At 47.7% G+C, this 69,986-nt stretch overlaps 2 protein-coding genes, 1 long non-coding RNA gene and 1 other non-coding gene across 15 annotated transcripts in view; 2 read left to right on the top strand and 2 right to left on the bottom strand.

The window, feature by feature from the left end:
* The first annotated feature begins 12,461 nt into the window (after nt 1-12,461).
* Nucleotides 12,462-54,205, top strand: LOC114675108 (uncharacterized). Its single transcript, XR_003726206.2, has 2 exons — nt 12,462-13,048; nt 51,157-54,205. It is a non-coding gene; the product is annotated as an uncharacterized LOC114675108 (long non-coding RNA).
* LOC114675167 (U6 spliceosomal RNA) lies at nt 26,089-26,195 on the top strand. Its single transcript, XR_003726263.1, has one exon. It is a non-coding gene; the product is annotated as a U6 spliceosomal RNA (small nuclear RNA).
* Nucleotides 42,822-56,570, bottom strand: SUV39H1 (SUV39H1 histone lysine methyltransferase). 6 transcript variants are annotated; one of them, XR_013412587.1, is made up of 6 exons: nt 55,949-56,570; nt 52,802-52,947; nt 51,109-51,771; nt 45,425-45,571; nt 44,796-45,338; nt 42,822-44,401 (listed from the first exon to the last, which is right to left on the bottom strand). XR_013412587.1 is itself a non-coding variant. In XM_015127316.3 (6 exons), the coding sequence occupies exons 1-6, from the start codon at nt 55,998-56,000 to the stop codon at nt 44,268-44,270; spliced, it is 1,272 nt and encodes a 423-aa protein (XP_014982802.1). In that variant the 5' UTR covers nt 56,001-56,570; the 3' UTR covers nt 42,822-44,267.
* A 4,190-nt stretch (nt 56,571-60,760) lies between these two features.
* The window catches only part of WAS (WASP actin nucleation promoting factor), a 15,206-nt gene continuing 5,980 nt past the window's right edge, over nt 60,761-69,986 (bottom strand). The window contains exons 2-13 of one of the 7 annotated variants that reach the window (XM_015127370.3): nt 68,219-68,384; nt 67,781-67,921; nt 66,568-66,654; nt 66,364-66,466; nt 66,209-66,250; nt 66,062-66,115; nt 65,230-65,404; nt 64,094-64,136; nt 63,737-63,890; nt 63,121-63,530; nt 62,754-62,868; nt 60,761-61,081 (exon numbers count right to left, since the gene is read on the bottom strand). In XM_015127370.3, the coding sequence (XP_014982856.1) occupies nt 61,026-61,081; nt 62,754-62,868; nt 63,121-63,530; nt 63,737-63,890; nt 64,094-64,136; nt 65,230-65,404; nt 66,062-66,115; nt 66,209-66,250; nt 66,364-66,466; nt 66,568-66,654; nt 67,781-67,921; nt 68,219-68,350 (1,512 nt within the window). In that variant the 5' untranslated portion in view covers nt 68,351-68,384 and the 3' untranslated portion in view covers nt 60,761-61,025. Of the gene's footprint in view, nt 62,035-62,753; nt 62,869-63,110; nt 63,531-63,736; nt 63,891-64,093; nt 64,137-65,229; nt 65,405-66,061; nt 66,116-66,208; nt 66,251-66,363; nt 66,467-66,567; nt 66,655-67,780; nt 67,922-68,218; nt 68,407-69,986 lie in introns of those variants that run through there. The other 6 variants (XM_015127369.3, XM_077988713.1, XM_077988714.1 and 3 more) reach the window with 6 other exon arrangements.

The raw sequence follows: 69,986 nt of genomic DNA, 5'->3' as shown, positions 1-69,986 counted from the left end.
CTACAGGTGCATGCCACCATACCTAGCTAATTTTTACATTTGTTGTAGAGATGAGGTTTTGCTATGTTGGCCAGGCTAGTTTCGAACTCCTGAGCTCAAGCAGCCCTCCCACCTTGGCCTCCCAAAGTGCTGGGATTACAGGCGTGAGCCACTGCACTCAGCCTATTTTTAACTTTTTAAGAAACTGTCATTTTGTTTTCCACTGTGGCAGTTCCATTTTATGTTCCCAATAAGAGTACACAAGGGTTTCAGTTTCTCCACATCCTCGCCAACACTTGTTATTTCCTTTTTTTTTTTTTTTATAGTAGCCATCCTAATGGATGTGAGGTGGTATCTCATTCTAGTTTTGATTCGCATTTCCCTAATAATTAGTGATCTGAACATCTTTTCATGTTCTTATTAGCTATTTGTATGTCTTCTTTGGAGAAATGTCTATTCAAGTCCTTTACCCATTTTTGAATTGGGTTGTTTGTCTTTTCATTGTTGAGTTTTGGGGGTTCTCTATACATTCTGAATCTTAATCGCTTGTCAGGTATATGCTTTACAAATATTTTCTCCTGTTCTGTGAGTTGCCTTTTTATTAGAAAGTGTATTTCTACTTCAAAGAAAATGTCTGCCTTTCTCTCAAATCTGGAGTTTGTGAGGACTTGAGGACAAACACTGAAATCACATAGGCTCGGTAGCTCAGTTTCCCTGTCCATAAAATGGGCATGCTAGAACCTAGCCTGGCCATCCTAAAGGGTAGTTAAGAGATTATGTGTAAAGAGACTTTGGCAGTTAGGCATTCTTCCCCTTTAACTAATAGAAAGCCCTACTAAAGGCCAGGCGCGGTGGTTCATGCCTATAATCCCAACACCTTGGGAGACTGAGGCAGGTGGATCACCTGAGGTCAAGAGTTCAGGACCAGCCTGGCCAACATGGTGAAACCCCATCTCTACTAATAATACAAAAAAAAAAAAAAATAGCCAGGAGTGGTGGTGTGCGCCTGTAATCCCAGCTACTCAGGAGGCTGAAGCAGGAGAATCATTTGAACCCAGGAGGCGTAGACTGCAGTGAGCCAAGATTGCGACACTGCACTCCAGCCTGGGTGACAGAGAGTGATACTCCGTCTCAAAAAAAAAAGAAAAAAAAAAAAAGTTGGAGGGGGGGATAGATCTCTGCCCTCCAATCTGAAGAGAGTAGGGATGGGGTAGTGCAAAAGAAGGGGATAGAGATGAAGATTGTAGGGAAAGCAGTGGAAAGCATATTTCATAGAACCACAGACTTGGAGGCAAGGTGAACTGAGTTCTAGGCCTAGTTCTGCATTGGCGCTGCTGTGTGGCTTGGATTCTGTCCCTTGCCTTCTCTGCACCTTGTTTTCCTTTTCTGTATCAGGAAGAGGCGAGCTTAGTGATCTCAAAGGGCACTCCGTGCATTGGTGACCCTGTGGCTTTGACTTGGCCCTGGGGACTGGGCTGTGGAGTCTACCTCAGAGAAGGCCCACTGAGTCTTTAAGATACAGGGTCTCACTCTGTCACCCAGGCTGGAGTGGCGTGCCACGGTCAGCTCACTCCTTGGGCTCAAGCAATCCTCTCACCTGGGCCTCCCAAAGTTCTGGGATTACAGGCATCAGCCACTGTGCCTGGCTGCCCACTGAGTATTTATTTATTTATTTATTTTTTGAGACGGAATTTTGCTCTTGTTGTCCAGGCTGGAGTGCAATGGCGTGAGGTTGGCTTACTGCAACCTCCACCTCTCAGGTTCAAGTGATTCTCCTGCCTCACCCTCCCGAGTAGCTGGGATTACAGGCATGCGCCACCACACCTGGCTAATTTTTGCATTTTTAGTAGAGACAGGGTTTCACCATGTTGGCCAGGCTGGTCTCAAACTCCTGACCTCAGGTTGTCTGCCAGCTTCCACCTCCCAAAGTGCTGGGATTACAGGTATGAGCCACCGCACCCGGCCCCTACTGAGTCTTGAATAGAGAAGGTGTAGAGACTGCCACCTAGTAGGGGTGAGGATTTCTCTTCCCCTGGGATTAAGGTCATTTTTGGTTGTCCTTGAAGAGGTCACTCTGAGGGTATATAAAGGACTCCTGGGACAGAGCCAGGGGCCCATTTCCCTGTTTATTCAGTGAGGGGGTTAGACAAGATGGTTTCTGCTGGACTTTATAACCCTAAACTGCTGAGGCTGATTGGGTTTAAGGGAGATGGAAGAGAAAGGTGAAGTCTGCATTCCTGGGAATGTGCGAGGCCCTTGGAGGCAGGAAGTGGGGCAGGGGCAGGGGGAGTGGCATGGAGTCAGGGGCTGTCAGAGAAAGACGGAGAGCTCCCCCGTCACAGGGGAGCTGGAGCTGCTTTCAGAGCTAACAACCTGATTTCAGCTGAGGCCTTGACACTGCCTTCACTCAGAGCCCCTAACCCAGCATCGGAGTCCCTGGGGAAGAGTGGATATTCTGGTGGCCTTTTAGCTTCCTTCTGTCGGCTGTTTCACTGCCACCTGCAAAGGCAGCTCAGAGTCAACCCTGCTCCCCCAGTCTTGGGGGCCGTGGTGTTTCCACGCCTTTCCTCCAAGAAAAACCCAAACTTTTGTGGATGACCACCTCCCTGTACGCTCCCTGCCTTCCTCCTGTGTAGGTAGAACAATACCTGCACCCTGGAACCTGGGGATATTCTATGTTACATGGTAAAAAGGAACTAAGGCCAGGCATGGTGGCTCACACCTGTAATCCTAGCACTTTGGGAGGCCAAGGTGGGTGGATCACTTGAGGTCAGGAGTTTGAGACCAGCCTGGCCAACATAGTGAAATCCCGTCTCTATAAAAAATACAAAAATTAGCCAGGCGTGGTAGCACACGCCTGTGGTCCCAGCTACTTGGGAGGCTGAGGCAGGAGAATCATTTGAACTTGGGAGGTGGAGGTTGCAGTGAGCTGAGATCGCACCATTGCACTCCAGCCTGGGCAACAGAGAGACCCTGTCTCAAAAAAAAAAAAAAAAAAAAAAAAAAAAAAAAAAATGGAGATAAGGTTGCAGGTGGAATTAAGGTTTCTAACCATTTGATTTTAAGATAGAGAAATTATCCTGGATTATCCGGTAGACCCAAGGTCATCACAAAAGTCCTTAAAAGTAGAAGGAGGCAGAAGTGATGTGACTTGAGAAGACACAACCACAGTTGCTGGCTTTGAAGATGCAAGAAGAAGGTCATGAGTAAAGGAATGTGGGTGACCTCTCGAAGCTGGAAAAAGCAGAAAAACAGTTTCTCCCCTAGAGCCTCTAAAAGGCAACAGAGCCCTGCTGACACCTTGCTTTTAGTCCATTGAGACCCATAGTAGACTTCGGACCTCCAGAACTGTATGATAGGGCATGGTGGCTCACACCTGTAATCCCGGTACTTTGGGAGACCAAGGCAGGAGCATCGCTTGAGCCCAGGAGTTTGAGAAGAGCCCGGGCAACATGACGAAATCCCATCTCTACAAAAAATTTAAAAATTAGCTGGGCATGGTGGTGGCACAACTGTGGCCCCAGCTATTCAGGTGGCTGAGGCGGGAGGATAGCTTCAGCCTGGGAGGCAGAGGCTCCAGTGAGCCGAGATCACACCACTGCACTCCAGTCTGGGTGACAGAGTGAGACCCTGTCTCTAGAAAGAAAAAAGAAAAAAAAAAAAAAAGGAACTGTATGAGAGGAAATTCGTGTTGATTTGACCCACTAAGTGTGTGGTAACTTGTTACGGCAGCATTAAGAATTAAGAAACTAGCACAGTGTCCATTTGGTTTTCTTCTGTTGATTCAATTGCAGAAAAGTATAACACCTTTTACTTAAACTAACACTCACAGTACACATCCATTTGTAAAAATTGCTTTTGTTTCTTTCTGCTCTCCACCCAGTGTTCTTGCCTTCTTTTATTTTTGGCTCCAGTTTTTTTTTTCCCCCCCCAGTGTTCTTGCCTTCTATCTGTGTATGTGGAGAGAGCATGGTGTGAACCTTGATTATTTGTTGGTAGTGGGATTTGGAGTGTTTTTTTGAGTTTATATCTTTGTGGCTGGGCACAGTGGCTCATGCCTGTAATCTCAGCCCTTTGGGAGGTCAAGGTGGAGTAGATAACCTGAGGTCAGGAGTTTGAGACCAGCCTGGCCAACATTGTGAAACCCCATCTCTACGAAAAGTACAAAAATTAGGCTGGGCGTGGTCGCTCATGCCTGTAATCCAAGCACTCTGGGAGGCTGATGAGGGGGGATCACCTGGGGTCAGGAGTTCGAGACCAGCCTGACCAATACAGTAAAACCTGGTCTCTACTAAAAAAATACAAAAAAAACTAGCCAGGCATGGTGGCGTGTACCTCTAATCCCAGCTACTCAGGAGGCTGAGGCAGGAGAATTGCTTGAACCCGGGAGACAGAGGTTGCAATGAGCCAAGATTGCACCACTGCACTCCAGCCTGGGTGACAGAGCGAGATTCTGTCTGAAAAAAAAAAAAAAAAAAAATTAGCCAAGCGTGGTGGCAGGCACCTGTAATCCCAGCTACTAGGGAGGCTGAAGCAGGAGAATTGCTTGTGGGAGGCGGAGGTTGCAGTGAGTAGAGATCACGCCACTTCACTCCAGCAGCCTAAGTGACAGAGTGAGACTCCATCTCAACAACAACAACAACAACAAATTGTTTTTGTTTTTTGTGTTTTTTTTTGCCAAAACAGTGAGGTCATGATTATGTATTTTCATTGACAAAGCCTGTGTTGCTACCCACGGCCACCACTGAGTGAGCAACCTGCCCATACCTGATGAGCTCTTCCCAAAGCAAACCACCCCAGCCCAAATGCAGCCAGCTGCCTTCTACTCTTTCCCCATTTCACGCAAATAGATAACATTCATCTCTGGCTATTATAGACTGAATTTTGTCCCCCTCCAATTCATATGTTAAAGCCCCTAGTAGCTCAGAATGTGAGTGTATTTGGAGATAGGGCCTTTAAAGATGTGATTACATTAAAATGAGGTTGGCAGGGTGGGCTGCAATTCAATCTGTCTTGTGGCCCTTATAAGGAGAGGAGATCAGAACACAAACATGGGTGCACAAGAAGGAAGGACCATGTGGAGACGTGGGGAAGAGGTGGCCGTCTACAAACCAAGGAGACGGGCTTCAGAAGAAACCAACCCTGCTGACACCTTGATCTTTGATTTCTAGCCTCCAGACTGTGAGAAAATAAACTTCTGTTGTTGAAACCACCCAGTCTGGTATTCTGTTATGGAAATCTTAGCAAGCGAATATGCTGGCATTATCACCTCTTTTGCTCCAAAGAAACAACTTTTGGCCACGTGCAGTGGCTTACGCTAGTAATCCCAGCGCTTTGGGAGGCAGATGTGGGAGGATCTCTTGAGGCCAGGAGTTCGAGACCAGCCTGGCCAACATGGTGAAACCCCGTCTTTACCAAAAATACAAAAAAATTAGCCGGGCATGGTGGCACACACTTGTAAAAAATAAATAAATAAAAGCATTAAAATGTGTACTATTCTGAGAGCTAATTTAATTAGTCAAAGATACTTCATTTTCACTGTCTTGTAAACTCCCGACAAACCTGTAACCCTGTGACAAGTCAGAATGGCACTTATGATTCCCCACTGGGCAGAAGGAAAACTGAGTCCCACGGGGGACACATGACTTGGTCAAAGCTACATAGCCAGAATTCAGATTTTCAGACTCCAACCCTGAAGCCTTGAGATCAGGATGATGTGGAAAGAGAGCCAGGAATTTGGTCTTCTCATCTCTGACAGTCCATCAAATCACAGTCTTCTGGAAGAATCACATGGGTGTTTGGTCCAGATCTCTAAGATGGCCCCATCCTATCCTTCAGAGAGCCTTTTATAAGTAATGAAAAGCATACAAAACATTTGTTTAAAAGTTGCTAATGGCCAGGTGTAGTGGCTCACGCCTGTAATCCCAGCACTTTGGGAGGCCAAGGCAGGCGGATCTTGAGGTTAGGAGTTCGTGACCAGTGTGGCCAACATGTTCTCTATTAAAAAATACAAAAAAAAATTAGCCGGACATGGTGGTACACGCTTGTAATCCCAGCTACTCAGGAGGCTGAGGCAGGGGAATTGCTTGAACCAGGGTGGTGGAGGTTGCAGTGAGCTGATATCGTGCCACTGCCCTCCAGCCTAGGCGACAGAGCGAGACTGTCTTAAAAAAAGAAAAAAAAAAAGTTGCTAATATTAATTTTATATATTTTTGCCCTCCTCCCCTTTTTTTGAGAGACAAGGTCTTGCTCTGTCACCCAGGCTGGAGTGCAGCAGTGAAATCATAGCTCACTATAGACTTGAACCCCTGGGTTCAAGTAACAAAAACCATAGAAGACATTTGTTTAACAGTTCCTAATTTTAATTTTACAGATACAAAACCAAACCAGACCCTTCCTGGCTCTTTCCATTAACTCAAGGTTAACACATGTGTTATTTAGACATCCCTATTAATGGGAATATGGATCAATTTTAATTTTTTAATTTTTAAACATTTTTGTGGAGACAGGGTCTTGCTATGTTGCCCAGGCTGGTCTCAAACTCCTCGGTTCAAGAGAGCCTCCTGCTTCAGGCTCCCAAAGTGCTGGGATTACAGGTGTCAGCCACTGTGCCTGGCCTCAGTTCTTATTTTTATTTTTTATTTTTATTTTTTTGATACAGAGTCTCACTCTGTCACCCAGGCTGGAGTGCAGTGGCGCGATCACGGCTCACTGTAACCTCTGCCTCCCAGGTTCAAGCAATTCTCCTGCCTCAGCCTCCTGAATAGCTGGGACTACAGGCACATGCCACCACACCCGGCTAATTTTTGTGCTTTTAGTAGAGATGGGATTTCACCATGTTGACCAGGCTGGTCTTGAACTCCTGGCCTCAGGAGATCCACCCCTCAGCTTACCAAAGTGCTGGGATTACAGGTGTGAGACCAGCCTGGCCAACATGGTGAAACCCCACCTCTACAAAAGATACAAAAATTAGCCTGGTGGCACACGCCTGTAGTACCAGTTACTTAAGAGGTTGAGGCAGGAGAATCGCTTGAACCTAGGAGGCAGAGGTTGCAGTTAGCTGAGATCATACCACTGCACTCCAGCCTGGGCAAGTGAGACTGTCAAAAAAAAAAAAAAAAAAAAAAAAAAAAAGAAAGAAAATATTCACCAATCACATCTGGGCTGTACAGGCAGGTGAGAGGTCAGGGGCCGCACAGGGCCCTGGGGCGTCAGGGGAGGTATAAGTGGTTGGAATGGGGGCAGGCCATGTGGAGAAAGGATCAGGACTTGACTGTGAGCCACTGCTCATGTAGGGCATGAAGAATGTGGGAGCTTACTCGGGAGTCTAAGGTGGGAGGATTGCTTGAGCCCGGGAAGTCAAGGATGCAGTGAGCTGGTACCGCACCACTGCACTCTAGCCTGAGCGACTAGCCTGAGCGACAAGCCTGAGCGACAGCAAGACTGTCTCTGAAAAAAAAAGTGGGAACTAGAGTCAACTCCTGAGCTGGCATGTGAGTAACACTCACCCCCATCTCTCCCTGACCTTTCTAGGTTTGCAGAGAGCACAGTTGGCAGGGGAAGGTAAAGAAAGAGGTGGAGATGGAATTGGGGGGGTGTGCTGCTACAGCATATGGTGTTGTGATCTCTGCTCACTGCGAACTCCGCCTCCCAGGTTCCAGTGATTCTCCTGCCTCTCAGCCTGCCAAATAGCTGGGATTACAGGCGTGCGCTACCACGCCCGGCTAATTTTTGTTTTTTAGTAGAGACGGGGTTTCACCGTGTTGGCTAGGCTGGTCTGGGACACCTGACCTCAAGCAATCCTTCCACCTCAGCCTACCAAACTGCTGGGATTACAGGTATGAGCCACCGCACTCGGCCCCATTTGAAATTATTTAGGACAATTTAAAGATATGCATCCCTGATGACCCAGAAATTCCATCCCTCCAAGTACACTAAGAGAAGGGAGCAAGCAAATCAGGAAATATACTCAATCATCACTAGGTGATACACACTCAGTCCTGAAACTCAGCCAATTAGCAACGGCCCCCGTGAAAGTCAGCCAAAGTCAGCCAATCAGTGACAGCCCCACCCTTCTAGACAACAGCCAGTCAGCGAGCAATCCTTCCTGTCGCCGCCATTTTAAAGTCGCGCCTTGGTAGCAGCCTTATTGCAGTGAGTAGAGGAACATGCTAGAAAGCCCCGTGGCCTGCCTCTCAATGCTCCCGCTTCCCGAAGTGTGCCCATCACTGAAGACCTGGCTTCCCAAAACTTTCCCAAAGGTCTGGCTTTGTTCTGGAATATATCGTCTGACAAGTACAGCTTTCCCTCACAAGTAAGCACAAAATTGGCTTTATTTGCATTGAATATCCAGTACAATCTGTGGTAAATTCACGAGTTCTTAGGATTTGTTTATGCATAACGACGTGTAACAGAGCACTGTGAGATGCTTAAATTCAATCTTTTAAGTTCTTGGGGTTGCTAAGAATCTCTTTTTTGTGTTTATTTAACTCTCAAGCTGCTAAAATGTAGGTATAAATTTCGTGATAAATTTTCTGAACAGTAGACATTTATGAACGAGAAAAAAGTCCTTTTGAAGCTCTTTGAGTACTATCCAATGGTTCATTCAATATCAAAAATAGTAGAAAGTCAGATACAAACCAGTATAGTCTAGCTAAGTATACAGGACATAAGATTTCCTCAACTCACGCCAAAGAAACTGATAAATAAATTTTTGGCCAGGCGCGGTGGCTCACACCTGTAGTCCCAGCACTCTGGGAGGCCGAGGTGGGATCAGGAGCTCAGGAATTCCAGACCAGCCTGGTTACCATAGTGAAACCCTGTCTCTCCAAAAATACAAAAAATTAGCCAGGTGTGGTGGTGTGCACCTGTATTCCCAGCTACTTGGGAGGCTGAGGTGGGAGAATTACTTGAGTCCAGGAGGTCGATGCTGCAGTGAGCCATGATCACCCCGTTGCACTCCAGCCTGGGCGACAGAGCAAGATCCTGTCTCTAAATAAATAAATAAATAAGAATTTTTTTTTTGAAAAGAAAAAGACCTGTTAATTAGGCTGTTTTGAGTAAAATCCCTTTCAGTTGAGATTTCAGAAAGAATAGAAATTTTTTGCAGAGACTTTTATTGAATTTGGATCTTAGGAGAAAAATGTGCTGCTTTTGGTGCTAGAGACTTTGAATTTTATTGTTTTTTTCCAAGAACTGGCATTTGGTTCCATTAATTTTCCCTTCCCCTTTCCCCTTTCGAGTCTCACTCTGTTGCCCAGGCTGGAGTGCAGTGGCACTGTGTTGGCTCACTGCAACCTCCGTCTCCTACGTTCAAGCAGTTCTCCTGCCTCAGCCTCCTGAGTAGCTGGGACTACAGGCGCCCACCACCACACCTAGCTAATTTTTATATTTTTAGTACAGATAGGGTTTCACCATGTTGGCCAGGCTGGTCTCGAACTCCTGACCTCAGGTGATCTGCCCACCTCGGTGTCCCAAAGTGCTGGGATTACAGGCGTGAGCCACCGTGCCCGGCCTCCATTGATTTTCTCTATTGTTTTTGCTTTCAATTTCATTGATTTCTGCTCTTACATTTTTATTTTTTATTGATTTTGAGACAGGGTCTGACTCTGCCACCCAGGCTGGTGTGCAGTGACATGATCTTGGTTCACTGCAACCTCTGCCTCCCAGGTTCAAGTGATTCCCCCCTGCTCAGCCTCCCAGGTAGCTAGGCTACAGGCACATGCCACCACACCTGGTTGATTTTTTTTTTTTAATTTCTTTTTTTTTTTTTTTTGAGACGAAGTCTCACTCTGCCTCCCAGGCTGGAGTGCAGTGGCCCAATCTTAGCTCACTGCAACCTCTGCCTCCCAGGCTCAAGCAATTCTCGCGCCTCAGCCTCTCGAGTAGCTGGGACTACAGGCATGTGCCACCAAACCTGGCTTTTTTCTCTGAGGCGGAGTCTCATTGTTGTCGCCCGGGCTGGAGTGCAATGGCGTGATCTCAGCTCACTGCGACCTTTGCCTCCCTGGTTCCAGCAATTCTCCTGCCTCAGCCTCCTAAGTAGCTGAGATTATAGGTGTCAATTTTTTGTGTTTTTAGTAGAGATGGGGTTTCACCATGTTGGCCAGGCTGGTCTCCAACGTCTGATTCGCCCACACTGGCCTCCCAAAGTGCTGGGATTACAGGTGTGCGCCACGGCGCCCGGCCTGGCCGCCCTTATCTTTATTATTTCATTCCTTCAGGTGTAATTTTTAGACTTTCCTAAATTGGAAATTCAGATAATTGATTTGAGACCTTTCTTTTCTCATGTAAGCATTTTAATGCCATCAGTTTTCTTCTGATCACTGCTCTAGCTGTATCTCATAAATTTTGATTTGTTGTATTTTCATTTTTTTCAATTCACAATAGTTCTTTAATTTCCCTTGTGATTTTCTCTTTGGCTCATGGGTTAAAGTGTTTTGTGGCTGGGCGGGGTGGCTCATGCCTGTAATCCTAGCACTTTGGGAGGCCGAGGTGGGTGGATCACCTGAAGTCAAGAATTCGAGACCAGCCTGGCCAATATGGTGAAACCTCACCTCTACTAAAAATACAAAAACTAGGCAGACGTGGTGGCAGGCGCCTGTAATTCCAGCTACTGGGGAGGCTGAGGCAGGAGAATTGCTTGAACCCAGGAGGCGGAGGTTGCAGTGAGCCAAGATCATGCCACTGCACTCCAGCCTGGGCAACAGAGCAAAAACTCTGTCTCAAAAAAAGAAAAAAAAAAAGTGTTTTGTTTAATTTACAAGTATTTCGGGATTTTTCAGATATATTTCTGTTATTGATTTCTAGTTTAATTCCATTATGGTAAAATAATATATTTTCTGTGATTTCTGAGCTGTTTGGGTGTAAGATCTCAGAACACTTTTCAGGGCTGGTTCTCAGGTTATGAGGCCGTTCTTTGAGCATTTTTTTCCCACTTGCTTTGCCTGCATTAACAGCATGTTCTTTAGGTGGTCTCTCCAGGCAGTACAAGTGTGTCACCTTCATTTTGTTTGTGTTCAGGCCTCTGAATTGTTTTGTTGTCTACATGGAGTTATGTGGTCTCATGGTGGGCACGGTGGCTCACGCCTGTAATCCCAGCACATTGGAAGGCCCAGGCCAGGGGATCACCTGAGCCTAGGATTCGAGGCTCCCATCTGGTGAAACCCCATCTCTAGAAAAAAATAGAAAAATTAGTTGGGTGTAGTGGCCTGCTCCAGTAGTCCCAGCTACTGGGGAGGCTGAGGTGGGAGGATTGCTTGAGCTGGGAAGGCAGAGGTTGCAGCGAGCTGTGATCACATCACTGCACCCCAGCCTGGGTGACAGAGTGAGACCCTGCAAAAAGAAGATGTGGTCTCTGTACAGATTTAATCTGTATCCCAGGTGGTGAGGTCTCCGAGCTGTTTTGGAGTCTGTGTCCAGGGTATGAGGTATGTAAGGTGTTTGGGATTTGTTTTCCCAGCGTGCAACATCCCTGAGGTGTTTTGGCCTTTGTGTCCCAGGGTATGAGGTCTCTGAAATGTTTGTAGGATTTTGTGATGAGGATGAGATCTATGAAGTGACTGGGAATCTATTAAGATATGTTCCATTATTGAGTTCTCTAAATTTTGTTTTGTGGTCTGTGTTCAGTGTGAGTTCCCTGAACTGTTTTGGACTCTGTGTCCCATGGTGTGAGATCTCTGAGCTCTTTTGTGCTCTGTGTGCAATGATGTGAAGTCCCTGAGCTATCTGGGCGTTTCCAGTAATGAGGTCTCATTCTGTTTCACAGCCAGCTGGTACTGTATGGTATAATTGCCTTTATGCGTTTGCCGTTTTCCCCCTTAGTTGTTTGCTCCTCTCATTCTTGTCCACACAGGGCTGTGCACGTATGTATGATTATTTCCTTAGAACACATCCTTAAAAGTGAAACTGCCAGGCCAAAGGAGTCATTTATTCAACAGATCCCCTTTTGAGCATCTACTGTGTGCAGGGCAGTTTCAGGCGGAGACTCTGGGGGTCTAGAAATATACATATCCCTCCCTACCTTCATGATGGTGACATTCCAGTAAGGAGGGGTGTCTGCTTTTTATTTTGATAAATGCTGCCACACAAAGGCACACTTCCATCAGTGGCCTCAGGGGAATGAATGCCCATTAATGGGCAGTGGCTCTGCAGCAAGGGTTTGGACGCCTGGGCCTTTGCTCTCAACCGGATCATCAGAGTATGGGGCAAGGACAGTGCTCTGGGGGACATGGGTTTGGGGAGACAGGGCTGGAACATGGGCAGGAGGAAGGCATGAAAGAGAGAGTCCATTTAGTAGTTTTGCGGTGAACTAAAGATTGATTCACTTGACATTGACATGAAAGAGTCCTTGTCGCACACACAAGGAGAGCGTGAGCGGTGGAAATGAAGGGTTAATGGCTAGACTGTGCAGCTCCAGGACCATACCACTACGGTGATGGGAGGTACCACAGGGGAGGGGTCGTGTATTCCGGAAGACACCATTGTACTAGTGGAGACACGAACGGTCTCCTCATCCCGCGAGTGGATCGGCCTCCACCCTAGACCGAGGAGAGAATGGCTCTGCCTGGACCGACCCCCGCGCCGGGCGGACCGGATCTTCGGCCTAAAGCGTCCACCTGTCTGGAAGCCGCCACCACCAAGCTTTTATTAATATATCCGTTCCCGCCGGGTTGGCTATACAGATGCGAATCAACTCCGGGGGTGGGGTGAGGAGCAAGGCCGCGGAGCGGTGATTGCTTCCTGGACGAGTTGCGTAGGGCGGGACAAAGTCCTGCCCTGAGCTCTGATTGGTCACCGCGAGACTGCCTACCTAAGCTCTTCCAGGGTACCGAGGTTTTCCGGGATCACTAAGAGGCTACAAACCGGGTCCTTCGGCTCCGCGCTCCCATTGGCTGCTGTTTCGGCGCAAGCGCTTTGGCTCCTGGGTTGGCGTTCAGGGTTGCCGAGGCAGGGCTTTGGCTACTGGAGACCGTAGGTTCGAATCCCGTCTGGGAACTTCAACTTGTGCATCTGTAAAAGAAGCTGGCATTATTGGCTTGTACTCAAGGGCTGGCACAGAGTGTGTCGGGTAATCTTTTCCATTTTCTTTTACCTATTCTTTCTTTTTTTAAACAATACCTATTGCATCCCATTATATTGATTTCAGGACCCACTCACCGTTCACAACAGTACTGAGAAAAACTCTTCTCCAGGTCCCTGGCATTTGTTTTTCAGGCTACCTGTAGGTCTGAGTCCCCCAGATAAGATTCAAGGTGATCTCATGATCTTCCTCCAGGCCAGCTCCCATCTCCCAGAAGAGGGTGACTTGGAGGCTTCTCTCAGGACCAGGCCTGACTAGGAGTGTGATGGGGTGGGCCATAAGTGACTAAAGAGAGATGCATGGTTTCATGCTCTGGGATGCTGAAGAGCTTGTGGCAATTACAAGGAGAATTTTGGAGCGAGGGCAAGACTTAAAAGAGTACACTTTTAAATGATGGGATGTTAAACATTGGACAGGGGAGGTGTTTGGCTGGTGAGAGGGGTAGGTAGTAGGAATAAAGTGGTTCTCAAGTCAAGTCAGCTCATCATAAGGTAGTTATTACACTCTGCAGTTTGGAGGACTGTGTGCAGGATGTGAAGTCTGATTTGTTTTGGAATCTCAGTTCAGAGTATGACTTATAAAAAGACTGTAAAGGCTCTTTGCTGTTTGAAAATCTGTGTCTCAGAGGTTTAGGTGTTTGAGATGTTTGTGGGTCTCTGTCCCAGGGTTGGTTTCTTTTTGTTTGTTTGTTTGTTTTTCTTTTCTGTTTTTCTGTTTACGTTGGTCCAGAATGTCCGAAGGTTTCTAACCTGTTTATGGATCTTTGTCCCCGGATGTGCAGGATTTTTTTTTCTTTTTTTTTTTGTGTGTGTCTTTACTTTTATTTATTTATTTTTGAGACAGGATCTTGCTCTGTCACCCAGGCTGGAGTGCAGTTGTGTGATCTCAGCTCACTGCAGCCTTCACTTGCCAAGCTCAGGTGATTCTCCCACCTCAGCCTCCTGAGTAGCTGGGACTACAGACACATGCCACCACACCCGGCTAATTTTTTTTATTTTTTGTGGAGATGGGATTTTACTATGTTGCCCAGGCCTTTTTGTATGTTTTTAGAGGCCGGGTCTCTCTCTGTTGCCCAGGCTGGAGTGCAGTGGTGCAATCATGGCTCACTTCAGCCTTGACCTCTGGCTCAAACAATCCTCCCACCTTAGCCTCCTGAGTAGATGGGACCACAGGCACATACCACCATGCCTGGCCCGGCTAATTTTTTTTTTTTTTTCTTGTACGCTGGGCACGGTGGCTCACACCTGTAATCCCAGCACTTTGGGAGGCCAAAGTGGGTGGATCACTTGAGCCCAGGAGTTTGAGACCAGCCTGGCCAAGTTGGTGAAACCCTATCTCTACCAACAAACAAACAAACAAACACACACAAATGTAGCCGGGTATGGTGGTACGTGCCTGTCGTCCCAGCTACTCAGGAGGTCAAGGCTGCAGTGAACGGTGATTGCACCACAGCACTCCAGCCTGAGCAACAGAGCAAGACCCTGTCTCAAAATAATTTTTTTTTGTGGCAACAGGGTCTCCCTCTGTTTCCTAGGCTGGTCTCAAACTCCTGGGCTCAAATGATACTCCTGACTCAGCCTCTCAAAGTGTTGGGATTACAGATGTGAGCCACCGCACTCGGCCTTTTTTTTTTTCTTAAAATTGATTTTCATTTTTCTTTTATTGGCATTTCTGTGACTGCTAGAGGAGCTTAACATTGTTTTCTGTGCTTGTTGGCAAGATGTATTTAAGTTTTGTTTTGTTTTGTTTTGAGACAGGGTCTCACTGTGTTGCCCAGGCTGAGTACAGTGGCATGCACATGGCTCACTGCAGCCTTGACCTCCTGGGCTTAAGCAGTCCTCCCACCTCAGCCTCCTGATCCTAAGTAACTGAGACCACAGCCATGTGCCACCACACCCCACCAATTTTTTTAATTTTTTTGTGAAGACCACGTCTCACCATGTTGCCCAGGCCGGTCACGAACTCCTGGGCTCAAGGGATCCTCCTGCCTTACCCTCCCAAAGTGCTGGGATTACAGGCATGAGCCACTGCACCTGGCCTTATTTAAGTTTTCTAAATTCCCTTTTATGTCCTGTGATCATTTTTGTTAAAATTTTTATTTTATTTTATTTTTTGGACACAGGGTCTTGCTTTGTCACCCAGGCTGGAGTGCACTGGTGTGATCATGGCTCACTGAAGCATCGACCGCCTGGGCTCAAGCAATCCTCCCACCTCAGCCTCCCAAGTAGCTGGGAATACAGGTGTGTACCACCACCTTTGGCTAATTTTTGTATTTTTTTAGGGAAGGAGTTTCACCATATCGCCCAGGCTGATCTCCAACTTCTGAGCTCAAGTGATCTACCCACCTCAGCCTCTGAAAGTGCTGGGATTACAGATGTGAGCCACTGTGTCCAGCCTTTAACGTTTTTTAAATTTTCAAAGCACTTTAGACTTAAAAAAATTATAAAAATAGTACAGAGAGTTCTTGTATACTCTTTTTCCCTTAATGTTAACTTATATAATCTTAGTACAATTTTTTAAACCAGGAAATGAATGACACTGTTATTTATGAGCTGTTGTTCACCTGTTTGTGTCCAGGGTGTGAAATATCTGAGCTCTTTGGACCCAGAGCTCTCTTGGGTCTCACTGTTTTGTGTCTCGTGATGTGTTGTCTCTGAACATTTGGTGTATGTTTTTAGATGCTAGCGCTTTCATCTTCTTGGTAGTCTTTGTCGCAGAGTATGATGTCTTTGACCTGTTAGTGGTCTCTTTAGGCTTGTCTTCTCTGGGCTGTATGGGCTTCCATGTTCAAGGTGTGAGGTTTCTGAGCACTTTGAAGGACAATATTCAAAGATGTGTGTACTATCAGCTGGTTTTTATTGTCTTCTATCAGAGATTATGAGGTCAGTAAATACTTTTAGGTTCTGTATCCAGGGCAGGGTTCCTCAGCCTTGGAACTATTGACATTTTGGACCAGAAATTTCTTTGTTATGGAGGGCTATTCTTTGCATTGTAGGATCTATTGTATTCGTTTACTAGGGCTGCTGTCATGACAAAGTACCACAATCTGGGTAGCTTAAATAGCAGAAATGTATTGTCCCACAATTCTGGAGGCTGGAAGTATGAGATCAGGGTGTTGGCAGGGTTGGTTCCTTTGGGGGCTGTGAGGGGAATGTGTGCCCTGCATCTTTCCTAGCTTCGCATGCCTGCTGGTAATCTTTGCTGTTCCCTGGCTTCTGTTGCATCACCCCATCTCTGCTTTCATCTTTACCTGGCATTCTCCCTGTGTGTCTCTGTCCAAATTTCCCCTTTTTATAAAGACAACAGTGGCGCGGGATTAGGATTAGGCACTCTACTCCAGCATGATCTCTAACTTAACTAATTACATCTGCAACAACCCTATTTCCAAATAAGGTCACATTCTGAGGTACTGGGGTTTAGGACTTCAACGTAGGAATTTTGAGGGGATATAATTTCACCCGTAAGAGATGTTTAGCATGAGAGAGAAAGGGAGGAAAGAAGGGAGCAGCCCCTGATACCCAGAAGCAGGCCTGACCCCCATAGCTAGGCCATGTTATTCTCCTAACAGACATGAACAATCTCACAGAATACTAGCCCCAGGTAAGGTTAGTCTGAGACCATGATAAAATCGACAGAGCTTGGCTGGATGAGGTGGCTCACGTCTGTAATCCTAGCACTTTGGGAGGTCGAGGTGGGCAGATCGCTTGAGCTCAGGAGTTCGAGACCAGCCTGGACAACATGGTGAAACCCCGTCTCTACAAAAAATACAAAAATTAGTTGGGCATGGTGGCGGGTGCCTGTAATCCCAGCTACTTGAGGGACTGAGGCTGGAAGATTGCTTGAACCCAGAAATTTGAGGTTACAGTGAGCTGAGATCATGCCACACTGCACTACAGCCTGGGGATAAAGTGAGATCTTGTCTCAAAAAAATAATAAAATAGGCCGGGCGTGGTGGCTTATGCCTGTAATCCCAGCACTTTGGGAGGCTGAGGCGGGCGGATCATGAGGTCAGGAGATTAAGACCATCCTGGCTAACACGGTGAAACCTCACCTGTACTAAAAATACAAAAAATTAGCCGGGCGTGGTAGTGGGCACCTGTAGTCCCAGCTACTCTGGAGGCTGAGGCAGGAGAATGGCATGAACCCGGGAGGTGGAGCTTGCAGTGAGCCAAGATCGCGCCACTGCACTCCAGCCTGGGAGACAGAGCGAGACTCCATCTCAAAAAAAAAAAAAAAAAATAGAGCACAGCCACTTTATAATGCTGTCTAAGCACAAACAAAAATAAGGATTCACTGTGTTGCCCATAAAATACCAAACATTCTCCTCTCTTGGTTAAAATGAGTGACTGCCACTTCCTTACCAATGACAGCGTTAGCCTCACTCTGTTCTGCCCTCCCTATAGATAAGATTTATTGAAATACCCAATTGTAAAATTGCCCTTGTTTTTTGACAGCATCTAATCTAGAGTGAGCCCCCACTTCCTTAGACCTTCCCCCAAATCACTCAAACCCCACCACCCCACACTTCCCCATGGAGTTTGTTCTCCCTCGCTGCAATGAGTAATCATCCCAACTTGTTCAACTACAAGTATGTTCCTGGGTGGGGTGGGGGTCTTTGGCTAAAGGACACTGGCAAGCAGTATCCCTGGCTTCAACTCACAGATGACAGTAGCACCCCCACAACACACACACACATTTGTGACAGCCAAAATGTCCTTAGATATTGCCAAATGTTCTTTGGGGTGCAGAATCGCCTCTGGTTGAGAACCACTGGTCTGGGGTATGAAGCATTTGAACAATTTGGGGGTCTTTGTCTGAGGTTTATAGTGTGAGGTCTGTGGTCTGTCTTACGGTTTCTGTTCCAAGGTTTGAAAGCTCTGAGCTCTTTTGGGGTGCTATATCAGGAATTAGTGACCTTATCACATACCGAATCCAGACATGTGGTATGTGTGACATCCCCCTTTCCCTCTGCCTGAACTATATGCCAGTTCAGAAAGGCAGTGAGGGTTGGGTATGGTGGCTCATGCCTATAATCCCAGCATTTGAGAGGCCAAGGTCGGTGGATCACTTGAGGTCAGGAGTTTGAGACCAGCCTGGCCAACATGGCAAAACCCTGTCTCTACTAAAAATACAAAAATTAGCCAGGTATGGTGGTGCATGCCTGTAATCCGAACTACTTGGGAGGCTGAGGTTGCAGTGACCCGAGATCGCACCACTGCACTCCTGGGCAACAGAGCAAGACTCTGTCTCCAAAATAAAGAAAAAGAAAAAGAAAGGTGGTGAGAAGTAGGAACCCCACAGTTGGTTGTGAACTCCTCCACTCCACATTAGGATCGGGATTCACAGCAATCCCAGCCTCTTTGTCTAGACCAGCAGGCTTCCCTGGGCCACATTGGAAGAATAATTGTCTTGGGCCACACATAAAATACACTAACACTAACAATAGCTGATGAGCTAAAAAAAAATTGCCAAAATATCTCATAATGTTTTAAGAAAATTTACGAATTTGTGTTGGGCTGCATTCAAAGCCGTCTTGGGCTGCATGTGACTCGTTGGCCTTGGGTTGGACAAGCTTGGCCTAGACCATAAAGTATAAATGACCAACTTCCTTCAGAACCTATCTCGCCCTCTGTTCTGGAGGGCACAGTCTCTGTTGACACTGTTTGTGGAGATTGTTGTTGTAGGGAGATGTTTGTTCTGTGTCTCCTGACATCAGCGACTGAGTGGGGACCCCCATCTCTCAGGATGGACGTTGCTCAGATGGATGTTGGAGTCCATCTTCCCTTAGGCTTTGATCACACTGGTGATAACCCAGAACACATGGACTTTGGAGTCTGATAGACCCTCTTTTAAAACCTGGAACCCCCAAGTCCTGGTTGGATGGTAGGAGAGTCTAGCGTTTTGGATCATCTCTCTAAACCTTGATCTGCTGAGGTTTTTACAAGACTGGTAAGAAGCGGTAGGACAATGCACAGTTACACGCTCTCCTGATTTCAGTCCCTTCTCCCTAATCCCACACCCCTTCTGAAAGCAGAATTCAGGGCTGGGGGAAGGGAAGCAGGCAATCCATATAAATGCCAGGGGCCAGTGTGGGCCTGGGACTATCTCAGTTGGAACTTAGGAATCATGTGCACATGTTGTTTAATGTAAATGTATGTTGAGTTTAAGAAAGAGTAAACAGAATTATGTCTTCATCTCTAGTAAATCCACAATTTTACTTCGGTGGTTCTCTTGAGAACATGCATAATATATTGTGCACCATGAGGCAAGGATGCACAGTGAGAAAAAAACTTTGTTCCTCTTCCAAAAACTGTGGTTATGAGACAGGTTTATACATTTATGTGAGAGGCAGGGTATGAACTCCAGAGAAAGACTTTAGGGGAGGATGCAGGGCCCCAGTGGCTCCAAGTAGTCTCAAGAGAAATAAAAAATAGTTTGGACTAAATGAAAATCCAAATAAAACTTACCAAATTTGTGGGATGCAGCAAAGCAGTACTTACCTAGAGGGAAATTTAAAAGGCACTATGGCTTCTGCTGTGCTTTTTCTTGGATCACTGACTCTAGTAGAAGCCAGCCATCATTCGAGGATGCTCAAGCAGCCAAAAGCTGGTTGTTTTTTATGTGGCAATAGATAACTCATAAGAGGTGTTTCTGAGCTCTTTGATGGTCTGTCTGGAGTTCGAGACTTTGGAGCTTTTTCGGGGTCTGTATCCATGCCATGATGTCTGGGTCTTTTGGGCATTCTGTGTTTCGCATTTTTAAGTGACCTTTTGGGGTTTTCTCTCTAGGTTTTTATATCTCTGAATTATTTGGGGAGCTATGTTCCAAAGCATGGGGATTCTGGGCTTTTTTTTTTTTTTTCTGTTCATATCCAGAATGTGATCAAGTCCAGAATTTGAATTATCTGAGCTCTCTGGCAGTCTGTTCTGGGTATGAGGTCACTGAGGTGTTTGGCAGTCAGTGTCCCGGGTTTCACATCCATGAACTCTTTGGAGGACTGTGTATTGTTTCTGTGTATTCTTTGAGGTATATGGATTTCTAAGTCCCAGGAAGAGACATCACCAAGGTGACTGCAGTCTGCATCCAGAACACTAGGTGTCAGCTGTTTGGGCCACTGAGTCCCTGGAATGAAGTCTCTAATGTGTTTGAGAGCCTGTGTCCCGACTTTGATATTTCTGAGTTTGAGGGGAGAGGGAATCAGTGCTCTGCACTCTTTGTATGTCTCAGGATGTAAGGCTCATAAACAACTCAGAGCTGTTTATGTGTATCCCTGACATGTATGTCACAGTATATGAGATCTCTGTTCATGGGTGTATATACCAGGGTGCAAGGTATCTGAGCTCTTTGATCGTGTGTGTCCAAAGTTATGGGGTCTCTAATCTGTTTGAATCTATATTTCCTAGAATAAGATATTTCTGATTTTTTGGGGGGCATATATTCCAAGATGTGAGTTCTGTGATCCATTTGGAAGTATATTTGAGGTTTCCGTTCTGTTTGTGGGTATATGTCCAATGGTGTAAGGTTTCTGACCTGCTTGTGAGTATTCATCCCAGGGTATGAGGCCTCTGATCTGCTTGTCATTGTACATCCCAGCTGTGAGGTCTCTGTTCATGAGTGCATGTCAAGGGTGTGAGGTCTCTGATCTGTTTTTGGTTTTATGTCTCTGAATATTAGATCTCTGATCTCTTTGTGGGTGTATGTGCCAAGGTGTGAGTCTCAGCTCCTTGTGGCTATATTTCCCTAGATGTTATATTTCTGAGCTTTTCTGGTTGTATTTTTTTAGGGATGTCAGTACTCTAATCTGTTTATTTGGTGTGTGTTGGAGAATATGAGGACTAGTCTGTCTGAGGGTGTATGGTCCTAGGACATGAGGTCTCTGCTGTGGCTGTGGGTGTACATCTCTGGGTGTGAGGTCTCTAACATGTTTGTGGGTATATTTCCCAGGATGTGAGTTCCCTGAGCTCTTAGTGGGTGCGTGTAAGATCTCAGATTTGTTTATCCCTGTATATGTGAAGTGACAAGGGTATGAGGTCTCTGATATTTTTGTGGCTATACGTTCCAGGATATGAAGTTTCTAATCTGTTTGGGGGTGGATTGCTCAGAGTGAGTTCTCAAGTATGTTTGTGATTATATGAGCTAGGATTTAAGTATCTGATCTTTTTGGGTGTGTAGGTCCCATGGTGTGAAGTCTCTGAGCTCTTTGATGGTATATGTGCAGAGGTGTGAGGTGTCTGATTTGTTTGGTGGTGTATTTCCCAGGATGTGAGGTCTCTGATCCATTTGTTGCCATATATTAGTATGTGATTTTCATTGGTGTATGTCAAAGTCAGTTTGTTGGTATATTTCTCAGGATATGAGGTCTCTGGTCTGTTTCTGGATGTATGTTCCCAAGTAAGAAGTTTCTGATCCATGTGCCCACATATGTCTCTGTGTGTAAGGTCTCTTATCTGTTCATGGATATACTCAGTTTGAGATCTTTCATCTGGTTGCAGGACAGGCAAGCCCCAAAGTTGAGGCTTAGTCCTGGAGGGTTCTTGGCTTTGCCTAGGAAGGAATTCAAGGGTGAGCTGGTGGTGTTAAACAGCAGCTTTTATTGAAGAGGTAGTGTATAGCAGCAGCAGAGGTGCTGCTCCTTGCAGAGCAGGGCTACCCATAGGCAGTGTGCCCAGAGTAGCAGCTCAGAGGCAGTCCTGCAGTCATATTTATGCCCACTTTTAGTTACATGCAAATTAAGGGATGATTTATGCAGAAATTTTAGGTATCTGGGCTATTTCTGCAAGTATGTCCCAGGATGTGAGGTTGAGGTCTCTGATGTTTGTAGATGTATTTACTAGAATAGAAGATCTCTGACATGTTTGTGGATGTATGTCCCAGTGTGTGAGGTCACTGCTCTGATCTGTGTTTGTGCGTGTATGTCCCAGGATTTTAGGTCTGCGATGTGTTTGTCATTGTAATTACCAGTATGTGAGGCATCTTTCATGGGTATATGCTAAGAATAGAAGTTCTCTGATATGGTTGTGATTGTATCAGCCTAAGTGTGAGATCTCTTATCTGTTTGTGAGTGTGTCCCACAGTGAGAGGTTCCTGAGCTGGTTGGGGGTTTATTTACTAGGATATAAGGCTTATGACCTTTTTCTTGTTGTGTGTCTCAGGATGTGAGGTCCGTGGCTATCATTGTATCATTGTGTATCCTGGTATGTGAGATCTTTTTCATGGATGCATGTAAAAAATGTAAGGTCTCTGATCTATTTGTGATTATATGTCCCTGCATATTAGGTCTCTGATCAGTTTGTGGATTTAATTCCTAGAGTTTGGCATCATCAATCTGTTTGCAGGTGTATGTCCCATGATGTAATGTCTCTGATCTTTTCGAGGATGTGTGAGGTATTTCATCTATTCCTCAGTGTATTTCCAAACATGAGGTTTCTCAACTATGTGACGGTGTATGTTCTATGATTTGAGGCTCGTATTTTTTTTCTTTTTTTTGCAGGTTTATTCCCAAGGATATGAACTCTCTTGTCTCTTTTGGATAGTATGTCACAATTTGAGAGGACTGATTCATTTCTGAGTTGATTTCCCAGTATGTGAAGTCTCTGATCTGTTTGTATTATATACTGCAGGATTTAATATTTATTTATTTATTTATTTATTTATTTATTTATTTATTTTTGTGAGACAGAGTCTCGCTCTGTTGCCCAGGCTGGAGTGCAGTGGCCGGATCTCAGCTCACTGCAAGCTCCACCTCCCGGGTTTACGCCATTCTCCTGCCTCAGCCTCCCGAGTAGCTGGGACTACAGGCGCCCACCACCTCGCCCGGCTAGTTTTTTGTATCTTTTTAGTAGAGACGGGGTTTCACCGTGTTAGCCAGGATGGTCTCGATCTCCTGACCTCGTGATCCGCCCGTCTCGGCCTCCCAAAGTGCTGGGATTACAGGCTTGAGCCACCGCGCCCGGCCTATTTATTTATTTTTTTTAAGATGGAGTCTCGCTCTGTCGCCCAGGCTGGAGTGCAGTGGTGCGATCTCGACTCACTGCAGTCTCTGCCTCCCGGGTTCAAGCGATTCTCCTGCCTCAGCCTCCTGAGTAGCTGGGATTACAAGCATGCACCACCATGCCTGGCCAATTTTTGTATTGTTAGTAAGACGGGCATGTTTGTGCATGTTGACCAGGCTGGTCTTGAGCTCCTGATCTCAAGTAATCTTCCTGCGTCAGCCTCCCTTTTAAAATGCTGGGATTACAGGTGTGAGCCACCGCACCCAACCTTAGTTCTTTATGCATATACATACCAAACTTTGAGGACTCTCACATGTTTCTATATATGTTCTGGATGTACCTAATATAATCTGTTTAGTTGTGAATGTCCAGGGTGTGGGGTTTCAAAGAGCCCATAGTGAGTGTATATCTTTTGGTCTGAATCCTCTGATCTCTTTGTGGGTACATGTGGGTACCTGTTCCTGGATATGAGCCGTATGATCTCTTTGTGGGTGTATGTCACAGGATATGAGATCTATGATCTATTTCTGACTTTTTTTTTCATAGCATGTCTGGTTTCTGACGTGCTTGTAAGTGTATGTTGCAGAATTTAGGATCCCTGATCATATATAGTCTCTGATGTGTTTTGGAGTATATCCCATAATGAGCTCCCTTATCTGTTTGTTGGTGTATATCTCAGAGTGTGAGGTCTCTGATATCTTTTTTTTTTGGAGACAGAGTCTCGATCTGTCGCCCAGGCTGGAGTGCAGTGGTGCTATCTCAGCTCACTGCAACCTCCACCTCCCGGGTTCTAGTGATTCTCCTGCCTCAGCCTCCCAAGTAGCTGGGACTACAGGTGCCCGCCACCATGCCTGGCTAATTTTTGCGGTTTTTTTTTTGAGACAGAGTCTCGCTCTGACACCAGGGCTGGAGTGCAGTGGCGCTATCTCGGCTCACTGCAAGCTGCGCCTCCCGGGTTCACACCATTCTCCTGCCTCAGCCTCCCGAGAAGCTGGGAGTACAGGTGCCCACCACCACATCCAGCTAATTTTTTTGTATTTTTAGTAGAGACGGGGTTTCACCGTGTTAGCTAGGATGGTCTCGATCTCCTGACCTTGTGATTCACCCGCCTCGGCCTTAATTTTTGCATTTTTAGTAGAGGTGAGGTTTCACCATGTTGGCCAGGCTGATCTTCAACTCCTGACCTCAAATGATCCACCCACCTTGGCCTCCCAAAGTGCTGGGATTACAGGCATGAGCCATACCATGCCCGGCCATCTCTGGTATCTTTATGGGTATATGTTGCCGGGTTTGAGGCCTGTGGTCTCTGTGTGGTTACATGTCTAAGTTATGAGGTCTCTAATCTGTTTGCTGATGTATATCCCAGCATGAGAACTCCCTGATCTTTTTTTTTTTGTAGGTATATGCCTAATGGTGTGAAGATTCTGATCTGTTTTCTGGTAAATGAACTGGGTTGAGATAAGTCAGACATCCTTGAGGGAGTTTTTTCAGGATGCGAGTTCCGTAATGTTTCCGAATACATATCCTAGGATGTGATGTCTCAGGGCTATTTGTGGATATATATCCCAGATGTGAGTTTTCTCAGCCATTCATGGATGTACATCCCAGGTTGGTAGATATCTTAGGCTTTTGGCATTATTTCCAAGCCTATGAGATTTATGATTTGTATGCTCATATACATAACAGGCTGCAAGTTGTATTATTTTTTAAAGTGTATACATCCAGGGTATGAGGTTTCTGAGCTCTTTGTTGGTATGTCTCAGGGTCGAGGCCTTTGATCTGTTTGCAGGTGTATGTCCCAGGATTGTAGCTCTCTCATCTCTGTGGGTGTGTACCCCGAGATGTCAAGTATCTTTAATTATTCTGGGTGTATTTGCCAGGATGTGAGATAGCTAACATGTTGTGGGTTCTTGTTGCAGGATTTTAGACCTGATCCATTTTGGTTATATTTCTCAGATGAAGTCTCTGATCTATTTTTGTGTGTATATTACAGTATGAGAGTTTTTAAAAAATATCTTGGCTGGGCATGGTGGCTCACACCTATAATCTGAGCACTTTGGGAGGCTAAGGTGGAAGGATCACTTGAGCCCAGGAGTTTGAGACCAGCCTGGGCAACATAGTGAGACCCTGTCTGTACAAAAAATAAACAATTAGCCAGACTTGGTGGCGTACCTGTAGTCCCAGCTACTGAGGAGGCTAAGGTAAGAGGATCTGCCTGAGCCTGGGAGTTCGAGGCTGCAGTGAGTCTTTATCGCACCACTGCACTCCAGCCTGGGTAACAGAGTGAGATCCTGTCTCAAACAAACAAACAAACAAACAAACAAAAAAAACCTCTTTTACTTGCTTATCAAGGGTATGAGGTCTGTTCTGTTTGTGGGTGTATGTCCCAATTTGTGAGATCCCAGACCTGTTTGTGGGTGTATGTCCCAGAACACGTGTGTGTCTGCTCTCTTTAGATGTATGTCTCAAGGTAGGAGGTCTGTGGTCACTTTTTAGATGTATAACTCAGGATGAGGTATGTGAGCTGTTTGTGGTGTATGTACCAGCATTTCAGGTCTCTGAGCTTTCTGGAAGAGTGTGAAGTCTCCCATTGTTTGTGCATGTATGTTTTTGTTGTGTTGACTTAAGGCCTCCGAAGATGCCTATGTCCTAATCTTTGGAAACTGTGATGTGACCTTACATGCTAAAAGGTACCTTGCAAACAACATGGATGGAGCTGGAGGCCATTATCCTAAGTAAAATGACTCAAACAGAAAGTCAAAAACTGCATGTTCTCACTTATAAGTGGGAACTAAACAATGGGTACACATGGACATACAGAGTAGAATAATAGACACGGGGGACTCCAAAAGATGTGAGAGTGGGAGAGAGGTGAGGGATGAAATACTACCTATTGTATACAGAGTACATTATTCAGGTGGTAGGTACACTAAAAGCCCAGTCTTCACCACTACACAAGATATCCATGTAACGTAACTGTACTTGTACACCTAAATCTATAAAAATGTATATCTAAATTAATACATAAAAATTTAAGTGCTTGCTTCAGCAGCACATATACTACAACTAGAATGATACACAGAAGATTAGTATGGCCCCTGTGCAAGGATGACATGCAAATTCGTGAAGCGTTCCAGAAAATTTTTTAAAAATTAAATTATTTTAAAAATGTTTATTAAAAACATTTTTTAAAGGCCAGGTGCAGTGGCTCATGCCTGTAATCCCAGCACTTTGGGAGGCTGAGGTGGGCGGATCACTTGAGGTCAGGAGTTTGAGACCAGCCTGGCCAACATGGTGAAACCCTGTCTCTACCAAAAATAGAAAAATTAGATGGGTGTGGTGGTGCACGCCTGTAATCCCAGGCACTCGGGAGACTGAAGCAGGAGAGAGAATCGCTTGAGCCTGGGAAGTGGAGGTTGCAGTGGGCAGAGATGGTGCCACTGCACTCCAACCTGGGTGACAGAGTAAGACTCCATCTCAAAAAAAAAAAAATTTTTTTTAAAGGGTACCTTGCAGATGTGATTAAATTAAGCATCTTGAGATGGGGATATTTTCTTGGATTTTCACTGAATGTAATGACACAGACTGAGTCAGAGACAGCGATATGATGACACAAGTGTTTGTGGATGTGGGTCCCAGCTCACGAAGTCCTTGCACTGTCCGTGGGAGTATATCCCAGGAGGTGAAATCTCTAATTGTTTGTGCACACCTGTCTGTGGTTGGCTGAATAAAGCATCCCTCAAAGATGTCCAGTGAAAGAGATATGACCAGGGAGCCCTAAATGATGGAAGGGAATGTGATGGTGGAAGCACAGTCACAGAAGGAGATGCCATGACAGAGGCAGACATCAGAGAGCAATTTGAAGATGAACTGCTGTCAGCTGTGAAGATGGAGAAAGGGGGAAGGGGATGAGGGACTATAGGCAGCTCTAGAACCCAGAAAACGCAAAGAAACGTGCTCTTCCTTAAGAGTCTCCAGAAAGAAGACAGCTCTGTTGACACCTGACTTTAGTACCCTAAGGCCCATTCTTGGGTTTCTACCCTACACAGATGTAATATAATAAATAAATTTGTGGCCAGGCGCGGTGGCTCAAGCCTGTAATCCCAGCACTTTGGGAGGCCGAGACGGGCGGATCACGAGGTCAGGAGATCGAGACCATCCTGGCTAACACAGTGAAACCCCGTCTCTACTAAAAATACAAAAACTTAGCCGGGCGAGGTGGCGGGCGCCTGTAGTCCCAGCTACTCGGGAGGCTGAGGCAGGAGAATGGCGTGAACCCGGGAGGCGGAGCTTGCAGTGAGCTGAGATCCGGCCACTGCACTCCAGCCTGGGCGACAGAGCGAGACTCCGTCTCAAAAAAAAATAAATAAATAAAATAAAAATAAATAAATAAATAAATAAATTTGTGTTTTTCACAGCACTAAGATTGTGGTGATTTGTTACAACAGTAAGAAATGAGCACCTTGTCCAAGGTGCATGATGTCTCTGTCCGGTTGTTAGTGAACATCCCAAGATGTGAACCCCCAATCTGTTTGTGAGTGTGTTTGTTTATTTATTTATTTATTTATTTTTGAGATGGAGTCTTGCTCTGTCGTCCAGGCTGGAGTGCAGTGGCACGTTCTTGGCTCACTGCAACCTCCGCCTCCTGGGTTCAAGTGATTCTTCTGCCTCGGCTTCCCCAATAGCTAGGATTACAGGCATGTGCCACCACACCTGGCTAATATTTGTATTTTTAGTAGAGACAGCATTTCACCATGTTGGTCAGGCTGGTCTCGAACTCCTGACCTCAGGTGATCCACCCGCCTCAGCATCCCAAAGTGCTAGGATTACAGGTGTGAGGCACCATGCCCAGCCGAGTGCGTGTCTTATGTGGTGGGTCTTTCATCTGTGTGTGGGTGTATGAACCAGGGAGGAGGTCTCTGACCTGTTTGAGAGTGTCTATCCCTCAATTTGTGTTCTCTGAGGTTTCTGTGAGTATACGTCTCAGGATATGAGGTCTCTTACCTGTTTGTGGGTGAATGTCCTAGGATGTGAGGTCTCTTGGCTGATTTGGGGTGTATGTTCCAGTATGTGAGGTATCTGAGGTATTTGTGGGTGGGTTGTGTTTGGGTTTTGGGTCTCTGATTTTTGTAGGTATTTCTGAAATATGAGATCTCGGATTCATTTGAAAATCTTTATGCAGGTTGAGCCTCACAAATCTGAAAATCTAAACTCTGAAATGCTTCAAAATCCAAAACTTGGCCGGGCATGGTGGCTCATGCCTGTCATTCCAACACTTTGGGAGGCCGAGGTGGGAAGATGGCGTGAGCCCAGGATTTCAAGACTAGCCTGGCCAACATGTTGAAACCCCGTCTCTACTAAAAATACAAAAATTAGCTGGGTGTGGTGGTGCGCACCTGTAATTCCAGCTACTCAGGAGGCTGAGGCAGGAGAATCACTTGAACCTGGGAGGTGGAGGTTGCAGTGAGCCGTGATCCCACCACTGCACTCCAGCCTGGGCAACAGAGACTCTCTCTCAAAAAAAAAAAAAAAAAAATTCCGAAAATTTTTGAGCACTGACATGATGCTCAAAGGAAACGCTCATTGGAGCATTTTAGATTTCAGGTGTGGGATGCTCAACTGGAATGCACATATTCCAAAAATTGAAAAAAATCCAAACTACAAAACACTTCTGGTCCCAAGTATTTTGGATAAGGGATATCCAACCTGTACCAGGATGAGATGCCTCTGATCTGTTTAGATGTGTATCTCCAAGTGTGAGGTGTGAAATATCAGAGACCTCAAGCCTTACATAATATATTCACAATAATTATTATTTTTCATTTTTGTGAATTATATATTAATCTAATATAATCATAATTTTGTTATATTAATCTAATTTATTATAATTATATATTTTATATTTATCTAATATAATTATAATATATTATATTAACATATAATGTAATATATTATAACATAATTATAATTCACAATTATAAATATTGTGAACACATATACACTATATAATATGTAATATAGTTATATATTATATAACGTAATATATATGTTCTCAATATTTATAATTGTGAATTATAATTATTGTATGATTATATTATATCCTAATATATCAATATATTAACATATAAGCATATGTTAAGTATATATTATATATACATAATAGTATATATAATATGTTAACATATTAACATGAACAGATGACGGTATAGTATATATTATATTTATATATATATACCATAATATATATTGTATTATATAGTAATATAATATATATTATATTATGGTATATAATATAGTCACAATGCTTATTGTGACTATATTATGCATGGCTTGAGGTCTCTGATATTTTTGTGGGTTTATATTCCAGGGATATGAATTCTGAATTCTCTGTGGGTGTATTCTGAAGATGTTAGGTGTATACTCAGTCTCTGGCTGTTTGTTCTAGAATGTGAGATCTCTTCTTTGATTGTGGGTGTATGTTACAGGTTGAGATCTCTGTTCTGTTTGTGGATGTCTTGGGGTGTGAGGTCTCTGATCTGTTTGTGAGTAATGTATTGCAGGAATTGTGGTCTCTCATCTCTTTGTGGGTGTATTTCTCAGATGAGGCCTCCATTCTACTTTTGCCTTTATATTGCAGTATTTAAGTTTCTAATCTCCTCATGTGTGTTTCTCAAGGGTGTGAAGTATCTTCTGTTTGTGATTATGTCCCAGTGTGTGAAGTCCCCACCCTCTTTGTGGGTATATGACACAGAACATGTGCTTCACTTCTTTTTTGGATGCATGTCCAAGGGTGGGAGGTCCCTGATCCCTTTGGAATTATACAACATAGGATGTGGAGTCTTTGAGTTGCTTATGTGTGGTGGATACCTCAGCAAATGATGTTTTTCATTGCTTGTAGATGTATATCTTGGTCAGTGGAGTGAAGGTTCCCGAAATATGTCCACATCCTTATATCATTAGAACGTGTGAATGTGACTTTACATGTTAAAAGGTCCTTGCAAATGTGATTAAGTAATCATCTTGAGATGTGGGGGTGGTTCTGGATTTCCCAGGTGAGCCCAGTGTAATCACAAGGGTCCTTAGAAGTGAGAGGCTGGAAAGTCCAAGTCAGAGAAGCAGATGTGATGCCAGAAGCAGATATCAGAGAGATAGAGATTTGAAGATGAAATGCTCCTGGCTTCGAAGGTGGAGGAAGGGGCCACAAGCCAAGGAATGCAAGCAGCTCTAGAAACTGGAAAAGGCAAGGATACAGATTCTCCCCTAGAACCTCCAGGAGTAGTGCAGCTCTGCTGACACTGTGATTTTAGCCCTTTGAAACCCATTTTTTTCTTCTGACCTGCAGAAAAGTAAGATAATAAATATGTGTTGTTTTATGACGTTATGATTATGATTTGTTACAGCATTGATCTCTGTTTATTGGTACACATCCCAGGATGTGAACTCCATGATCTGTTTGTGAGTGTATGTCTGATGGTGGAAGTCTCTGATCTGTGTGCAGGTGTATGAACCACATTGAGAGGTCTCTGAATGTTGAGGGTGTGTGTCCCAGAATCTGTGGTCTCTGAGCTGTTTGTGTGTGCATGTCCTAGGATGTGACATCTCTGAGCTGATTTTTGGGAGTATATTCCAGTAGGTGAAGTCTTTGAGATATTTAAGGATTCTGTTCCAGGTTGTTAGGTCTGTCATCTGTTTGGGGGTGTTTCCTGTGACATGAGGTTTCTGATTTGTTTGGTTACATATGTACCAGGATGTTAGGTTGTTAGGTGTCTGGTCTGTTTAGGTTTATATGTCTAGGGTGTGAGGTTTCTGAGCTCTTTGTGGGTGTATGTCTCAGGATTGAGGCCTCTGATCTGCTTGCTGGTAAAGAAATGTCCCAGCACATGAGCTCTCTGATCTGCTCATGGTTCTGTGTTACGAGATGTCAGGTCTATTTCTGGTGTTTTCCTAACCTGTGAGGTCTCTGACTTCATTGGAGTTGTACATTGCAAGATTTGAGATCTCTGTTTGTGGGTGTGTGTCTCAGGAGTGTATGGTCTCTGCATTGCTTGTGGAGTATATCCCAGGACGTGAACTTTCTGATCAGTTCGTTATATATGACTCAGGGCCTGAGGTTTCTGATCTGTTTGTGGATTGTGTTGCGGAGTTTGATGTCTGTGGTCTCTTTATGGGTTCATGTGCAGGTTGTAAGGCCTCTACTCTGTTTGTGGGTGCATATCCCAGGATTTCAGTTCCCTGACCTGTTTGATGCTGTATGGCACATAATCTGAGGGCTCTGCACTATTTTTGGTATTTGAGGTCTCTGATCTGTTTGTGGTTACACGTCCATGTTGTGAGGTCTGTTATCTATTTGTCAGTATATGTGCCAGGATGTGAACTCCCTGATACACATGTAGGGGTGTATCTGATGTGAATTCTGTGATCTATTTGCAGGAGAATGAACCAGGGTGGAAGGTCTTTAACCTCTTTGAGGATATGTGTCCCAGAATACGAATTCTCTGGTCTGTTTCTGGATTCATGTCCTAGGATGAGTGATCTATGATCTAGTTGGGTATGTGTGTCCAGGAAAGAAAGTTTGTGAACCCTTTGTGGTTTCAGGTCCCGTAGCCGCTGATGTTTTTGGATACATGTCCAGTTTGTGATGTCTCTGATCTGTTGGTGTATGTCTCAGGATGTGAATTCCCTGATCTGTTTGTGGGTGGTGTCTGATGGTGTGAAATGTCTAATGTGTTCACTGGTGAATGAACCACTGTGTGAAGTCTTTGACCTTTGTTGAGGGTTTTATCATAGGATCTGAGTTTTCTGATCCGTTTGTAAAAGCATGCCCTAGGAGATGTTTGATCTTTGAGCTCTTTATGGATGTACATCCCAGGATGTGAGTTCTCTGAGCTGTTGGGGCATACATGTTCTAATGTTCTAGGTTATCAGATCTCTGAAGGTTTTTTTAGGTTTATTTTCAAGCATATGTGATTTATATGCTGGCATATATATTCATATATATATGTAACAATATAGCTGTCCCTCAATATCTGTGGGTTGGGGGAATTGGTTCCAGGAGCCCTGTGTATACCAAAATCCATGAACGATCAAGTACCTTATATAAAATGATATGGTATTTCCATGTAACCTATGTAAATTCTTCTGTATAGATAATCTCAAGATTTCTTATAATACCTGACACAATGCTACGTAAGTAGTTGTTATACTACATTGTTTTTATTTGTATTATTTTTACTATGTTTTTAAATTATCTTTTCCCTCAATGTTTTTGATCCAGAGTTGGTTGAATCCGAGGGCCGATAGTAGATATAATATATATATTGTATGTGTGTGTGTGTGTATAATATATATATTTGTTGAGGTGTGTATGTGTCCAAGCTGTGAAGTTATTGAGCTATTTGTGGGTTATTTCCCTTGGTTTGAAAACCTCTGACCTGTTTGGAAGTATGTCTCAGAATATAAGCTCTCTGATCTCTTTATGGGTGTATGTTGCAAAATTTCAGGTCTGTGACCTATTTGTGGTTCTTTTTTCTGGCATGTGAGGTCTCTGGCTTGATTATGGGTGCTTATTGCAGGATTGAGACCTCTGATTTGTTTATGGGTATCTATCTCAGGTTGCAAGGTCTCTGATCTGTTTGTGGCTATATCTCAAGATGTCAGGTCTGTATACCTATTCTGCATATATACCCTGCAGGTAAGGTCTCTAGGCTGTTTGTAGTTTCATGTTGCAGGATTCAAGGTCTCTGATCTCTTTTTGGTTGTGTTTCTTACATGAGGTCTGTGATCTGTTTGCTAGTGAATATCACAGTATGTGAGTGTCTCTTTTGTGTGTATTTGTCAAGGATGTGAGGTCTAATTCAACATGTCCCGGATTGTAAGGTACCTAACCTGTTAGTGGGTTTATGCCTGAGAATGTTTCTTTCTGCAGTGTGCGTGTGTATGTCCCAGGTTTGGAGATTTGATCTGTTGGGGGTGTATTTTGCAGTGTGTGGCGCCCCTGATATCTTCGTGGGTATACATCCTATTATGTCAGGTCCATGTTCTCTTTGAGTGTGTATGTCCCAGATGGTGAGTTCTCTTATGTGTTTGTGAGTTTAATTCCAAGTGATTGAAGACTCTGAGTATTTTTTGGTATATGTCCCAGAATGTGTCTCTGCTCTTTTTGGATGTCTGTTAGAGAGTGGGAGGCGTCTGATCTATTTGGAAGTGTATGACTCAGGATGTAAAGTCTGTGAATTGTTTGTGTGTGTATGTAGGTCTCTGGTAGCTAATGGTACCCCAAAGATGTCCACTTCCTAATCTCTGAAACCTACAATTATGCTAATTTACATGGAAAGGAGGACTTTGCAGAGGTGATTGTGAGGGACTTTGCAGAGGTGACTTTGTAGAAGTTAAGCATCCTGAGATGGGGATGCTTATCCTAGATTAACGGGGCAGGCCCAGTGTAATCACAGGTGTCATCATATGAGGGAGGTGTGAAGGCAAGAGTCAGAGAGGGCTATATAGTGATGGAAGTAGAGAAAAGATGATGGACAACATATACAGAGATCAAAGAGAGCTAGAGATAGACGGATACAAGGAGAGACAGAGATGAGGAGAAGGAAGAAAGGGGGGTGGGGAGAGAGAGAGAGAGAGAGAAAGAAAGATTGAAGGTGAAACAGACCTCTGGCTTTGAAGATGGAGGAAGGGGCCATGAGCTCAGGAATGTAGGCAGCCTACAGAAATTGGAATTCTCTGGCCAGGCATGATGGCCCAAGCCTGTAATCCCAGTACTTTAGGAGGCCGAGGTGGGCAGATCACAAGGTCAGGAGATGGAGACCATCCTGGCCAACCTGTTGAAAACCCATCTCTACTAAAAATACAAAAATTAGCTGGGCATGGTGGCGTGCCTGTAATCCCAGCTACTCAGGAGGCTGAGGCAGGAGAATCGCTTGAACCAGGGAGTCAGAGGTTACAGTGAGCCGAGATCGCGCCACTGCACTCCAGCCTGGCAACAGAGCGAGACTCTGTCTCAAAAAAAAAAAAGAAAAGAAAAAAAAAGAAAAAGAAAAAAGAAATTGGATTCTCCTCAAGGAACTCCAGAAAGAAGTCAGCTTTGCCAACACCTTGACTTTTACCCTGTAAGACTCTTTGTCGGAAATGTAAGATCATAAGTTTTTTTTGTTTTGTTTTGTTTTTGGTGACAAGAGTCTCACTCTGTCGCCCAGGTTGGAGTGCAGTGGTGCCATGTCGGCTCACTGCAACCTCTGCCTCCCAGGCCCAAGTGATTCTCGTACCTCAGCCTCCCGAGTAGCTGGAACTACAGGCGCCCGCCACCACTCCCGGCTTATTTTTGTATTTTTAGTAGAGACAAGAGAGGTTTTGCCATGTTGGCCAGGCTGGTCTCGAACTCCTGGGCTCAAGGGATCTGCCTACCTCAGCCTCCCAAAAGGCCGGGATTACAGGTATGAGCCACACCCAGCTGAGATAATAAATTTGCATTGTTTTATGACAAAAAGCTTTTTTAGTGGTTTGCTTCAGCAGCAATAGAAAATGAATACAGTGTCTCAGGTTGTGCTGTCTCTATCTGGTTGTCAGGATGTGAACTCCATGATCTATTTGTGAGGGTGTGTGTCTGATAGTGGAGGTCGCTGATTTCTGTGCAGGTCTCTGATCTGATGATCTATTTGGTGGTGTGTGTCCCAGAATTTGTGCTCTCAGCTTTTGTGGAGGAGCATATGTTCTAGGATGAGACATTTCCAATCTGATTTTGTGTACATGTGCCAGCGTGTGAGTTTTCTGATCTGTTGAGGTGCGTACGTCTAGGGTGTAAGGATTCCAAGCTCTTTGTGAGTATATTTCCTTTTGCTTGAAATTCTTGCCCTGTTTCTGGGTTTATATCCCAAGATGTGAGACTCCCTGATTTGTCTGTCTCTGTGTCATGGAGTGAAGCCTCTGGTATGTCTGCTGGTGAATGAAGCAGAGAGTGAAGTCTCTCACCTCTTTTTTTGTTTGTTTTTTTGAGATGGGGTCTCACTCTGTCGCCCAGGCTGGAGTGCAATGGTGCGATCTTGGCTTACTGCAACTGCCGCCTCGCAGGTTCAAGCAATTCTCCTGCCTCAGCCTCCCAAGTAGCTGGGACCACAGGCGCATGTCACCATGCCTGGCTAATTTTTGTATTTTTAGTAGAGACGGGGTTTCGCCATGTTGACCAGGCTGGTCTCGAACTCCTGACCTCAGGTGATCCGCCCACCTTGGCCTCCCAAAGTGCTGGGATTATAGGCATGAGCTACGGCGCCTGGCCTCTCACCTCTTTGAAAGGGTTCTCTCAGGAAGTGAGTTCTCTGATCTGATTCTGAATGCTTGGCCCAGGATATGAGGTCTTTGATCTGTTTGTGGGTATATATCCCTGGCATGAATTTTCTGAGCTGTTTTGCCAATATTTGGGGGTACTTATGATAAGCATATAAAATTTCTGGTTTGTGTGCTGGTATTTATAGCAGAAGTCAGGTTTTGTTGTGGTACATGTATCCATAATGTGAGGTTTTGGAGCACTCTGTGGGAGACCTCTGATCTCTTGGGTCTATACCCAAAGACAGCAGGTCTCTGTACTTCTTCAGGAGTATTTTCTGCATGTGAGGCCTGTGACCTGGTGGTTCGTGTCGTGGTATTAGAGGTCTCTGGTGTGGTTTCTGGTTGTTTCTCAGATAGGTCTCTGATCCATTTGTGTGTGTGTGTCATAGTATGTGAGTGTGTCATCTCCTCAGGGTGTTTGTAGAGGGTGTGAGTCCCATTCTCTTTGTGGTTTTATGTCTAATTTGTGAGGTTCCTGGCCTGTCTGTGGGTGTCTGTCAGTGAATATGTTTTTTTGTGTTCTTTGTGTCTGTGTGTCAAAGTCAGAAGTCTAGTCTGTTCGAGGGTGTTTGTCCCAGGATGTGGGGTCCCTGATCTCTTCGCTAGTGTCTATCCCGCATGTCAGGTTCTGGTTCTCTTTGAGAATGTACTTGGCAGAGTGTGGTTCTCTTATGTCTTTGTGGGTTTAATCCCCAGGGTGTGAGGACTATGAGCATCATTTGGCGTATGCCCCAGAGTGTGTGGCTCTCTGATCTTTTTGGATTGATGTCCAGGAGTGGGAGTTCTCCGATCCCTTTGGAGGTCTATGACTCCGGCTGTGAGATATGTGAGCAGTTCATGGGTGAAAGTCCCAGGATGTGAGGGTTCTCTTTGTGCATGTATGTTCTGTTTCGTCAGATGATAGATCCCCAAATATGTCCTCACCTCATTCCTGGAGCTTGTTAATATGTTGTCTTATCTGGAAAGGGGACTTTGCAAATACATATTAGGTAAGCATCCTGAGATGGGGGCAGTTATCCTGGACAATCCAGGTGGGCCCACTGTCATCACAAGAGTCTTTATATGAGGAAGGTAGGACCTTCAGGGTCTGAGAAGACTGTGTGTGTCACATCAGAGAGGACCATGTGATGACGGAAGTAGAGTCACAGAAGGTGATGCAATGACAGAAGCAGAGGTCAGAGAGAAATTTGAAGCCAAAACTCTTGAATCATCTGATCTCTTGGGAGTTATGCTGTAAGATGTCATGTCTACCATCTGTTTATGGGTGTGTTTTTCAGCACATGAAGTGTGAATGGATTATGGTTGTATACTGCAGGATTTGAAGTCTCTGATCTGTTTGTTTTTGTATGCTCCAGGATGTGAGATCTCTGAGCCATTTGTCCATGTACGTTGCTGGAGTGGAGGTCTCTGATCTGTGTGGGTGCATGTCCACATTGTAAGGTCTCTAATCTTTTTGTCAGTGTATATCCCATGATGTGAGCCCTCTGATCTGTTTGCAACTATATTCCGAAGATGTCAGTTATCTATATGTATCTGGGTATGCGTGTGTCTCGGGGTCTGTTATCTGTATTGTCTTTATGGGTGTGACCTCCCCTAGATGTGAGGTCTTTGATTTGTTTGTCGTTGTATGTTCCAAGATGCAAGATTTGTGAATGGTTTGTGGGTGTGTTTTGCAGGATTTTATGTCTGTGATCTGTTTGAGGTTGTGTGTCATAGGATGTGAGGTTTCTGATCTTTTTCTGGGCAAATTTCCTAGCATGCGAGGTCTGTGAACATTTTGTCAGTGTCCCAGGCTATGTTATCTCTGATCTCTTCACATGTATTGCCAAGCGTTTAATGTCTCTGATTTGTTTTTTGCTGTTTGTTCCAGGACGTGAAACCCCAAACTGTCTGTGGATATGTGTCCCAGGGTACATGATCTCTGATCTGTTTGTGGGTTTGTATACCCCAGTGTTTGTTTACTATCTGTGGATTCATTTCCCAGGATTTTTTTAGTGTATTTCCTAGGTTGTGCATTTATCTGGTCTTTCTCAATATATATCCCAGGGTGGACAGTATCTGTTCCTTTGTGGGTGTATATTCCTTAGTTTATGATCTCTGATCCTTTGTGGGTTTATATTTTAGGATGTGAAGTCTCTGTTGTGACTGTGAGTGTGTGTCCTAAGACGTAAATTCTCTGGCCTCTTTTTGGGTTTATGTTCCAGGATGACAGGTCGTCCATCTAGTTCTATGTGTATTTCTAGCTTGCAAGGTCTGTTACCTATTTGTGGGTGTAAGTCCAAGGGTATGAATTCTCTGATCTCTTTGAGGATCAGTGTCCCAGAATGTCAAGTCTCTGGTTTGGTTATGGGTGTATGTCAAGATGTGTGCTCTTTGATCTCCTTGTGGTTGTATGTCTCAGGATGTGAAGGTTCTGATCTGTTCTTGTATGTTTGTCAGCAGTGTATAATCTCTTATCTGCTTGTGGCTCTGGGTCCCAGGTTGTGAGGTTCTGACTTGTCTTGATTTCTTTGTCCCAGCATGTGAGATCTCTGAGGTATTTGGGTTTATGTCCCAGGAATTGAGTCTCTGGTCTCTTTGTGAATGTGTGCCCCAATTAATATGTGAGGTCCCTGATACAGTCTTTGGTTTATTTCCCAAGGTGTGAGTGCTCTGATCTACTCATGGGTATATGTCCTGGCATGTGAAGTGTCTGGTATTTTTATGTGTATGTGTCTCAGGGACTGAGTTCGGTGATCTGTTTGTGGGTATAAGGCCCCAGATGTTAGTTCTCTGAAATATTTGTGGGTGTATGTCTCAGCTTGTGTGGTTTTTGATCTTTCTGTGAGTATGTCACAGGATGTGAGGTCCCCATTCTTTTTGGGTGTGTGTTTCCTAGAATTTGAATTTTGTGAGCTCTGTGTGTGTGTGTGTGTGTGCGTGCGTGTCACAGGGTTGAGGTCCCTGGTCTGTTTGTTGGTGTATGTCCAGGATGTGAGGTCTCTGATCTCTTTGGGTGTGTACGTCCCACAATTTGAGGCCTCTGAATTAGTTGATATTCTGCATCCAGCATATTAATTCTCTGAATTGTATTTTGGGATCTATACTCTTAAGTCTCAGAAGGATTCTGAATCCTGAATTCGAGGGTTCTGCGCTTTTTCTGGTCTACATTCCAGGGGGGTGAGTTCACTGGGCTGTTTTGCGGGTTGTGTTTACATTGTGAGGTCTCTGAGCTGTTTGTCCACTGGTGTCCTAGGATACATGGTCCCTGAGCTCTTTTGGGTTCAAAGTCCCTTGACCTGTTTGGAATATATTTTCAGGTATGAAGTCTCTGTTCCTTTTCAGAGGGCTCAGTCCCAGGGTTTGATATATCTGACACATTAGGGGTTTGTTCCAGGGTTAAGGTCTCTGAGCTTTTAATGGGTGTGTGTTCGCCAGTGAGTGAGTTTTCAAAGGTGTTTGAAGGTCTATAGGTGTGAAATTTCTTAACTCTCTGGTTGTCCCTGTGCAGAGTATGATGTCTCTGAACTATTTAGCAGTCTCTCTTTTCAGGTGTGAGGTTTTGTACCCTTGTATGAGAACTCTGATGTATTTGAGTATCACCCCTGAACTGTTTTGAGCCAATGTCCCAAACGAATGAGTTCTCTTTGATGCCGTGGGTTTTGTCCTAGGGTTGATTTTTCTGAGCAGTTTCAGGATTTGTTTCTAGAGTCTTATGTCTTTGTACTAATGTCTTTTTACTGTTTCAAGCCTCTGGAGTGCTTCACCCTCTGTGTCCCAAGGTGTCAGATCTCTGATCTCTGTATTCCTTGGTATTGAGGTCCCTCAACTGTTATGTTTCCAAGAGTGAGACAGTTCCTGTTGGGGGAGTCTCAGTCCCAGGGTATGAGGTCTGTGACTTATTAGGGGTCTGGTTCTAGGGTTTGGGGTCTCTGAGCAGTTTGGGGTTCTGTTATCAGTTTCTGACATCTCCCTAGTGTTTGGAGGTCTGTGCCCAAGTTGTATGTCACTGGGTCACTGGGCTATTTAGGGGTCTGTATCCTAGGGTGTAAAGTTTGTCAACTCTGAGCATTTTTGCATTGTCTGTCTGCTGTGTGAGGTCTCTGGCATGTTTGTGGGTTTACTTTTCAGGTTGTGAGGTTAACTCTTTGAGGGTTTGTGTCCCATAATGTGAGGTGCTTGAGCTGTGTGGGCATACTTAGCCAGGATGTGATGTCTCTGAACTGTTTTCATGTCTGTCTCCCAGGTTAGAAGTTCTGTGAGTCATTTGGGAGCCTGTGTCCACAATGTGAGGTCCTAAGCCGTTTTGGGTCTGTGTTCCAATTACGAAGTCTCTCCACTGTTTGTGGCCAACTTTGCACAAAGGTTTCAAAGCTGTTTGGTGATCCATGTCCATGACTGTCAGCCATCTGAAATCTTTCTGGATGAGGACAAAGGGCAAGTTCCATGAATGGTTTTGAGGACTGAGTCCAGGGTGTGATATTCCTGAAGCATTTAGAGGTCTGCGTTTAGAGTGGGAAGACTCCAAACTGTTTGGGGGTCTGAGCCTAGGATATGAGGTTTCTAAGCTATTTGGGGTCCGTGTCCAGGGGGTGTGATCTCAGTTCCTCAGGGATTTTGTCATAGGGTGTGAGGTCTTTAAGCTCTATAGAGGGTTTGTGTCCACATTTTCAGGTCTGTGAGGCCTCTGAGCTGTTTGGGGATCTGTCTCAGTGTATAAAGGCTGTGAGCTATTTCCGGGAGCTCTATGTCCAGTATATGACATCTCCGAACAGGAATCTGTGTCCAAGGTGTGAGCCTCTCAGTAGTTTTCAGGCCTGTGTTCCAGCGTATGTGATTTTAGGGCTCTCTAGTATTGTGTCTGTGGTGTGAGGTCTCTGGGCTGTCTGGTGGTCTGAGAAGAGGGTGTGAGGTCTCTGAACTGTTGGTCCATTTCTGTCCCAGTTTGTGAGTTCTCTGAGAAATTGGTGGATCTTTATCCCTGATTGTGAAGTCTCTGAGCTTCCCGGAGGTCTGTAATCAGATTTCTAGGTCTCTGAGCTCTTTGGGTGTGTGGGTTACAAAGCGTGAGGTCTCTGAAGTGTTTGGTATTGTCTGTTACCAACAGAATAGAAATATATTGATTCCTAGGCTGCCTTGGCTCTGAACTGTTGAGGGGTCTGTGTCAGAAGGCGTGAGGTCATGTTTGAGCTGTGAACAGATTTGTTTCCCAGGTATGAGTCCTGTGAGCATGGTCTGTTTCCAGGCTGTGAGATCTCTAAGCTTTTGGGGTCTGCATCAAAGACTTGAGTCTCTGAGTTGTTTGTGGCACTATATTCACGTGTAAGGTCTCTGGGATGTTTACTTGTCTGTTTTCAAGGGTGTCTCTGAGCAATTTGTGGGTCTCTATCCAAGGTATGAGGTTTCAGAACCATTTAAGGATCTGTTTTCAGAGGGCGAGGTATCTCGGGTGTTTGGGCAGTCTGTGTCCAGGGTATGCCAGCTCAGTTGTTTAGGGGTCTGTCCCAGGATATTAAGTATCTGAGCGGTTTGGAAGTCAATGATCAGGGTGTGGAGCCTCCAAATAGTTTGGGTAGTGACATCTCAAGTTGTAAGGTCTTTGAGATGGTTGTGCATCTCTGTCGTCAAAGGAAAGTTATCTGATGTGTTTGAGGTCTGAATCCCGGTATATGAGGCAGTATGTCAGGTCTAAGAGCTGTTTAGGAGTCTGTAGCCCATAGTTTCAGTGAAACCTGTGTTACTTGCAGTGTGTCCAGTTATGAGAGCTCTGAGATATATGTAGGTGCGTATCCCAGGGTATGAGGTTTCTGAGAAGTTTGGGGTCAATATTCAGGGTATATGGTCTATGAGGCCTTATACCCTAGGTGCCCTGTATATGTCCTAGGTACCCTGTGTATGAGGTCTCTGGGCTCTTTGGGATCCTGTCACCTCTGTATGAGGTCTTTGAAATATTTGGGTATCTGTGTCATGGCATTTGAGGTCTCTGAGCAAAAACAAAGAGCACTGGCTCCCATTCGGGTTGAGAGATGATGAAAATGAGTAAGTATATCTGAAATGTGCTCTTCGTTCTCCACTTTATACCCTGGCACCATATAGATGCTCAATAAATATTTGCAGAAAAAGCTTCCCCAGCACACACAAACTTTTCATTTTGAATGCAGGAGGCAGATTTTGGGTTCAAAGCCTTTAAGAGCAGGGAAGGTCCAGCTAGAAGGTCTAGCTAGAATATTATCACATTTTAATATTTCCATTGATGTATTTCTCTGGTTATTTTTGTTTGCTTATGGCAAGTGATTATGGTTTTTCCATTTAGACAGCAGTGGATTTGGTTTTCTCTCTCTCCACTTTGCTCCACTCCTTTTATCCTCCCCCTACCCCCCCAGTGCTGTATATAGCACCTGAGGCCTGGGCACTTGGTCAGGCAGGAGGTGGCAGGGTCTAGCCAGACACTACCAGTCATGGCTGGTCACCACCAGTCATGGCCAGTCAAGACTGATCAAAGCTGGTTATGGCTAGTCTAAGCTGGTCAAAGCTGATCACGGCCAGTCAAGGCCAGAAACCACTGGTCATGGCTGGTCAGGATGGGTCAAAGCCAGTCATGGCCAGTCCAAACTAGTCAATTATAGTCACAGCCAGTCACAGCTGGTCCAGGTTAGTCACAGCAGGCCAAGACCAGTCAAGGCTGGTCAAAGCTGGTCAAAACCAGTCCATTTCAGTCCCTGCTGGTCCAGGCCAATCCAAGCCAGTTCAGGCTGATCACAGCCAGTTTAAGCAGTCAAAACTGGTCAATCTCAGTCCAAGCCAGTCCTGATTGGTCAAGACGAGTTGAGGCCAGTCACAGCTAGCTACCACCAGTCACAGTCAATCATGACGAGTCAAAGTCAGCCAACACAGGTCAAGATCAGTCAAGTCCAGTCAAAACTAGTTATGGCCAGTCTAAACCAGTCAATTTAATTGCATTGTTTTGAGACAGGGTCTGGCTCTTTTTTGGAGACAGGCTGGAGTACAGTGGTGAGATCTCAGCTCACTGCAACCTCCGCCTCCCAGGCTCAAGCAGTCTTCCCACTTCAGCCTCCTGAGTAGCTGGGACCACAGGCACATGCCACCACACCTGGCCAATTTTTGTATTTTTTGTAGAGACATGGTTTCACCACATTGCCCATGCTGGTCTCGAACTCCTGAGCTCAAACAGTCTGCCTGCCTTGGCCTCCCAAAGTGCTGGGATTAAAGATGTGAGCCACCACACCCAGCCTTAAGTGCATTTTAAAGTTTAAGTATAAAACAAACTTATTTTAGGTCAAGATGTTATATAGACGATGGTGTAACTAATATGCTGTGGGGGCTGAAATTCTGAGGATTAGAGTCAAATGGCTGAGGTTTGAGGAACGTGTTACTGGGCAAACCCAGCTCCCAGACTCTATCCCCTCAACCCCCACCCACACAAGCACCTCACATCTTGGTTTGTTCAGTCGACAGTTCATTTTATTGATGCCCACTCCAGGCTGCGTAGAGTTGAGGGGTGTATAAGAGGAGAACCAGATTCAGTCCATGCCTGGAGGTTAGTCTGGGGGGCCGGCGGGATGGACACACAGACAGACACATAGATCTGGCGTCTGATAGCAGGGCATACAGTCTCACGTAGGGGCACTCTGGGCACAGGTAGTCAGAAAGGACTTCCTAGAGAAGACCTCACAGGGGGTGGGGGAGCAAGGAGCAAGGCAGCCATCAGAACCTTCACCTTTTGTACATTTGTAGGCAGGTGACTTTTGAGACCAGTGGACCCAGGATGAACGCAAAGGGCTGGGGTCTGGGAATGGCAGGCAGCAAGGGCTTCCCTCTCACCTCGTCATCCCATAGTGGGGAAGCCATCTACCCCACCCCCAATTCTTGGCCTGTACTTTGCCCTCTGCCACATGGGCCCTTTCCTGGGATCCACCTCCGTGGTTTTCAAGGCTTCCCTGAGACAATCCACGTGGACCAGGTGCTCTACCCAGTGCCTGGCACCTCATCACCACCCCATCAATGCACATTCTTGTCCTAAGTGCTATCTACGGACTATTGAGATCTTGGTTCCAGCTATGAGTGGTGTCAGCGGTCTTGACACCCCAGGTCAGGGCCCCCAGCAACCGTAGAGCTCCCAAGAGCCCTAGGTACCTTTTCTGCACTGTGAAGGCAGAGCTTGGTCCCAACCCACCTCCAGGGCTGGCCAGCTCTGTACTGCCTTCCTCTCACTGCTCAGTGAGCCATGGACACCCACTTCCCTTCCAGTGGCATGTGGGCATCCACTTCTCAGATATGCAGCCCTAAAGAAGAGACCCTACAGCTCTTTGGGCCAACACTAGCCAGCACTGTAAGCACGAGCAGAAACCAGCCTCAGCCCGTAGCCCAGGGACCCCCTTTCTTTCACTAGTACAAAGTTTCTGTGGTCGGGGAACCAGCTTCGTATCGGGCTGGGCACTCTGGCCTCTGATGTCTGCCTGCCCTGGGGTTGCTTCCCCATACCTTTAGGGTAGTAGGGAGGAGGCCTGCAGCAGACCCCTCAAGCTCCAGGCAGAAGCAGGTGCAAAAACAAATATATTCTGGGGCTGGGCTGGGACTCACCCCTTGGACCTCCTTAATAGGCCATGAATCCCAACGACAGAAAGTCTTGATGTTGAAAAACTATTTCTGAAGGTGGGTGGGGGTTTGTAAGTGCAACCCACAGATGGGGCTGGGACAGGGAAAGGGGACTCCTGGAGTCAGTCCTCACCACGGCCACAGCCCTGAACGTAGAGCAGGTAGGTGCAGGTGGGGGCAGGTGGAGGCAGGTGAGGCCCTGGCAGTCATTCTCGACAGGAGGGCAGCGGTTGGGGAGGTGCGTGTAGCTTCAGGCCCCCTCGGTCAGTCTGGCCTCAGACTTCTAAGGGCTAGAAGAGGTATTTGCGGCAGGACTCAGTCCCACACTTGCACTCAATACGGACCCGCTTCTTAGGGGAGCCAGGGAGCCCAGCCAGGCCAAAGTTGGAGTCCATGCGGGTGCTCTCCATGTCCACGGGGTCCACTGTGGAGTCACAGCCAGGGAGGAGAGGAGGGAAGGAGGCAGGGAGGGAGGGGGAGGAGGGAGGGAGGAAGGCAGGAAAGGAGGCAGGGGACTTGTTAGAAGGCCTGGATGAAGGGTCCCACTACCCTTTATACCATGAGACCAAGGATCTTGGGGGCTGGGAGCAACTCTGGAATTTGAGTTGGGAGGAGATCTTAGGGTTGGTGGTTTGGGGCTGGGGCCAGGGCTCAGCACTGGAGGTTGTTCAGGCCAGGGGTTGAGGAATGCTGGGGGAGGCAGGGAGCTGTCAGGGAACCAGGAGGGTCATTTTAGGTGGGGGGGGGGGGCAGGGGCAGGAATAGAGGGCCACCTGGGCATCCAGAGGTACATCTGAACTCTCCTGCCAAAGACCTACCTTTGAGGGTCTCAGAGGTGGCTAGCTTATCAAGGAGGGGACTGGCTGGAGGCCACAAGGGTGTCCAGAGGCTTGGGATGAAGAAGGCCAAAGGGAGCTAGGAGTGGGGAGGGGCTGGGGGATGAGGGAAATTCAGTCAAGACTGGAGTCAGGAGTGTCTTAACTCTCTGGGAATCTTGGGAGAAGTTGGTATGAATGCCTCAGGGTTAGGGTTCAGGGGCTGGGAATGAGGAGACTCAAGGGGTAGGCAGGGGTCTAGTAGTCCGAATGGGTACTGGGAGTCAGGAAGAGCATCTTAAAGCCCCCGCTACAGAATTTTCCTTGGTTCTCTGAGTGACTGGTGTGCCTTCGGGAGGGGTCCTTGTGTCCTAAGTCACAGTGCGCCCCTGCCCCCAGTCCCGTGCCACCCCCACCTTGCATGTTGTAATCAAAGGTGAGCTCCTCGCCTGCCCGGATGGTTCTTGTGGCAAAGAAAGCGATGCGGGGCAGCCGCTCGTCAAGGTTGTCTATGAAGACGTTGTACACCTGCAGGTTGGGGTCACACTGGGCGAGAAAGAACAGTTGGGAGAGTGAGGAGGGGCCCCAGTCTGCCCCTCTTGACCCCCTGCCCGCCTGCCGGGGGTACCCACACTGTGGTTGACAAAGTGGGAGATGTTGCCATAGTAGGCGGCATCCACGGTGTACACGTCCTCCACGTAGTCCAGGTCAAAGAGGTAGGTGGCACCCTGGCGGTCGTAGATCTGGCCCCGCCGCTCCGCCTCCTCTGAGGTAATGATCTAGGGAAAGGGCCATGGGTGAGGGGAGATTGACTGCGAAGGCTCAGGAAAGCCGGCACTGCTCCTGACCTCCGAAGGACAGGGAGCAGGAGGCACCCCTGCCCATGGACACACGCAGGCAGTGACGCAGAGGGTCTGTTGGCCCTTTGTGGGGAGCTGGGCCTCAATTGGCAACCACCCGGCCCGCCTCAGGCCTCTGGCTAACAGGAGGAGTCCCTGGCGGTGAACGCAGGCTGGCCTGGCTGCAGGGCTCAACTGGGGCCATGTGAGCGCCTCCTGCCGCCACCCAGCAAGAGCTGCCCAAGAACCCCTGGAGCCTCCAGCACCCTGGGACGGAGCAGGAAGGTGATCAGGAGAGACCAAAGCAAGGGCAAGAAAGAAAGTGACCTGGGGTGCCACGGGGAGAGACACTGACTGATCCAGGCAAGGGAGCCTGAGCCCGTGTAGGACCCAGCAGGGAGGGCGTGGGGAGAGGGGAAGAAGAGATCCAGGCCATGGGGAAAAGGGGCAAGGGCCTCAGGCAAGAGAGGTGGAGGCAGAGGCAGAGGGAGGCCGAGGTCCATAGAGCCAGAAAGAGGCTGAGGCCACACACTTCAGAGACAGCAGCAGAGAGGGAGGAAAGATGAAGGGAGAACACGGTGAGAGGAGCTCTCCCTCGGCTCAGGGCTGCGTGGTGTCAACTGGTGCTTCAGACAGCAGTGGGTGCCTCCTCCCCAGCTGGGTCCCTGCCTGTCCTAGGAAACAGGAAGCTTTGCTGCCATCCTAGCCCCAGCCTGTCCTTGCCTCCCAATCCACCCCAACAAATCTCTCCTCTGCGGCCCCATGGCCCCTCTTCCCCGAGGCCAGCAATGGCAGCCTCCTGGCAATCCCCAAGCATAGCTGACCAGGCCCTTCCCTGGGTGGGGGTCCCACTGTACCTCAGCCAAGAACAGTGCACAGCACACAGGAGACACATGGGGACTGCTGTTTTTGATTCTGCTTGCTGGCTTAGCAGCCTGTCCTCTGTCCAAGTGGCAGCCCTCCAGGTAGCTCCAGCACTCCCCTGCCACACTTTTTCCTTCCCCTCCCTTCTCCAGAGACCCCTCTCAGGCCTCCTTCCTTGCTCACCCTCATGTGGGCTGGTGACCATGCCCTTCTGACTTGGGAATCCATCTCCTTAGCTAGGATGGCCACACTGGTGTTCTCCTGGCTGTCCCCTCAAGGCTGTGTTCCATGCCAACGGCTGACTAACAATGCCTTGAGGAAACCAAAATTTACCCCCACCCTCGGGCCACACTACCCACTGCCCCGTGCTCCAGTTCTGTTCCTTGAGGAACCTGGCTCCCCTGCACCCTGTTTTTGTTTGTTTACTCATCCATTCGGTGAGTTTTTATTGAGGCCTTCCTTGTGCCCAGTCCCAGCACCCAGGGCTCACGGTCTGATCAGGGAGACACAGGGACCAGGCCCAGTCACCATTCTCAGGGGTCACAGGTGGGTAGGGGATACACAGGAACCAGGATTGGTCCCTGCCCTCAAGGGGTCAAAGGCTGGTCACAGAGAGACAGATTCAGACACCCACAATGTAAGATTGTGATCAGGAAACAATGCTTAGGGCTTGAGGGGGAATGGAGAAGAGAAGGATTCTCTAAAACAAGTTGCAGATCATAAAAGGGCTTTACCACCTGGTGGAAGAGGGGGGTCTCTCTCCTAAGGGGCACAGCATGAGGGTGGAATATGCCAAGATCAGTCTCCCTTCACCTCTGGAGAACACACAGTCTTCCTTGTGGCATCAGCTCAAACAGATGGGACCTCTCTGGGCAGCCTTCCAAGCTTCCCGTTCCTCCCCTACCTCAAAAGCTGGCCACTTGTCTGATAAAGCCCTGGGATCAAAGGGCAGCCTCTCCCAGGCTCACGGGCCTAGTGGGTGGGGTATGAGCCATCTTTTTCACTGTAGGCCCTCCTCGAGCCAGGGGGAGTGCCCACATCCTCTCTGGTCTCCATCTTCATGCCTATTCTGCCACTACCTGCTCTCCCAATCTCACCAGGAGTGAGTCATACTGCAGGCCCTCCAGGGCACAAACGCTTCCTGGTTCCTTCTCCTCTTCTTTTCAGTCCCATTCTCTAATGACTGGTCAACCCTGAAAGCTTGGGAACAGATCGGCCTGTCTCCGCTCCTTAACAGCTCTCCAGAATGAATGGAAAAGACAGGCTATAAGCTGGCAGTTCTGAGAGGGTGCTGACGTGATTGGGAACTAGAAGACTTGGAGTCAGCTGCTGCTCTGCCCCCCTCCTGGACATGGGATCCTGAATGTTCTCTCTGCCTGTTTCCTCAGCTATAAAAAAAAAAAAAAAGCTACAGCCTGGCAGGGCACCAGTTTTAGACATTATTTGGGCCTTTATTTTTTTTTATCCATTATACTACTTTTGTGATTTTAATGAAGTTATTCCACCTCTGGGCCTCAGTTTTCTCATCTGCAGAATGGGAATGACAGTGACAAAATCCCAACCTGACAGGGACTGTTGTAAAGATCCATACAAGATCATGGATGTGAAAGGTGTTCCTGTTTCTGATAGGAGAGTGAGCAGTGTTAGGAGTGGTTATAAGGACCACTTATAAATGTAAGGCACACCCTTATTTTATGTGCCCTTTACCAAGAAAGGAAAAACTGCTGTTAATTATAAATGATACACCATGATTTAATTAAGACATTTTCATTTCAGAGATGTTAAAATAGGAAGAAAATGCATGTTTTAGAATGGGTAAAATAGGCTGGCATTGTCTCTTGGGTGAGGATGGGAATGTTCTGCAGGAACGTGAAAGTTCTGACCCAACGTGGGAGGCTGCAAAGGAGGGAAGGGCAGACTCTTGGTACAGACTGTCAGTACATGTCCCAGCTGAAGGAGGACAGTAGATAGCATGGTGTGCAGATAGGCCCTTGATTCTGTAACACCCTGGCAGCGTCTGGGATGGCACTACAGAATCAAGTAAATTAGAACTGCTGCAACGAAATTTATGACTATTACCCCAAGTAGGATAAATAAAGACTACAAATAGGACCCTATCCAGTCAGGCTGGGTCCTGTAGCCAGATGAGTTACAAAAAAACTTGGTCTTCTGGACATTTTGGATTTGCTGAAGTTTGGACTGTGCTGATAATGTTTGTATCAAACTTACTGTGTACTGAACACTGTTCAAGTGCTTTTTCCAAGTGCTTGATACATAGTAACTCATTTAATAATTTTTGTAACAAGTGTGTGAGTTGAGTGCTATTATCGTTCCCATTTTGCAGATTAGTAAATGCAGGCACAGAGGTTAGTGACTGCTGATGAGTAGTGGAGCTGGGTTTCGGCCTCAGGTAGTCAGGATCCAGAGTCCACTCTCCTAACCATTTGCTATACTGTCTCTTCAGAGGGGGATGCGGGAAGATGAGTTTGGCTCTTTCCGGAGGCCTGTGGCAACATCAGGAGGACCCACAGATCTGAGAGTGCTGGAGGGCGACCAGGAAATAGTGCAGCAAGAATGTGTGGAGAGCAGGAAGGGTGAGGACAGGGCTGAGAGGATCCCTGGAAACCTTGATGTTTCCAGGGTAGAGGATTAAAGACACTAAGGAAGAGCAGCCAGAAAACTCTCAGGCCCAGGAGGGTCCGAGGCGGCCCTTGGGGTATAGAGTCTTCCTCCTCGACTGTCAGGACCCTGTGTGGTGGACAGTGTTTCCTCCAGATGCCAGTACAGTGAGGCTGAGATACTTCTTGCTCTGTGCAGCTCCTAGGACGGTGGACTGTCGGGGTCCTGTGGGGTCTGGACATGTCCTCCTCCAGAGAGTTTGGGTTCCTTCAACCTCTGGACACTTCCTCCAGAGTGTCAGGACACTGAGGGCATGGACACTTACCCCGATACTGTCAGGGTGCCCTTGGGTATAGACTAGATCTCCAGGCTGTCTGGATCCCTCTGGGGTGAGGACACTTCTTTTTCCTGTCATGACAGCATGGGTGTGGACACTTCCTAAATCAGACCAGGTCCTCTAGAGTGTGGAGAGCACAAGCTCTTCCTCCAGGTCACTGGGGTCACTGTGAGACATGGACTTCCTACAGATTATCAGGACTCCCTCCTGCTCCCACTGTCAGGAGCCCTCAGGGTGTGGACACCTCCCCACTCCTCCTTCTAGATGGCCAGGTCCTGTGGCATGTGGACATCTCCTCCAGCAGGCCAGCAGGGTTATCTGGACAGGGTGTGGCTGTCTCCTTGCCCAGACTGTCAGGGTCCTCTGTGGTATAGATTGTTCTGCCCAAGATTGTCTCTGTCCCTGTGGGGTGTGACCCTCTCTACTTTACAGTTTCTCAGAGCAGGAGCCTCTCCTTGTCATCAGTATCAGTGCTACAGTGTGGACACCCTCATGTGAGTGTTCCTCAGGCCAGTTTCTGTCACTTTCCAACCATATCACACCCCTAAGGGACCTATGGAAATATATACAGGTATCTGGGGTTGTCACTATGACAGGGCACACTCATGGATTTAAATGGTAAAGGTCCAGGAATGCTAAATGTCCCCCAATGCATGAGACAGTTCTACATAACAAAAATTCATCTCATCCCAAATGCTAACTGCATCCCATCTTAGAATGTGACATTTTTCTGTTGTAGATACTTGTTATCTACTTGCTAGTTATGGCTGTGCTTTAGCCTTGTGCAGCTGGGCACATGGCTAAAGCACATCCCGTTGCCTCCCTTGCACGGAGGTAAGGCCAGTGACTCAGTTCCAGCCAGTGGAGCATGAGCAGAAGTGATGGGTGCTGCATCTAGGCCTGGCCCACTAGGATGGGCCCCTTCTATCCCCGACTTGGCCCGCCTGCTAGGCAATGCTGATGATCTAGTGGTGACTCCAAGGCTTCAAGACACAGCAAAGGCACAGGAGGGAAAGAGCCTCGGTATCCCAGTCGCTGTGTGAAAGGATACCCACCCAAACCCCCACAGTGGACTGTTCCATAAGCAAGCAAACTTGTAATGTGCAAAGTCACTAAGATGAGGGAGTTGTTTTTACAATGGCTGGCTTGCCTAGTACACTCAGCTTTCCCCAGTGTCCTGAAAGTCTAAAGGAGTTAGCCAACCTTTGTCCAAAGCATGTCTCATCCTACTCCAGACTGCGTTCCTTCTGTGCAGACTGGTAAAACAATGCTTCTCAGGCAGATACTGCTTGGTGATAAGATGGGCCCTTGTGAAATGAGAAGAGGAAGTGCCTTTCCAGCTGATGCAGCCCTATGCCAGACCACATGGCCTGATACAAGGAATGCTAAGGCTGCCTGGATCTCAGCTCCCACTTTTCTTCTTTGCTAAGTACCCTGATAAAGTCAACCCAGTGCAGAAGTATTTCGGTGTTTCTGTAACCACCAGCATGGAATACTTGTCCCTGCCCGATGTCCCTATGACACTCTTAGATCAGTGTACCAGGCCTTTCCCACAGGGAAAGCAGGGAGTTGCAGACACACAGTGAGGAGAGCTGGGTGCACACTGTGAACACAGGGTGGGAAGAGCTGCACACACACACTGGTCCCATCTCCCTACCTCTCCCACGTACTCCATGACGAAGCTGTTCTTGCGAATCTTCTCCAGGGTGCGGACGCCCCAGCCACGCCCATCATCCGTGCGGAAGATGCAGAGGTCATATCGGATGCCTTTCTGTACCACGCGATTCGGGCAGTCATAGCCACAGCGGCAGCGGGAGTTGCACTCGTAGATGGGCAGCCCGGCTCGAAGCCGCACCTGGCCCTGGTCATTGTAGGCAAACTTGTGCAGTGATGCCCCCGGGCAGCAGCCTCCAGTGGGTGCCCACAGACAGTCCTGGCACTCGCAGCCCACAGCCACCTGGTTGAGGGTGATGCCCTCACCAACACGGTACTCATTGATGTACACGAAGGCCCGCGGGGGGCCGTCCAGGTCCACCTCATTCTCTACAGTGATGCGTCCCAGATGGCTGCGCTTGGCATTGAGCTCCTGCTCCCAGCGACGGAGCGCCCGCCTCTGCTTGGCCTTCTGCACCAGGTAGTTGGCCAAGCTTGGGTCCAGGTGCCGGGGGGTCTTTGACCGGTGGTGCCGCCGGAGCAGCTCCCTCTCTAAGTCCTTGTGGAACTGCTTGAGAATACGCACACACTTGAGATTCTGCCGTGGCTCCCAGGTGCTCTCTGAGTCTGGATATCCGCGCCATTTCACCAGGTAATATTCCTGTTCCTGTTGGGGGTGGGTAGGGGAACGGTGGTACCATAAGTGGTGAGATCTTTGGGCCAGCCTTCATGGGGCTTCCATGCCAAAGCTGATGGATAACACCTAACCCACCCCACCCCTTTTCTGGAATGACTTCATGCGGTGGTTAAAAAGCATGGGCTCTAGCGTGAGGATTACCAGGTTCAAATCCTGCTCTCCCCCTTACTGTCTGTCCAAACTGTTCCAACTTTTAATTAATCTCCCAAACCCACTCCCCTCCTTGGTCTTCCCCATCATCAGCTCCCTCCTTCTAGCTGTTCAGACCGGAACTCCTGGAGTCATCCTTGAATCCTCTTTTGTTCACACTTCCGACATCCACCCTCCGCACATCCCGTTAGCCCCACCTTCAAAATACATCCAGTGACAAACCATCATCACTGCCACCACTATGGCTCACCTGGACCCTGACAAGTCCTTGCCTGTTTTAGGCAGCTTACATGTATTATTAACTAACTTAATCCTCACAACCCGACATGAGGTGGATGCTCCTAGTCATCCCCCTTTTATGACAAAGGAAATGAAGTACTGAGGGTTTGGGTAGGTAAACACAACCAGGACTGGAACCCAAGCATGCTGACTCCAGTTTGTTCTCCTAACCATCCTGCCACTCCCCCTTCTGGCAATAACTGTCCCCATTTCACAGTTGTTAGGGGATTAAATGAGTTTCCTAGAGGAAGCACCTGGCACACTGAAAGTGCTCAATAGCCGTTAGCTGTTGACATTTCCACTCTAGGGTTCAGCATCTCAACCTTTGCAGTTACTTTGTATTCCTAGGGAGATGGGAAGAGAATTCATTCCGGCTCCTGCCCCCATCAGAAAGCTACTTAGTTTCCCTATCTGTAACATAGGGATAAAAGGGTCTGTTCATCCTATTTTTTCAGGGTCAGAGGAGAAAATTCCCTTTGCAAACAGATGTGGGCAGTTGGGGACAAGAGGGCAGGACACTTAACTTCCTTGTGACCTGTCCCCTCCCAAAGCATGGTCACCCCAGACTCACGCGGATCTTCTTGTAATCGCACAGGTACTCGACTTCAAAGTCATAGAGGTTCCTCTTAGAGATACCGAGGGCAGGGCAGGAGAGCTTGGCCAGGCGGCACAGGTCCTGCAGCTGATTCCAAGAAGACTTGCAACACACGCTGCAGCCTGGATCAAGCAGGGCAGAAAGAACTATTACTGGGCAGTCTGACAAGGCCAGGTGTCAAAGGGGACCCCAAATCCTCCCTGGGACATCCCAAAGACTGCCTAAGAGTCAGGGAACTTTAATCCACAGGCCTTCCCCAATGCTGAGACTGTTCTACAACAGAAATGTGCTTTGAACCCCAATGCTCACTGCCCAAGGCTGCCCCTGGAGCAGCAGACCTCTGAGGGGGGTTTGCAACATGAATCGTCCTAAAGGAATCTATTTCCAGAGCTTCAAACTCCATGTCATTCCTAATACTGCCTGCAAACCTGCTTTGGGTTCAGGACCTGACTACCTTTCTCTCCACTTTGCAAAAGAAAGAGAACAACCCCCCATCTCAGTAGGATGCAATGCCCCGAGGTGTTGGGGGCGGTGGGCGCGGATGGGAGGACAAGATTAAAACCTCCAGGGCACCAAACAAAGGCTAACTGGAAAGACTGGTCTTTAATCCCTTATCTCAAACTCCTGGGCCAGATGTGGTTTGGAATTCAAAATTTTTTGGATTTTACAAGACTAGTTCTAGGATACATCACCTAACACCCCCAACGTGGCCACGGGACATCAAGCTATAATCAAATGCATTAACTGTCCTGCAGCAAAAGTATGAATTTCCCACATTAAAGAGGAGAAATAGAGATATAAAATAGCCTCACAGAATAGTTCCACTTTATAATCTACTTTTGCCATAAATGGTGCCAAATTTAAGAAAAGGATTTCAGTTTTCAGGGCTTTTTAGATTTCGGAATGATGAGCAAGAGATTGTGGAATGATACTACATTACAGGAAGGCTCCTTAAATGATCAATCTGGGTGCCTTAAATCCACAAGGTATATTTTTTCACACTACATTTTGACTTTCTGTCTCATCCATCTTTCTGTGAAGAGTAAAGCTCATCCAAAGGGTTATGCTCTGAATTTATATGCAAAGCAGTACAGATTAGTGACACTGATTCTTTTAAATATACCTGGTATATTTCTGGGGCTGCCAAAATTTTGTAAGACAGAGATTTTAAAAAATAGATTTCTTTCTGATTCAAGGCACATTCTTAATCAATGTGCTTTAGAAGCCATTTTATCAAATCACGTCTCAAAACATTCCAAGGGCAGTCAGTCCTCATCCTACTTCATCTTTTTAAAATGTTTAATATTTTCTGCCTCCCATTGCAAAAATCACACTTAAACTCTAGATGTCAACCTAAAAACGTACAAGAGCTTTTCAAAATTATTTCGTGTGCAAGCCATACCCCCCCCCTTAGGCAAGATCAAGTGGAGACCGAGCCCGCATGTGCCCACGCTTTCCTCTCCTGGCAAACCCCTTCCTTCACTTGCATTCGAAACCCCACTTAAGTGGTCCCAACTAATACCTCCAGCTGCTGGCTCCGGAACTGGCCACAGGTGGACTCTCCTGAACCCCTCAGAGGTCCCCCAACTTGTGGAACCCGTCCTCCCTGCGGCTTTTGTCACATAGAGGGGCCCCCCAACATAACTGAGTCACCCCTCTTTCCCTGCACATGGGGGAGTCCAGCTGTCCTACTAGGAAGGCCCCATTTCCCTCTTCTGGGGGATCCTCTATTCCAAACCCTTCCCCCATCACGCCGAGAGGCGATACGTTCCCCCTGAAGAGTTCCCTGTCCCCGCACTCTGAAGGGGGGGTCTGTCCCCCTTATCTTCCCTCCCCTTCCGGCGTCTCGCGTGGACACCGAATGGGTAACGGTCACCGGGGGCCGATTTTCCCGCGCGCGGGCGCGGCCTCCCCGACAAGCCCCCGCGCGTGCGCGCGCTGGTCCGGTCGCGATCTGCGGCGCGCGCCCCCCTCCTGCGTCCCCACTTAGCCCCAGGCCCGCTGCGTTCCGAGGTACGCGCCCCCTCCCCTCAGCCCCGCCCAGCCCCGCGCACCAGGCCCGCGCTCCCCGAGCTCCATCCTTTCCGCGCCGAGCTTCCGGCTCCCGGCGCCGGGGCCTCAGACGCCGGGGTCCCGAGCCGGCGACGCCACCCCTCCAGCCCACCCGGCCCGGCCAGCGGGCCCGCGCCTCTGTCTCCACTGCTTCACCTTTTAAATTTTCCGCCATCTTTCCCCACGGCTAACGACATTCGGGCCTAGCCGGCCTCGCGAGAAGAGAGCTCGCGCGGGCGTGGCCGGGAACGCGCAGCCTATTGGCCGCGGCTCGCGACTCGCAGCACCCGCGCGGACCAACCGGAGAGCCGTGACCGAACCCCTCCCTGCCGCCCGGCTCGGTCCCGGAGGCGGGTGCTCGCCGCACTTTCCCAGAGTGCGTCTGGGCGGCGGCGGCAGCGGGAGCGACAGTGGCGGTAGCTAAAGTTGCCCGAGGCCCTGCCCGTGCGCTGGTCTGTCTGTCACACTGCTAGCCAATCACCTTATCAGCCAGTCACAGTGGCTCCTGAGTTCTGTCATACTCCCTATTATCACCGTCAGTCAGCCCGTCATCACATTTTAACCCCAAGTAGGCCGGGGCTCCCAGGTGGACTAGCGCCCCATCCAACCGCTCAGGCGGTCGCACCAGACAGGTGCCTAATCAGACCCCCGGCCCCCATCCACACTGCCGGGCAGTCAATACCGGTTTCCATTTGTGCCCCCGGGCCAGCGGCGACTCTCTGGAGGCAGGCAGACAGCACTGTTAGCCAGCCAGCCTTATTCCCTATGACCGTCCTGTCCTCAATTAGTCCTCCTCTCCACCCACCATAGCCCTGGGACCAGCTGCGATTCTCCCTGGCTAAATCCTCTCATAGACTGCAGCATCCAGCCATGCCCCCAGGCGGGCTGTGATTAGATCGGGGCAAGCTGTCATTGTCAGCATCTAATACAGCCCTGTCGGACACTATCAGTTGATCACTGTCTTTCCCTCAGATTACTTCTCATTCACACCATGATCAGTCACAACACCCAGCTAGGCCCTCAAAGCAAATAGTCACAGCAACTAGAGGTAGGATTAAGCCTCCACACCACCTGTCAGTGGGTCAGCCAGTCTGTCATTTCTCAGGCGACTCATCCCCACCATTGGTCAATCAGTCTCCTCGGATGCGTTGAAGCTGAGATTCTATCAGAGCAGACAGTCCGTAACCACGTACAGCCATCGAGTCAGACGGTTATGCTGATTTTGCTGCTGGCCAGCTGGCCTGTGACTCGTTCAATCCGCCCCTCATCACATCGTCAGTCATTCTCAGCATCCGACTGACCGCACCGTCTGTCAGGTGATCAGTCAGTCAGAGCACCCAGCCAGGCCCTCCAGCATGCTGTGATTCGAGCAGCGTGGACAGTTGATTACCAGATACAGCTGCCTAGCAAGCAGCCACGGATCTGTTGATCAGTCAGCCTGAGGTTTCCCCAGGTGGCCCTCCTTTACACAGTGCCAGACAGTATAACATCTAGACATTCCCCCAGGCCAGCTGTGATTCCTGACAATAGTCATTCACAACATCTGGCCACCCAGGCAGGCAGTAGCACCACGGACCATCAGTTAGTCAGCCTGCAAGGTCCTCAGGAGGCTGCCTGTCTTTTCCACTGTCAGGCTACCAGCCCCAGCCAGTCCTAGGCAGGCTGTCATTCAGTTAGATGTTCAGGAAACCGCGCTGTCACTTCCTCAAATTGCCCCCTCTCCCTGTCACTCCATGAGTTCTGTAGTCAACCAAACGGTTATACAGTTGACCAAACGGATATTCTGTCTGCCTGCTAGTCCAGCTGTGAGCTCATTAAGAAGTGACTGGCTGGTCTGAAGTTCCGTCAGCCCTAGCTTGCCCTGAGTGGGACAGACAGGAACGGAAGTCCCACCATGCATCCCCTTCCCTCCCTTATTCCTTCTCGAGCAGAATCAGATTTTCGTCCTCATGTACCCCCAGTCTCCTCGGGCAGCAGGACTCTCCCACTCCTGGGTGTCCAGGAGACCTGTCCAACCCACAAGAGTGATTTAAGACAGGACCTCTGCCTGTCTGGATCTGAGGGGGAGACAAAAGGGTCTGTGGCCGGTGGTGCCCCAAACCACTGTAAAGTAGTGGGCAAAAGCCTGAATTCTGGAGCCTGACTACCTGGACTCATATCCAGGCTCTGCCATTTACTAAATTACTTGTCCTTAGGCAGTTTCTTAAACTGGTCTGTAAAACCTCGAGTAAGTGACCTTGGGGTGGGTGTCTCCTGCTCATCTGGAAAGTGAATCATTCTGGACTAGCACTTTTTCAGGAAACCTCAAAAGTTAAGAGGCCATCTCAGAGCTACCGTGTCCCACCTCCAGCCATTTGTCTGTTCATTCAGCATTAAATTAATGGCTACTGCGTTGCCCTATGCTGGGGCCAATATAAGGTTTTATTCATTTCAGGCTTCACAGGTTTGACCTATTGTAATGTAAACCTCAGATTGGAGTGTAACACAAATACAGATGGGTACACAGACCAGGGGTGAACACTGTAATGAGTTTTCTTTTTCTTTTCTTTTCTTTTTTTTTTTTTTTGAGACAGAGTTTTGCTCTTTTTGCCCAGGCTGGAGTGTAATGGCGCGATCTCGGCTCACCACAACCTCCGCCTCCCGGGTTCAAGCGATTCTCCTGCCTCAGCCTCCCGAGTAGCTGGGATTACAGGCATGTGCCACCACCCTGGCTAATTTTGTATTTTTAGTAGAGACGGGGTTTCTCCATGTTGGTCAGGCTGGTCTTGAACTCCCGACCTCAGGTGATCCACCTGCCTCGGCCTCCCAAAGTGCTGGGATTACAAGCGTGAGCCACCGCGCCCAGCTGTAATGAGTTTTCACAAGCAGACCTACATGTGGAACCAGAATGCAGGCTGAGCAACCATTTAGCCAGATCTCAGAAGCATTTAATTGTTTTGTATAAATCTATTGGGTACAAGTGTAATTTTTTTTTTTTTTTTTTTGAGACAGAGTCTCACTCTGTCGCCCAGGCTGGAGTGCAGTGGCGTGATCTTGGCTCACTGCAACCTCTGCCTCCCAGGTCAAGCGATTTTCCTGCCTCTGCCTCCTGAGTAGGTGGGATTACAGGCGTGTGCCACCATACCTGGCTAATTTTTGTATTTTTAGTAGAGATGATGGGGTTTCACCACGTTGGCCAGGCTGGTCTCAAACTCCTGGCCTCCAGTGATTCACCTGCCTCAGTCTCCCAAAGTGCTGTGATTACAGGCGTAAGCCACTATGCCAGGTCACAAGTGTAATTTTGTTACACAGATATTTTGTGTAGTGGTGAAGTCAGGCATTTTACTGTATCCATCATCTGAATAATGTACATTGGCCTCCCAAAGTGCTGGGATTACAGGCATGAGCCACAGCGCCTGGCCACAAGTGTAATTTTTTTACATGGATACATTGTGTAGTGGTGAAGTCAGGCATTTTACTGTATCCATCAACTGAATAATGTGCATTGGCCTCCCAAAGTGCTAGGATTGCAGGCATGAGTCACAGCGCCCGGCCACAAGCATAATTTTGTTACATTGTGTAGTGGTAAAGTCAGGCATTTTACTGTGTCCATAGCCTGAATAATGCACATTGTACTCATTAAGTAATTTCCTCATCATCTACTTCCTTCCCACCTCCCCACCATTCCAAGACTTTGTTGTTTATCATTCCACATGCTATGCCCATGTGTACACATTATTTAGCTGCCACTTATAAGTGAAAAGATTCAGTATTTGTCTTTCTGTTTCTGAGTTGTTTCACTCAAATTAATGACCTTCAGTTCCATCCATGTTGCTGCAAAAGACATGATTTCATTGTTTTTATGGCCGAATAGTATTCCATTGTGTGTACCACTTTTTTTTTTTTTTGAGACGGAGTCTCACTCTCTTGCCCAGGCTGGAGTGCAGTGGTGTGATCTCGGCTCACCACAACCTCTGCCTCCCGGGTTCAAGCATTTCTCCTGCCTCAGCCTCCCAAGTAGCTGGGACTACAGGCATGTGTCACCACGCCCGGCTAATTTTTTGTATTTTTAGTAGAGACGAGATTTCACCATGTTAGCCAGGATGGTCTCTATTTCTTGACCCCGTCATCTGCCCACCTCGGCCTCCCAAAGTGCTGGGATTACAGGCGTGAGTCACCGCGCCCAGCCAACCAGAACGCTGGATTTCTGAGGTTTCCGTGGGGGACTGGGAGTAGGGATAAATGATACTGACTGATCCTTCGTAGACTCAGTGCCCATCTGGGGACCTGGTCAGAGTGGGGTGGGGAGTGGTGTTGGGGGTTAAAAAAAAATGAATTAAAGGAAACCTGAGACTCCCTCCTTCTCTAGCTTGGGGGAGTTCCCCTTTCCACCTACAAATTCTTCCATTGCTGTTGCAGACAGAAGAAGGCTGCCCTCTCTGGAGTCTCCCTCACTTTATCTTCCTCCCCCCTACCTTTCTCCTTTTCTCCTTCTCTAAAGGTAGGATGTTTGAGATCTCGAATTCACCAGATTTCAGAAATCGGAAGGGGCAGGGAGCTCAATTTTAGGCTTTAATGTGCAGCAATTTCTAATTATGCCCTTCGAAATAGCTGTAAATGCCAAGGACACTTTTGAGTTACTCCTTTATTTCTGGGAGAGCAAGCCCTGGAGGAGGCAGAGAGGTGACTCTGTGGGATCCCAGTTAGAAATCAGTTATCTCCATTGTATAGATGAGGAAACCACAGCTCAGAGGTGAGGCATCTTTCCCGGGTCCTAGAGCAGATCTGTCTGATTATTAAGTCTTTGCCTCTTCCATTGCAATCTTCCATTGCAGTCTTCCATTGTGATTGGCTAGTGCTTGATTTGAACTGGGAACTGGGCAGAGCCAACTTTTAAAAATGAGAGGGGGATCCTGCCCATCAAGATCCTGGTGTGTGAGTTGTTATGGGCATGGAGAATGGTGAGGTCTGGTCGTTGAGTATGCTCTTAATCTAGTATTGTGTTGATTGAATGATTTTTTTTTTTTTTGAAATGGAGTCTCGCTCTGTTGCCCAGGCTAGAGTGCAGTGGCGCGATCTCGGCTCACCGCAACCTCTGTCTCCCGGGTTCAAGCAATTCTCCTGCCTCAGCCCCCATTAGGAGCTGGGATTACAGGTGTGCACCACCATCCCCAGCTAATTTTTGTATTTTTTAGTAGAGACGGGGTTTTGCCATGTTGGCCAGGCTGGTCTCGAACTCCTGACCTCAGGTGATCTGCCCACCTCGGCCTCCCAAAGTGCTGGAATTACAGGCATGAGTCACTGCACCCAGACAATTGAATGATTTTTTAAAAAATAATTAAATGCATGACATCTGGCCTTATGCCAAGCCTTTTCTCACCTCAGGGCCTTTGCACTGGTTGCTCCCTCTGCCTGGAACCCCTTTTCCCCAAATATTAACTGGGCCTACATTTCTCTCTCTTTAGGTCCAGCACCACCATCACCTACTCCAAGTGACCTTCCCTGACTGCTCCATCTGAATGTTGTTTCGTCTGTATCTCTGCCTTACCACTCCACAGCATTTATCATGATCTGCAACTATCTTTTATTTCTATTTGATTTCTTGTTTCTTATCTGTCTCTTCCCCTAGAATGTGGATTTCACCCCCTAAGGGCGGGAATTTTTGTCTGCTTTTTTTTCCACTGCTTGATTCCTAGCCCCTAAAATAGTACCTGGCAATAAATGTTGAAAGACAGAGGGGCAGAAGGAAACAAAGAAATACAGGCTAAATGACTGAGGGAATGAATGAATGAATGAATATATACATACATGTAAGGCTAAATAAATAAAATGGGATAAATGAATAAAAGGGACTTTGGAGGAAAGGGACCCCATTCCCACATTTGGAATGTAAACAGACTGAGATTTATAGAGAGACAGAAAGATAATTCCTTTATTTTTCTTTAAAAATCCTTGAGTGAAGAGAACTGAGAATTTTTGTATAAAAAGGGCCTTGGGATTGCTAGGGTGAGTGTGAGGACCAGGCAGGGATGACAGCATTGGAGGGACTGGTGAGGAAGAAATGGGGATTGGGGGCCTGGAAGAGGAGAGTGGAGGGTGGGCACAGAGCAGGTGGAGGGGGAGCCGTGTCCTGCGGGGAGGAGCACAGGGCAGCAAGTAACTCAGCCACTCAGTCATCCCATTCATCATCTTCATCTTCATCGCCAGCCTGGTCCTCCCCTTCGTCTGGAAGGAAGGAGAAAGATGCCTTGGGAAGTTGGTCGGGGGCTTCATAGGGCCTGGGAGGTGAGGACTGGACCCTGGGAGTCTGAGGTCTCATGCTAGAGGAGGGCGAGTTAGAGTTTCCATTTGGGACAAGAGGAATTATAGTTGGGGTCTGAGTTCTAGTTGGAGTTGAAGTGTATGCTGTCAAAAATGTGGTTAGTGGAGATATTGTCAAACAAAGGGTTAATGTTAACCTATTTATCACATAATAGGGTAAATTTACATATTATTAGCAAAGGTGTGATAATATATTATTGCTTCCTGTCTGGTTAACGCTAATATTTTTGACACATAATGGGGTTAATGACAATAACATTATCAAAATTAGCCAGGTGTAGTGGCGGGCCTGTAGTCCCAGCTACTCGGGAGGCTGAGGCAGGAGAATCGCTTGAACCCAGGAGGCAGAGGTTGCAGTTAGCCAAGATCACGCCACTGCACTCCAGCCTAGGCGACAGAGCAAGACTCCATCTCAAAAGAAAAAAAAAAATCGTTGTCAAAAGATGAAGTTCCTATAGTAGGTTGATATTAATATTTGCATCATATAATGGATTGGTGACAGTACTGCTGACAGATTAAGAGAGTAATAGTAACATTATTATAAAGAGATTAGGTTAACAGCCGGGTGTGGTGGCTCATGCCTGTAATCCCAGCACTCTGGGAGGCTGAGGCGGGCAGATCGCTTGAGGCCAGGAGTTGCAGAGCAGCCTGGGCAACATGAGAGTAGTGAGAGCTTGGTAGTGAGAGCTCATCACTACCAAAAAAGCACCAAAAATTAGCCAGGTATGGTGGCACACACCTGTAGTCCCAGCAACTTTGGGAGCTGAGGTGGGAGGATCGCTTGAACCTGGGAGGTTGAGGCTGCAGTGAGCCATGATTGCACCACTGTACTCCAGCCTGGGACACAGAGCGAGACCCTGTCTCAAAAATGTTTTTAAAAAGATTAGATTGTATTATCTCATAATGAGTTAATGTAAATCTGTTGACACATGGAATTAAAATTAATATTATTGTCAACAATGGTGTTCTTCATAATATTGTCATCACATAATGGGTTGATTTTTTTTTCTTTTTTTTTTGAGGAAAAAAAAAAAAGGCTGGAGTGCAGTGGCATAATCATGGATCACTGCTGCCTTGACCTTCCAGGCTCAAGCAGTCCTCCCACCTCAGCCTCCCAAGTAGCTGGGACCACAGGCACACACCACTATGCTCAACTACTTTTTTTTGAATTTAGTTTTTATGGAAACGAGGTCTCACTATATTGCCCAGGCTGGTCTTGAACTCCTGGGCTCAAGCAATCCTCCTGCCTTGGCCTCCCAAAGTTCCTGGATTACAGGCATGAGCCACCGTGCCCTGCCAGCTGATGTTAATAGTACTGAACGTGTGGGAATGACATTAATATTGTGGACACACCCTGGCATTAATGTTAATATTATTGTCAAAGTTGGAGTTAATTATGTTATTGTCACATAATGACTTAATGTTAACTTTGTCAAAAAGGAGGCTGACACAAGATTCATGTTAATGCTGTCAACAGATGGGGCTGATGTCACTATTGGTGGTGACTGCTGGGATTGTTCTGAGGCCAGTGCTAGCCCTGGGAGCCAGGTTTGAGGCCCTGGCAGGATCAGCTCACCGGAGGAGTGGATGGCTCTGCTCCTCTTCTGCATCACGTGCATCAGGGCCCCCACCAGTCCCTCTGAGCTCTGAGGTGGGGGCTGCAGCGCTGAGCTCTCTGGGGCCCCAGGGGTCTGCAGCAGGCAGGGGTCAGCACAGAGGGCTCAGGGCCTGGGAAAGGAGCATTTCTCCCCGCCCCTCCATCAATATTTTCCCTCCCACACACTCCAGTACCCTTCAAGGCTTCCCACCAACCTTTCCACCCTATCACTGAATCCCCAAGGCCTGGCACTCTCCTCCGTCCTGGCCTCAGCCCTCCAGTATCCTGACTTACATGGGTACCCCAGAGTTCCAGACCCCCAATCTTCCATCCTACCTGTCCTCACCTTGTTCAGCTGAATTCCCTGCCGGATTTGATCCAAAAGCGCTCCCCGACCCCCACCAGGGGCCAGGCCCCCGGCAGGCACCAGAGCAGGAGGGAGTAGGGGAGGGGCTGGTCCATTCCCGGAGCTGGGTGGCGGTGGCGGTGGTGGTGGTGGTGGTGGTGGCATGGGTGGCCCACCAGCTCCAGGGGGTGGTGGGGGTGGTGGTCCAGAACGTCCAGTAGCTGGAGGGGGTGGTGGTAGAGGGCCCCCTCGGCCTGGGGGTGGGGGTCCCCGGGGCGTTGGTGGGGGTGGGGCAACCCCCAAAGGTACAGGGGGCAGTGGACCAGAACGACCCTTGTTACCCCCCACAATAGGGGGCCGAGGGGGCTGGTTCCCTCCTCGAGATGGCGGTGGGGGCGGCGGAAGTGGCTCTGTGGAGGGAGTATAACACATAGCTGTAACTTTCATTGATTTCTTCTGAGCCTCAGTTTTGCTCATTTGTAAAATGGGTACCCCCACTGACCAACTCCTGACTGAAGCAGTATAGGTGCTCCCATAAGGACTGAGTGACTTAGTGAATCTCTTAGCTATGAGCTGCTAGGGCTGGAGAAGGGAACGTATGGAAGCAGGGGCTCACCCTGGCGCCTCATCTCCTGCCGCACAGCCTCCAGCCCACCCTGGTCCTCAATGAAGTCGTAGATAAGTTTAGAGGTCTCGGCATCGGTGAGCTGGGCCTCGCTGATTCCTGCCCTGGAGAACAGACTCCGTAGATCTGGGTCGAGGTTGTTCACCTGCCCAGGAGGAAAAAGGCCAGGGGCGGGAGTAGAGGAATAAGGTGAGGAGAGCAGCGACACGGATTGTCGTTGGGTTCATCCCAGCAAGGGATCTGAGAGGGGTGTGGGAAGGGCACGGTCTGGGCGTGGGGTCTCAGCAGTGGTCTTTGGAAGGGTGGGTGGAAGTTTAGTGGAGTCCGAGAGACTCTGAAGTTACTCACGTCAAATCCATTCTGGGGGTCCCACCCCACATGGGTGACATGCCTGGGAGAGGTGAAGAGACTCCAGTGAATCCCCACTGCCCTTCCTTCCCTCCTTTCGTAGTGAAGCCCTCTTGCCCTCTCCTGCCCAGAGAGACTCTGAGGGGCCAGAATTAATGAATGAGACTGAATGAATGAATGAGTATGGGCAGCAGTTATGGAATTAGAAGGGCTTCATAGTTTGTGGTGCTGATCCATTCACCCATCCCTCTTTCCCCATCTATTCACCCATGCATTTGTCCACCTATTCATTCACATTCATCTGTTGGATTACTGATCTGTCCATACATCTGTCTCTGCAACTGTCTGCCCACGTATGTCTGTTCACCCATTTGTCCACCAATCTGTCCTCACACACACTTGTCCATCCGCCCATCCACCTACCCATGTGCCCACCTTTCCATCTATCCATTCACACAATTTTCTACCCATGCAACCACACACTTCTGTTCACTTATCCATTGAACTGTCCATTCATCCACATATCTGTCCACCTGTACCATCCCCATCCACCTTGTCTGTGAGCCAATCAGCCTGCATATCAATCTGTCCACACACTCATCCACTCACCCATCCATCTACCATGCACCTCCCATCAACCCATCCACCCATCAACCTGTCCGTCCAACCACTTACCCATTCATTCTTCAACCCATTCATTCATCCATTTATTTATCCATCCATCCACCCATCCACTCACCCACCTACCCACCAGCCCCCCTCATCCATCATCTGCCTCATCTATCTATCCATTCATTCACCTGCCCACCCACCTGCTCCCCTAACAGCCCACCCAGAGTGGGCCCAGGCTGAGGCAAGTGAGGTGCCTAGGGTGCAAAATTTAAGTGAGTCACTCACTCTCAGAGTCAGGAATTACAGTTGCATGCCTCTGAGAGTGAGTGCCTCCTTAAATTTTGTACCCTTGGTGCCTTATTTACCTCTCCCTAGACCCAGCCCTGCACCTACCCATCCATCCACTCATTTACCCACTCAGCCACCCAGCCATCTGCCCTTCCTTCCATCGTCTCAGCTGTCCACTTGTTCATGTGCCCCTCTGCCCCCAGGAATCTGTGGGCCCACTGGGGACTGGTTCTCACTTGAATCCACTGGGTGCACCAATATCAGCTTTGCTGATCTTCTTCTTCCCTGAGCGTTTCTTATCAGCTGGGCTAGGTCCAGGTGCTGGGAGCCCACGGTATCGTGAACTCGTGATGTCAGGGTTCTGGATGTCCACTGTCGCCAGCCCCAGGGAGAGCGGACCCACTGGAGGGCCTGTGGGGAAAATAGGGTGGTTGGCCCATTGACCCATTTACCAACCAACCAAAGCACAGGGGCAAGAAACGGAAGCCTTGGGGGAAATCTGTGTGTGTGTTGGATGGCCATGGAGGTTGTGGGTGAAGGATTCAAGTAGGGTTTATGGAGAAGTGGGTGGATCCCGCAAACAATTCATACATTCACTGATTCATTTATTTTTTTCATTCCCTCATGCTTTATCATTCACTGGCTCATTGACTAATGGATTTGTTAAAATTTTCATTTACTCTTGTATTCATTCAATCATGCTTTCTTCACTGACTGAAATTTGTCATTTAGCCGTTTATTCACTGTTCATTCATTCACTCATTCACTAATTTACTCAGTCATCCATCTACCTTTTCATTCATTTATCCACATACCCATTCACCTATGCATCTATCTACTTAGAGTTTTATCCTCCCATCAACTCATCCCTCCACTCAGCCATCTACCACCAATCCATCCACCCATCCATCGATCCACACATCCATGCACCCGCTCGTCCATCCACATACCCATCCATCTACCCATACATTCACCCACTTACGCACCCATCCAACTGCTCATTCCTCCATTCACTCTTCCACCTACCCACCCATCCATCCAGAGACACAGGGAAGAATCAGCACGCACCTCCTTGGTCTCCACCTGGGTGCGGGGGCAGGGGTGGAAGCCCTCCTCTTCTCTCTGGGAAGATAGAATGTGTAGAGAGCTATCACAACCCTGCCACAGGTTCCTGGGCTAGCCCCTTATTACCGCTACTTGCACTAGAGTTCTCACCTTCATTGGCTGGTGGTGGTGGTGGGAGTAGCTGGCGTCTGTCTGTGGATAGACAGATGGATTGGGAGCCAGGACCATGAGAGATAACTTTTCTAGTTCCCCATGCTTGCACTCACCTCTGCCCAACTTCCTTTCCTCCCCTGCGGCCTCCTCACCTCCACTTTGCCTCTGATTCCTTTTTTGTATCTTCTCCTGCACCAGGGCCCGGAAGGCCTGGGCCTCGCCCTCGTCTGCAAAGTTCAGCCCCGCTTGGCAGTCCTGCACATATCTTGGGGTCAGCCGCCTCCCAGGTCCCCCCACAGCTTTCCCATCTCCTCTCCACACCCCAAGTGAGGCCCGAGGGCTGGTTGGTCACTTACATCTCCAGCGAAGGTGTGGAAGAAGGGGGTGGGGGTGGAGTAGACAAGCTGTGAGTACAGCTCCTGTTCCCAGAGCAGCCGACCAGCCTGGAGAGGTGTAGGGTGGGAGGCACAGTGGCACTGAGGCACACCAGGGGTGGCAGGCCTTTGTTAGCTGGGCAGGGAGCAGGGTGTCTGGATTTGGGGGCCTCATGGTCTGGTTTGGAGATTTCCAGCTCAGCACCAGAGAGCTGAGATCTAAGGGTGTGGATGTGGAGTATAGTCTGGGAGCCATACACTTTTGTGAGAGGTTTGGATTTGGGGTTCGGGGCCCTAGATGTGGGACTTGGGAGCTTGAATTTCATAATTTAGGACTCTAGTCTTAGGAAGTTGAGGCTCATTCATAGATTCAATCCATGCCCTCCCCTGCCACCCCAGCCCCAATTCATGACAGGTAGGATTCTAGTATTTGGGAGTTGGAGATGAGATTTGAAGTTCAGACACGTAGACTTGGGAGTTTTGCGGAGGGTCCAGCTAAAGTAAGTGCAATTTGGGGTTTGTGGAGAAGAGTTATGACTTAGGAGTTTGGTGAATATTTGACAGTCTTGGGATCTGGAAGTTATGCTGGGTCCATCTTTATGGGTTTAGAAGGATGAATTTGGGGCTTAAACCTAGAAAGTTCAGGTCGGGGAATTGTGGAAAAGACTTTTTGCTTAAGAACCACCTCGGTATTTGAGTGTTCAGGAATTTTAATATGGGAATTCTGGGGTCTGTGCTGTGGATTTAAAAGGACAGAATTGGAGTTCAAGGATCAATGGAATATTCAACTTTGGGGTTTGTTGAACAGATTTATGACTTAGGAGCTTGGCAAACATCTGGGGTTCAGGAGTTTTGATGAGAGATTCCTGGGATGCAAAATGTTGAGTTTAGAATAGATTTGAGGTTCAGGTACAAATACAGTGCTCATTTATTGGAATTTGTGGAAAAGATTAGGCTTAGGCAGCAGACTAATACTGGGGGCTTTAGAGATCTTGATATGGAGACTGGGGCCAGCCATTGCAGACTTAGAAAGGCAAGCCAGAGTTTGCCATCTGGATGAGTCTTTGGTTCTGGGGCTCAGGGATTCACTGATCAGGTCTGAGGTCTTGGGACTGTGGACACATATGGACACAGATCTGGGTTTGCGGGTTGAGAACTGGCTTGCAAGTCCAGTCAGGGGCGGGGGGGGGGTCACCTGAAGGCCGTAAAGGCGAATGAAGTAGGACTTCTGGGGGTTATCCTTCACGAAGCACACAGCCCCACAATGCTCCTTGGTCCAGTGCTCAGCTCCAGGGGGCAGTGCCAGGTACAGCTGAACAACTGCAGTGGCCAGCGTCTGGGAGGGGAAAGCAGGGGTCAGTGGAGTCTGGTCAGGGGTAGCCACAAGGTCTTGGAGCCAGACCTGGTCCTTCCTGCCTCATGACAGTCATGGGCCCGAAGGAAGAGCTGCAGCCAGAGGGAAGGCAAGTAGACATTGAGATCTTCCTGGGGAGGGTGGATGATAACAGGAGAGTCTAGGAGAGAAGATGATGGAGAGGGAAAGGAGGAGCGGGAGGAGGGGAAGAGAGAGAAGGAGGAGAGGAAGAGGAAGAAATGGTGGGGACGGGGCGGGGGCAGGAGATCCCCAGCTCACCAAGCATTTTCGTCCAAGCATCTCGAAGAGTCGCTGGTTCTCGTGGTCCTGGAGGAGGGTGGAGGGTATGTTCTGTTGAACCGCTGGTGCTCCCCGGCCCCCAGGCCTTCCTCCCATTGGGCCCCCACTCATGGTGCTTTCTGCCCTCGTCTTCTCTGGCGAGGCTCTGGGTGCAGGGTAAGAAGAGGAACTTCCGCAGTGAGCAGCAAGGGAACAGGAAGTGCAAAAAACCACAAGGGACAAGGGAAACAAGTCCTCCAGGGGCCCCTTGGTGGGCCTGGCCTCCTCCTCGTTAGGCCGAGCTTGGGCCCTCTACCATCAGATTGGAACCCTCCTCCACTTGACTGCTTAGACCCATCTTTTGGATCAGCTTGGGTCCTCCTCCTCCTTTCTTACTGTCTGAGGCCCATCTCCTTCTGACTGGCTCAGACCCTCTTCCCTCTGGCTGGCAGTGAGAGCTTAGCCATTGGCAGCACATCTGTGTGCAGGGCACCCTGTGGCAAGGAGTAGTCATGGGCCTGGGTGGCCTCCTTCCTAAAGCACCCAGGTAGCCTGAGGCTGAAGCCCAAGGCCCCTAGTCCTGAAGGGTTACTACACTAAAACTTTTCCTTTTCGCTGGGGACAGTAGCTCACACCTGTAATCCCAGCACTTTGGGAGGCCAAGGCGAGCGGATCACTTGAGGTCAGGAGTTCGAGACCAGTCTGGGCAACATGGCAAAACCCCATTTCCACTAAAAAATACAAAAATGAGCCAGGCATGGCGGCATGCACCTGTAGTCCTAGCTGCTCAGGAGGCTGAGGTAGGAGAATCGCTTGAACCCGGGAAGCGGAGGTTGCAGTGAGCTGAGATTGCACCACTGCACTCCAGCCTGGATGATGACAGAGCAAGACTCTTGTCTCAAAAACAGCAACAACAACAGCAACAACACAACAACAAAAACCCTTTTCCTTTTAATTACAGAGTGAGCCCCTGTGATCCACGCCTATCCTGAGTGCTTAGACACTGCCAATGACGCATATGCCTCTGGTTCACTTCCCCATCCCTTACCCTTGCCTCCCTGCAGCTCCCAAATTACTTTCTGCTCATCTTTTTTTTTTTTTTTTTTTTTTTTTTGAGATGGAGTCTCACTCTGTCGCCAGGCTAGAGTGCACTGGCGCGATCTCAGCTCACTGCAACCTCAGCCTCCCAGGTTCAAGTGATTCTCCTGCCTCAGCCTCCTGAGTAACTGGGACTACAGGCCCGCGCCACCACGCCCAGCTAACTTTTTTGTAGTTTTAGTAGAGACAGGGTTTCACCATGTTGGCCAGGATGGTCTCGATTTCTTGACCTCATGATCCGCCCTCCTTGGCCTCCCAAAGTGCTGGGATTACAGGCATAAGCCACCGTGCCCAGCACATCCCTTTAAAAAAAAAAAAGGAACTTTATATCATATATGAATGCCTGAACAACATCTTGTTTAATTTTCATTGCACTTGAAGTTTGTAAAAGCACATAATCTTCAAAGGCTTGCTTTCTCCCCACTGGACATCCTAGTTTTATCTTAACACTCACATAGCACTTAACGTGTGTGCCAGGCACTGTTCTGATCCCTTTGCCCAGAGTGCGAGCCAGGCAGGCCGGGTGTGAGTGCACGTTCTCGTCCCTCCATGCCTTCGCTCCCAGCTGTTGCTATGATTCCTGTTTGCCTGTAGCGGTAGCTGTTCATTTATTTCCACTGCCATACAGCATTCAGTGGTGTGCATGTGCAGCCTGGGTGTCCACATTTTC

Source organism: Macaca mulatta, chromosome X (assembly GCF_049350105.2).
Source record: "Macaca mulatta isolate MMU2019108-1 chromosome X, T2T-MMU8v2.0, whole genome shotgun sequence".
NCBI lineage: Eukaryota > Metazoa > Chordata > Mammalia > Primates > Cercopithecidae > Macaca > Macaca mulatta.
The sequence above is the reverse complement of the archived record's forward strand: the minus strand, read 5'-3'. Positions and strand labels throughout refer to the sequence as shown.

Bases quoted from the DNA above. Each gene is read 5' to 3' on its own strand.
- SUV39H1 (XM_015127316.3), bottom strand. From the start codon at position 56,000: ATGGTGGGGATGAGTCGCCTGAGAAATGACAGACTGGCTGACCCACTG. The intron at 51,772-52,801 runs GTGAGTCTGGGG...CACCCCCAACAG, and splicing joins GCGATTACAAGAAGATCCGC to GAACAGGAATATTACCTGGT. The intron at 45,339-45,424 runs GTGGGTACCCCC...TTTCTCGCCCAG, and splicing joins CCCACTTTGTCAACCACAGT to TGTGACCCCAACCTGCAGGT.